The sequence below is a fragment of the Pinus tabuliformis genome, chromosome 3_2 (assembly GCF_031772625.1).
Source record: "Pinus tabuliformis cultivar Carrire ecotype Pingquan chromosome 3_2, CPIR1, whole genome shotgun sequence".
NCBI lineage: Eukaryota > Viridiplantae > Streptophyta > Pinopsida > Pinales > Pinaceae > Pinus > Pinus tabuliformis.
Genome location: NC_142302.1, coordinates 831,234,704 through 831,306,792, shown reverse-complemented (window position 1 = coordinate 831,306,792; position 72,089 = coordinate 831,234,704). Strand labels below are relative to the sequence as shown.

Genomic DNA, 72,089 nt, shown 5'->3' with positions numbered 1-72,089 from the left:
CAGATACACAAATGTAAACGTGTTAAATTTGGAAACTAGGGCCAAACTCCATGTGGGTCATCTTATTTATGGCAGCTGATATTTTTTTTGGATCGCTCTCATCGAGATGTGTAGGATTGATCTAGAGATCATTCAATTCTGATAAGTATTTATGAAGATATGAATTTATTTTGATTATGGACAAATTGTCAAGTTGGCCAGCAACATATGTAGGCTTAGAAGCCCAACAGTCATGTCTATTCAACCTCTACGTTTTAGTATAAATAAAAGAGGACTTGAAGTCATTTGTCACACAGATATACTCTTCATGTGATCTCCTCCTCTCCACGTCTTTTGGTTTTGGTGAAGGAGAGATACTAAGAGTATACACTGGCCTAATATGATGCCCTAGCCGCATATGATGCCCTAGCCGCAGATGATGCCCTAGCCGCAGGATTATGAGGACACCTACAAGCAAAAAAGAAGTGACTTATAAGTAGCATAAATAAGCCTCTATACATTGTCTCAAGAGGCTCAATCTGTAGATGAGAAGAGGGCTAATATAGGCCCTAAATGAAGGCCTAGAGCCATTGTCTATTGACCCTATACGCAGCAAGAAAGAGACTCTTTATTTGCCGTCAGAAAGAGGATCTATACATAGTCCTATAGGAGACCTATTTACATAGCAAGGAGATATATATGGGACCTCCATCCACTGTCTAAGGAAGCTCTAAAAGAGCCCTTGCCACAGGTCTGAAAGTCACCTAATCTATACGCTGTCTAGTCACAATCCAAGAGGTTTATATGCAGCAATAAAAGGCACTCACATGCAACAAAGGGGAGGCTTCTATGCATAGCAATTGAGGGTACCTTAAGACACTATAAGGAAAGACAGCTAAAAGTAATTATATCATAGCTTAGGTGATATGTCCTTATAACACATTGCTGTAGGTGACAGCATGACTCACTTGAGATCTGTTATCAGCATGTTGACATTGTTCTTGAAGGGTAGAACTACAATGAAGAAATACCCTAACCAGTCACCACGTTATGCATCAAGTGACTGTGTCTAGTGCAGCCTCAGAAAGAAGGTCAATCAAGTTTCTAGGCATGTTGACATTGTTCTTGAGGGGTAGAACTACAATGAAGAAATACCCTAACTAGTCACCACGTTATGCATCAAGTGACTGTGTCTAGTGCAGCATCATAAAGAAGGTTAATCACATCTATCTAAGAAGATATCTCAGGAGAAGATTGGAAGACATTGCTGTTCAAGAATAAAGATAGCTGGGTACTGCGTGTAGACCTTACTTGCTGATGGGCTAGGCTGCAGGCCATAGCCAGTAGCATAGAGTATGTTAAGGGTTGCACAAATCAGTCTTGCAAGTATTGCAGTACTAAAACCTCAACCTGGATCATGACTGTATCAATGGTGAGAACTAAAGTTCGATGCACGAGCTCATATAGTAGTGAGAGTTAGTACTGCAGGAAAAGGACAACATTTTGAAAGATGCAGCATGATTGAATGCAACATCATTGGATGTAGTATGGTGATGGGATCACCTTGAACAAATATGTTTTCACTTAAGTTTAGATCTGCAGTCCTTGTCATCAAATCTGCAACCTCATTATGTCATCTTCATGGTGAAGATCTCTCCTCTTATCTGGTCAAGTCAAAGTGTTGACTTCTGATGTATATGTACTATCTCTCTATCTGCTGAACTATTGAAGAACATAGAGGAAGAATTTATCAAGGGTTTCCCTACATTGGGGTTTGTCCTTGGCTAGCGCCATATCTTGTGTCCTCTTGTCTTGGCTTCTCTTCTGCGATTTATGTTTATGTTCTATCTGCAATTTACTTTAGTGTTGATGTGATTGCTAATCTGGAAAAGGTCTTGAGCTAAATGTAAAAATTGAAATAATTTGGTCTAACCATAGAACATAACTAATATTAACATTTTATCAGAGCTGAGGTGAAGATAATGCCCAAGCAAGAGTGAACGAGAAATCACCAAAGACAGTTGAGAAAGGACAAAAGGATCAGAGGATTCCTCATCCCTCTTCAAATTCACCAAGGGTGAAGTCGAAGCAGGGAATATTATCAGAATGGTGCAGCGGAAGTTTCTAATGGCCTACCTAAAGATCACTTCATTGGGATGTTCAGATCTAAGGGTGGAAGGAAAGGCGGATGCCTTGGTTGGAATAAGTTCATCCATTATGCGAAGGAGTGTTTGAATGGCAGAGACACATCTCTTGATGTAGATAACAATCATTCCAGGGACATCTTCAATGATCAAAGGAATGACAGGTAATACAGGTCATCAAGGGAATGGTCGACTCCTCAAAGAAAGCAAGGAACCCTAGCATATCTTTTATGTACCTGATCACAAGAAGAACCTTGTGTCCATTTCAACAATAGAAGTCAAAGGTTTTAGGGTGGCACTCATCGATGGAAAGGTACGTGTCTTAAAATAGAATTTTCAAAGATGTGTTTTTCTGGTTCAAGATTGTATCAAGTTGCTGGAAGTCCACTGGGGACCATGTCCCCTTTGACACACAGCATTGAAGGTTTGTGAGTTAGAAGGTGACAACGATACCTAAATTCAAAAAGAGAATGAAAGTACATGTCTGAGATGTACGGAAGGAAAATCTTACAAGGGGACCATTCCCTTTATGTGGCAGGTCCACAAGTTTCGAACAACCTGAGGGATTTGAAATTGATGAGCAGGAATCTCACATATGCAGGTTGAAGAAAGCCCTCTATGGCTTGAAGAAAAACTCTCAGGGCATAGTATGAGAGGATTCATAGCTGTCAGATGAAGCTAAGATTCACAAAAGAGTGAAGCCAATGCAAACCATTGTTTGAAGGTTGTGGATGATAGGCCTCTCATACCAGCACCTTATGAGGGCGATCTATTTCTGACAAGTGCAGACCCTCTCATTTGCAGAAGTAAGAGGGAGTTGGATTTCAAATGTGGAATGATAAACTACAAGCCTGTGACTACCTCGAGGATCTTAAATTTCAGAAGTTATATGGTAGTGATGTTGGACCAGATTTGGGAAATTCCTATGTGTTTCATAAACTCATTCGCGTTGATGTTCTTGGTGAAATTTCCTCTGGACATATGTTTTCCAGTTAGCATGGTGAGCTCATATTTGGTTGAGCCTCACTGAATTGGTGCCAAGAATCTTCTGAGATATCTCCAGGGCACAATCTCTCATGGATTGAAATACACTTTGTTGAGTCATGAAATGGGTATGTAATTACTATTAATCTCATCATTCTTTTCCTTTATTCGTGTCTTTTCTATATCCTAATGTGTTAATATATTAGATAATTATGGTAAGAAATGAAGGAATTATCTGCAGTTATGACTTAGCTAATTATTACCATTCTTTATGTAGGAAAAAAACAAAAGGGACAAATTTTGTTCCCTAACGAAGGAACAACGAAAATCAACAAGCCAAGGAAGGAATGCCGTCGTTAGGATCAAGGCTAAAGATGAATCAGGAGAATCAACGGGAGAAAGGAAAGGATGTCTGCAGTTGGAAACCAGTTGCAAATCCCTCAGGATCATGAGATCCTGAGGGATTGCTTTTATCATTTATCTTTTACCCTTTCTGATTATAAAAGGAGACAATCGTAAAAAGAAAGGGGAAATCTCTGTTGTTATTGAATTTGTAATTTTAATTACAAACTCTCGCTGTTGAGAGAACACAGTTTTATTGTAACGTTACCTACATTTGATGATTAATAAATAAGTGAAGTTATTGTTCCCTCAAGCTATCTAAAATAACTTAGTAGTGTTTGATGGTGGCTAAGGGCCCGACCTCTGGTGGATTCAATTGCTTTATTTTTGTCATGCATTTCCAATTCTCGCAAGTGTGATAGTTTTATAGTATTATTGATTTCTGTGATTTTATTTCCTTCGTTGTTTATTATTTTCTTGTGTTGACAAAATATCTCTGCTTTATACGTTTTACAACATTATCATTTAATTCAGTTCATCTTTAGATTGTGTTACTTAGATAAATATTCAGCTTGATGTAATCAATTGTAAAGAGTTTAACTATCGTTTTCGGACACTCAGATTGATACTATTGCTATTTGGATTATTCACTGGAGATTGGGTTTGATTTATATTAAATCAGTTAAGAAGAGATGAGTTATTACTTCTGTACTCTCAGCTGATTCCATTTCAAGTTGCTTGAGTCAGGATTGATTACACTTTTGGTAGAAGTTTGAGTCTTGAGATCCAGTTGTTATATTCCCTTTAATGATTGTTGTTGGAATTTATTAGATGTGTCCATTTACTCTTGTATTTAAAGATCTATACTGCAATTTAGGAAACATTACTCTCTGAATTAAATAGCAGGCACATACTATGTACACTCTTGAAATAAGAGGACTTTCCCGGGTTGATAATTAATGTGAGGATAACTAGGAGTTTTAAAAGGCACCTATTATCAACCAACATTTTGGCGTCGTTGTCGGGGAGAGTGTAGCCATTTATATAGAGTGATGTACATCTGATAATTGATGTTGAGGAAGAATTGGGTATTGAAAATGGAAGGTCAAAACCTATGTAACGAGCAAGTAAAGTTCTTGCTCCTCCACCTGCATTTCAGCACAATTACAGAAAACTAAAGTAGGCATTTTATGCTTGTTTTCTGAGAGAGAACTGGGTATTAAAAATGGAAGGTAAGAACTTGCGTATGGAGCACATAAAATTCCTGCTCCCCCACCCTATTTTTAGCAGAATTGTTAGGAACTTAGGGTAGAGATAAACATTTGAATTGTTTGCATGAATGACTAAGAAGAAAAGACCCAAAAACAATCCAATTCCACTACCCAAACCTAAAAAATCTATTCGCTCCCCAGTGGAGTCGCCATTTTGTTATTGGGAAATCTATTGTCCACTCGGATCTGCTAGTCCCACTAAGACTGGTAGCTATCTTAGAAACAAACAAACTAAAACAACTTTCATTTTCCTTTATGAAAAGTAGATAAGAGTGGAATGAAGGACACCAACCTCAGTCTTGCGCTTGGTTCCTTACTCGATTCCTCTCCCTTCTGACAAATCCTTGCCGCTTCTCCTTCGTCTACCCAGCTTCAAAGAGCACCTGTGGTATCAAAGCAACACAATACTATCGAAGAACACAAATCTACAATCATAAACAATATAGGACCAGATGTATATTGACCACACAAATGCATATATCATCAAACATACAAGAATGTGGAGGAAAAATTGAATAGCTTTATTAATAATCAAGAATAGCAAAGAGGATTACAACCAATTGTTCTGACCCAGCGTCATCCTCCAGCATGAAAGCCCTTCTTTCACCTCATGAAAAGCTTAGATCACCCAACACTATGATATTCCAACACGAAATCAACAACACTTCCTTACAAGATACAAAATTCCAGCCTCTGGATCTCTGGCATGAGGGATCCATATATAGATGATTGCATGGGGGTGAGTCAGCTTCTGGGATTTGATTAGTGTCCTCTCTCTGATAGTTCTTGATTCCACTTGGAGATTGATGATCTCTTACTCATCCTTGGGCAAATTCAGAGAGGCAAGTGTCACAGGAGAAGTTTCTGGAAGATTCCATGATCACCCACCTCGCAAACTGTCTCTGCCATTTGTCCACTCTCGCCCATCACACCCCATAGAAAGGATTTTCAGTATGCATCGCACCTCCCACGTGAATTTAGGTGGGATGCATCGTACTTTGACCATGGAGCAGGTGAGATGGTCCAGTTTTGACCAGTTCTGAGTAATTTTTCATGGAGAACTTCTGGGAGATGATGTAATTAGCTGACCTTGTTCTTTTAGGGGATGGAACAACACTTTTAGGGACCTAGGAGCCCTTGATTTATGGACATGTTTGATTGGGGTTGCAGTGCCCAAAAATGTCTATAACAGTTTCCCCCTAAAGCATGAGGTCGTTAATCTTTTGATGTCGGGTGAAACACTTTATCATGAGGATCCGAAGTTTTTTTGAGATGGAAGGCGACCAGTAATAAGATACAATACAATACATTATCTTCATAATATTTTTCATGATCTAGCTGAGGTGGGCATTCCCATGCTCAGCTTTATAAATTCATTTCTATGTACATAAGACAGACAATCGTCTGTGTGGGAGACTGATGATCCTGATAGAATCATCATCCTTTGATCGGATGATCATCTGTGCAGCAACAATGTACATTTGATGTCTTTATTTTCCTCAATATATCGCAACCCAGATGGATGAAACTAGATTTCAGGTCTTCAAACTCATTCAATCTTCACTCGAATTACAAATCGATCCATGTGAAAGATGTTCTGGAGTCGAACATGGAAAGACATCTCCTAATTACCAGCCAATGATGTAAGTTGTTAACAGGCGCGAGAGGAATCACCGATAATGATGATGACCCTCAAGGTATTATAGTACAATTTGCGGCGTGTGAATAAGGGACTTGGCATCGAACACCAAGCAAAATATTTTGGTCGAAGGCCATTGATGTAAAACTGCCACCGGAAGTGAGAAACTTGCCATTGAGGCATGCAAGCTTCAAAGTACTAAAAGGGTTGTTTCTAAGTCGACTTCTTGGATAATGAGATGATGTTGACAAGAAGTGACCCACCGTAGGAGGGCCTTAATGAATCCCACATCTACGACACGAAACAGAGTAAATGATTTTGCAGGTGAAAACAGTCTGATGATACAAGGTTCGGGGTGGCAGTCATGAAAGAATGGAGCGTGAATGTATTGCACCGGATGAGACACAGGTGAATTCTCTGAGTGACTTCTCTTGAGCATACCAGCGACAATGACATGATTGATTGGTAGCGTTAACCCCAAATGTGGATGGTGTGATGGACCAATGGTGATATGACTATTGAATGGAACAACCCAACCCGACTCGGATGCAGAGTGAAAGTGCCATGTTCAAGAGCGACTTGCTACCAATGAAGTTTCTTCAAGTTTTCTTCCCAATTTTTCCCCAGTCATTGCTGACCAATACCTCTTTATATTTGGCAAGCTTGAGGAGGATAACATATGCTTGTTCTATAATTTTCCCTTCGGGCAAAACCGTCGCTATGTTTTAACGAGCCTAGCGACAATGAAACTAGTTCTTGTCTGTATGGACAAGTTTGTTGATATTAGGTTTTAACGAGTTTAACGACAAAGATAACTCGATCCTTTTCAATTTTAGAGAGTCTGAAAAGGGACGTAAAGGAAACTCCAATGATCCTTTTTTGTCATATAATCCCTTAAGCCTGAAAAAGTATAAAATAATACAAAAGGGATGAATTTTCGGTAATTTTAACGAGTCGAACAAGACAAGCACTCGATATTTTTGTGTAATAATCCCTCAGGTCCAAAAATATTAAAATCTAGAGGAGGGATAGCACTTTCGGTTGCTTTAATGAGCTGGATTGGCCAATTGCTCGGCAATCTTTTCATATTTTATGAGTCAGTTGAAAAGAGCTTAAAGGAGACTTGTTTTTGAGGAACGAGTGATAATTTTCAGGTAGTAGTTGATTCCAGCTAAGGTGTGGAATTTTCCAGTCATGGCAATGTCACAAGGATGGCTAACAGGATCACTCTTCACAGTTGTTCGTCAAAAGGGGTAAACAATCAAATGGAGGTGAATGATTGGCTAAACAGAGTGGAGGTGATGATGAGAACACAACCAAGGCTCAAAAGCTGATGATAATGCATTCACAATGGTTATTTACCAGGAATTGGTTCATTTTTTAATGAGCTTAAACTCTGGGAGAATGTTTGCTCATTGCTTATGTTTATTTTTTAACGAGCTTGAATTTTGCGTTAAAACTGCTCATGACAGTCATACAATAAGGATGTCTCATCTAAGATGCCATTTTTTATGGAGCTTGCACCTTTCAAAGCTTTGCCCTGGCGCCTCTCGCATGCAAGCTAGGAACGACCAACTACGCCCCTCTACTTAACTACCAAGATCACTACCAAGGTTAGGTAGGAAACTTCTCCTTTACTTTGCCGGTGCCATGGTGGCCCCTGCGAAGATGAATGGTCGATTTGACCACTCACCCGACCTAGGCGGTTGAAGTCAGCGGAATCATAGAGTTAACGTTAGTTGGTCATTTCTCGCTTGCTCACGAGAGGTTTGCATGCCCCCAGGTATAGTGAAAAATTCCCAGGTTACCATATGAAAGCTCTCTCTCCCCGTTGTAGACAAAATGCTTTCTTGGCGATGTCTATCGAAATAGACAAAGGCGAGTGGCACAGTCGCCTCCACTCACATAACTTTGATGAGGTAATATTATTCCAGTCTAATCCCATTTTCCTAAATGGACGGGTGTGTCAGACTATTCATATATCCTCTGCGGAAACCTACCCTAAACCCAAGGTTTTCCTCGTGAAACAGACCGGGGTGCATGCCCCTTGGGTTTCATTCATGTCCTCCCGAATCACTCGCGCTCATCAGGTCGACGGACTGAAGATTGATGAGACATTCCTTGCGTGAAAAGACCATTTAGGGATGGTATTTGACTATTTTCTATGTGTGAGCCGGGAAATGACAGCTAGTCTACGAGCTTGACCACTCTGCCTTCATGAAGAAAACACATTACTCTGAAGAGTGAGGAGACAATGGCTCCCATGAAATAAATATAGTCACGCCCAAGGAGTATATTATAATCCAGAGGTCCTTGGACTACCATTACATTCATGTGAACAGTTTTCCTTCTCAACGTTATCATCACATTGGTAAATATCCCTAATGGTCGACTGCTTCCTTTGTCAAAGCCTGTCAGATTTCTCATCTCAGGCAGAAGCGATGGCGAACCAAGCGCTTTCCAAGCCGTCGAGTAAAGGATACTCACAAAAGCCCCTTCATCTATGATGGTACCGGCCATGACCATTCTGTATATTTGTGTGATGATTTGGAATGGTACACTAGCCGGTAAATGGGGTCTGCCTAGTAGGTTCCAATCGAAGGAAACAACTAGGTTGCTTGGAGGTGGGACTGAATAGACGGCCGGATATGACTCCGACGAACTTCCTTCCTGCGGTAAAGGAGCGGGTAGACTACCCTCATGTTCATGGGAGTCGATGTTTACGAAAAGAATTTTAATAGTGTCGTTCTCATTCTCTGCAGTGATTGTCTCATCTGAAGATGGACCTTCCGAAGACAAGACTGGGTCGACTGCCGCTTCAACCTTTTGACTTTCGTCTGGTATGGGTTCGACGGGTTTATCTTCAATGACAGATGCTTCAACCGAACAAAATGGCATGTCAGTCAGATTTTCAACCAGTGATGGACTTGGCAAGAGTTTCTTATATCCAGGAGGAAGCCGTAACAATGAAACCGGACAGTCATCCAAAACTCTTTTAGCTTCGTCCATGAAGGGACAACGGTGGAGGGCATGGTCACCTTCACACATTCTACAAGGGAATTTACATTTTCCTTTTTTTCCAGGTGCTTTGCTTTCACTAGTTGATGGTGTACTTTCAACATGGTCCTTAGAGGTTGATGACACCGGGTTGTGCAAATGAGGAGACCAGTCCCTTAAGATCCAAGGGATGCAGGGACAATCTCGGTGGTAATGGTCTCCTTTGCAAATGACACATGGCGATTTAGGCCTGGATGGTGCAGTGTGTGGATTATCGCTAAACGATGCATGGTTGCCCCCTTTTGCCTTTGGCTCCTTCTTCTACTTCTCTTTCTTCTTCTTCTCCTTCTTCTTCTTAGTTACTTGGTTTTGGGTCTTACCGCCTTTATCAAGTGAAGAGGAAGGAGGAGAGGGAGAATCGGATGAAGTAGAAGGTTGGGGGGTAACTCTAGTATCATCTAGTTGCTGACTTGATTGTTAAAGAATCGCGGTATTCTGAATGATGGAGGTCAAGGAGAGCCATACGGGCAAGCCAATTTTCAATCCTGGAAGTGACAATGTGGCCATATGAGGTGCACCAACATCTCCCCAAGAGGAGAAGGGACTAGGATTTCCTCCAAGGGGAACTCCTTGGTTGATGGACTCCATTTTCCTCAACCTAAGACCAACATAGGAAAGGTGGTGTTATTCCGATTAAAATAAATTTTAGACGCTTTGACACAACTCGGTTTTTCAATTTTTAAGAGTCGAGAAAAAACAAAAGATGACTCTAGTCGCCTTCGATTTTAATGAGCCTGAAGTGACAAGTGCTCAGATGGACCTTTTCCTTTAAGGAGTTTGGAAAGGAACAAAAGGGACTACTCTGGAAATCTAGACAGAGGGATTACCAAACCAATCGCAAAACTGCAGAATACTTTTTACGGTACGACAGCCAATCTTCCCGAATGTTGTGTTTAGTGCATTGCGATCGATAGGGCGACAGACACGGCTTCCTATGGATAAAGGATATAGCCTATCGTGGTCTCCCAATATATACTCGATGGTATGTGGGAGCACAAGTTCGTACTGGCACTTGTCATCTCAAAGAGGAGGAATCACCCAACCAACAGTGAAAGTGACAGTTACCAGGCTTTACGACGTCAGAATATGTCTCTAGCCTAGACTTCTAGATGTTGTGCGTTAGGTTCCAAAGAATTTTTAGGTTCAGTAAATTTATTTTCCAATTGATCTTTCTTAAGAAATTTGCCTTTCAAGTTCACCGTGTGATGTAGATGTAAAATTCCTAAAATGCAACCTAAGATGATAAACAATCGTTTAATCTTCTTTTTGAAATGAAAATCATAGCTACTAAAGAAAGAGAGACGATATTCTTTCAAAATAGAGCAGAGAGCACACACTAGATGCACTGTCCTAAATCAAACCAACAAGCAGTCTAAATGCAAATGCACATGCATGTATTTGTTTTCAGCTTTCTTAATGTGTGAATGACAAGAAGAATGCTAAGTACAAATCTGAGTTATCTTTTCTAAGCGACAGTACTAACATATTTCTCTTCAAAAACGAAAGGAAGATAATGACGACACTTTACTATTTCGAATTGAAAACTCCTTTCGGCACTTGAAAAACTACTAATTCAAATCAAATACAAGAATAACTGTATAATCAACCATCAAGAACAATAGAATTCCTTTCTTTGACTGAAAACAACACTTGCGACACTTTCAAATCAAAAGACGATAGTTCGACTATGCTACTACTTTGCAAAAGAGAACTGAAAATGGCTGAAAATACATAAAACATTCACAGTTCTTTGCACAATGGAGGCAGAATGATGGAAGGGAAGGGGGTTTCCATAGTGGTGTACTGATCATAGACAGCAAAACTCTAGAATAGAGCTGAAAAGAGTGAAGAAAAACCAAAACCTGGAGGCAAAATTAGCCTTTTCTGATCATCGCACCTGTAACACAGGGAAATAGGGATGCATCCCACCTACTGCACACGGGAAGTGCGATGCATCTATATTTCCTTGAAGAGAGGGTGCAATGGTACTAGGACGAGACTTTACTTGGCTCTTGGTCACAGTTTGCAACTCAGTTCAGGGATTTAGGCCGAGCAAACGATGTACAGTAAATAGAAATCACATGGGCTGATATAATGAGGTTACTAGAGCCACCACTAGGGCAATTACAAGGTTTGCAAATCGATGGTTCAGTTTATAAACAAAACCCAGAGATACACTGAAGCAACATTGATCTACTTTGCACTTGTATAGCAAATGCAGTTCGAAGGCTAGCTGGCTTGACTTCAGGCTCCGTCTGTAAGTTTATAAAACAAACAAATATAGACAAACAAACAATCTATTCGCTCCCCAGTGGAGTCGCCATTTTGTTATCGGGAAATATAGTGTCCACTCGGATCTCCTAATCCCACTATGATTGGTAGCTATCTTAGAAACAAACAAACTAAAACCACTTTCGTTTTCCTTTATGAAAAGTATATAAGAGTGGAATGAAGGACACTAACCTCAGTCTTGCGCTTGGTTCCTTACTCGATTCCTCTCCCTTCTGACAGATCCTTGCCGCTTCTCCTTCGTCTACCCAGCTTCAAAGAGCACCTGTGGTATTAAAGTAGCATAATACTATCGAAGAAAAAAGATCTACAATCATAAACAATATAGGACCAAATGTATATGGACCACACAAATGCATATATCATCAAACATAAAAGAATGTGGAGGAAAACTTGAATAGCTTTCTTAATAATCAATAATAGCAAAGAGGATTACAACCAATTGTTCTGACCTAGCGTCATCCTCCAGCATGAAAGCCCTTCTTTTACCTCATGAAAAGCTTAGATCGCCCAACACTATGATATTCCAACACGAAACCAACAGCACTTCCTTACAAGATACAAAATTCCAACCTCTGGATCTCTGGGATGAGGGATCCATATATAGATGATTGCAGGGGGGTGAGTCAGCTTCTAGGATTTGATTAGTGTCCTCTCTCTGATAGTTCTTGATTCCACTTGGAGATTGATGATCTCTTACTCATCCTTGGGCGAATTCAGAGAGGCAAGTGTCACAAGAGAAGTTTCTAGAATATTCCATGATCATCCACCTCGCAAACTGTCTCTGCCATTTGTCCACTCTCGCCCATCGCACCCCATAAAAGGGCTTCTTAGTATGCATCGCACCTCCCGTGTGCATTTAGGTGGGATGCATCACACTTTGACCATGGAGCAGGTGAGATGGTCCAGTTTTGAGCAGTTGTGAGTAGTTTTTCATGGGGAACTTCTGGGAGATGATGTAATCAGTTGACCTTGTTCTTTTAGGGGATGGAACAAAAATTTTAGGGACCTAGGAGCCCTTGGTTTATGGACATGTTTGATTGGGGCTACAGTGCCAAAAAATGTCTATAACACCTCTTCTCCAACATTCCCAGAGAGATTAATTATACCCCGCTCAATCGAATATCCAGATTTTGACCTTCTGGGAGAATTGAAAAATTTTTGTGTAAAATTACCTCTCCTCCATACTATTTAGGATAGTCCAATTTATGCAAAAACTATTAAGGAATTGTGTACGTAAAAGCCAAAGAGAAAAATAAAAACAACCCCAACTGTCCATGTAGTCAGTATTTTGTTTGATTTATTATCAGGCAGAGAAACACCGGTAAAATATGAGGACCCAAGAAACCCTATAGCCATAGTACAAATAAACGAATGCTCCTTCCCCAATGCATTAGTTGACCTATGAGTAGCCATCAATATTCTTACAACAACAACCTGTCAAAAACTTTGTATTACATCCTTGGATCCAACCACAACCTTGTTGAATCTGGCTGACCTATTGGTGGTCAAACTAGAAGGCACATTACAAGATGTAATGGTGTCTGTAGATTCTTGGGAATACCCAGCAGATTTTTTGATCATCAATCCTAGAAACCGGCTAGACGGACATCCCCTAATTCTAGGAAGACCTTGGCTAGCAACAGCAGATGCTTACATAAGCTGTCAAACAGGCAGCATGACTATAGCAAGAGGAAGTAATGTGAAGAATTTAGCCTTATATCCTCCAGCTCAGCCAAGTTTAACAATAATAAAAACTAGAAAACAACCTGTATCATATCTAACTGAAAACATTAGATCACCACTAACTATAGAAGATGCTCTCAAATTCAAGGATCAAACAGAAGATGACGTCATTAACACTTACATCAACCAACCAGCTGTCGTATCCCATCCAAAATGGCACATGATCGAAGCAGCCCTGGATAATGAAATTGAAGAAGATCCCTTAAAGGATATTAATGATGAGTCAATACCAAAAAATTCTGTTTATAATAGAAAAACCATAGAAATTGAGCCAGAGAAAACCTTAAATATCAACAAAAACCTGATTGATGACCAGGAGTAGAGGCTTGTTCTACTTCTGAGAAAATATAAAGAGGCTTTTGCATGGGATTACCCAGACATGAAAGGGATTGATCCCCAATTATGCATGCACCACATCTCTACAGAGAAAGACGCCAGGCCCATTCAACAACCTCAACGGAGGTTAAACACTCACCTTAAAGATATTGTTAAAGATGTACTACAAAAATTGCTAGATGTAAATTTCATCTATCCCATATCTGATAGCAAATGGGTTTCTCCATTAGTAGTGGTGCCAAAAAAGAATGGAAAGTGGCATATATGTGTTGATTATAAAGAGTTGAATAAAGCAACCGAAAAAGACCATTTTCCCCTTCCGTTCATTGACCACGTCTTGGACACATTGGCAGGAAAAAAATTATTTTCTTTCCTAGATGGTTTTAGCGGCTACAATCAAATTCAAATTGCCCCTGAAGACTAGGATAAGACTACCTTTACCTACCCTTGGGGGACATTTGCTTACAAGGTATTACCTTTTGGACTGTGCAACACGCCTACCACATTCTAGAGGGGTACACTCAGCATTTTTTCAGACTTGATAAATGAGGGGCTCGAGGTGTACATGGATGAATTTACACCTTATGGAGATGACTTCGAGCCGATATTACCAATGCTAGAGAAAGTTCTGCAAAGATGCATTACTACCAGGTTCTGTTTAAGCCATGAAAATGCAACATGATGATGACTGAGGGCCTCATTCTAGGTCACTACATCTCAGTAGCTAGAATTCAGGTAGATCAAACAAAAATTTTGATAATTCTTTTAATACCTACCCCTTCCACACAAACTGAGGTATGTAGTTTCTTATGATTTTCTGGTTATTATAGAATATTTATAAAGAATTTCTGTCAAATTTCTGCACCGTTATATGCATTAATAGGAAATATTGATCTCATATGGACTGACAAATGTGACACTACTTTTGAATGTTTAAAATGGCTAGTATCAACAGCCCCAGTATTAAGGGGCCCAAACTGGGATTTTCCATTCCAGATTTCATCTGATGCATCGGATACGGCGATTGGAGCAGTTCTCAACTAGGAGGATGATAAGAAACCTTGTGAGATATATTACATCAACAAGAATCTATCTCCAGCTAAGTTGAATTACACTATGACTAAAAAGGAATTTTTGGCCATAATCTATGCTATTAATAAATTCAGACATTATATAATAGGATAACCTGTGGTTTTGTTCATTGATCACTCTGCTATTAAATATCTAGCTAATAAACCTGTTACAAATGGAAGAGTGACTAGATGGTTGATCCTTTTGCAGGAATTCATAATAACAATCAAAGATCAACCAGGAAAGGAAAATCCAGTAGCAGACTTCCTTTCACATATGCCAAAGACAGATGACTCGGCAGCAATAAAAGACTATTTCCCTGATGAACAATTATTCACTGTCACCGTGAAAACAGCATGGTACGCACATGTCTCAAACTACCTAGCAGTGGGAAAATTACCCAAGCACTTGATGCTCAGTGAAAGAAAACAAATAGTAGAGCATAGCACTTGGTTCTGCTGGGTTGGAGGATATTTATTTAATACAGGAGCCGATATGCACATTCAAAGATGTGTCAGGGAAAATGAAGTCTTCGATATCCTAAAAGCTTGCCACGATGGGCCTTGCGGAGGACATTTTGCAGACCACAGGACTGGTCACAAAGTCTTACAGATAGGTTATTATTGGCCCACCATTTTTAAAGATGTCAAGAAGTTTGTCCAGGCATGTGATAGTTGCCAAAGAATGGGATGCCTTGGGCAGTTTGATGAGATGCCCCTGCATCCTCAGTTAGTCATAAAACCTTTTGAATGATGGGTGTTAGATTTCATTCATCCAATAAACCCATCATCTAATCAAAAGCCATATATACTAGTTGCAATAGAATATGTGACTAAATGGGTTGAGTTTAAAGTATTACCAAGGGCAACAGAAGACTCAGTAATCCACTTCCTTTTCCAACTTTTTCTATAGTATGGCTTGCCTAGAGAAATAATCATGGATGGAGGGCCACATTTTATAGGCCATAAGATTGATACAGCATTAAAAAATCATCATGTCATGCACAGAATCACAACTCCACACCACCCGCAGGCAAATGGCCAGGTAGAAAGTACCAATAAAGTAATCAAGGCAATACTCAAAAAGACAGTTGCATCACATAGACGTGACTGGGCTTCCCAATTGCCAGAAGCCCTGTGGGCATACCACACGACATGGAGAAATACCACGGGATATTCCCCATATCAGTTAGTGTTTGGCAAAGAACCTATCTTCCCAATCGAATTTGAAATTGAGACATTGAGGATAGCTCAAGAAGTAGGCTTGGACATAAACAAAGCATATATTAGTAGGCTACATCAAATCAATGAATTGGATGAAATCTGGATATCAGCTCTTTAGAATACTGTACTGATCCAACAACAAAGAGCAAAATGGCACGATGCCCTTATCAAGAAGAATATCTTCAATGAAGGTGGCTGGGCACTTCTGTATGATTCTAGGTTCCAGGATTTCCCAGGAAAACTCCAGACCAGATGGTTAAGCCCCTATGAGATACAAGTGGTGCATGATAACGGAACCCTCACATTAGCCACCATTGATGGATCTAGCTACTCTTTTAAAGCGAATGGACATCAAGTACATATCTATCATAAAACGCTTACTAGGGAGTCCTTTTGCCAACAGTTACAGGAAGATTCCACTATACAAATTCTTGTTGAGGAGGGAAACCCATCCACAACATCAGTCCACTGAAGAATTTATTCGTTTTTTAAACATGTACATAAATTTTCCTTTCTGTTTGATTGAGTTTGCTTGTATAATAAATTGTATATAAGTTTGTTTTTCTATTTTTCTCTTGTTGTACCCTCTAAGGAACAACTGTTATTCCCTCTCAGGAATAGCAATGTTCATGTGGATTTTCTTCTTGGTGTTCCATCTAAGGAACAACAACTATTTCCTTTAAGGAACAGCTGTTGTTCCCTCTAAGGAACAAGAATTTTGTGTGCAATTTTTTCTTTTTTCTTCTTTCTTGTTGTTCCGTTCAAGGAACAGATGTTGTTCCCTATAAGGAACAGCAATCGTGTGTGCAATTTTTCTTCTTGTTGTTCCCTCTAAGGAATAACAATTTCATGTGCACTATTTTACTTATTTTTCCTTTTGTTGTTCCCTTTAAGGGACAGTTGTTGTTACCTCTAAGGAATAACCACTGTTCCCTTTAAGGAATAGCAATTTCATGTGCAATTTTCTTCTTTCTTATTGTTCCCTTTAAGCAACAGTTGTTGTTCCCTCTAAGGAACAGTTGTTGTTCCCTTTAAGGAACAATCGTTGTTCCCTCTAAGGAACAAAAATTTTGCGTCCAATTATTTTTTGTTTTCCTGCTGTCCCCTCTAAAGAACTGATCCAGGTGGATATTGGTGGCCACCTGCCAAGTCCACCTGGACCCCCACCATTGTCTTTCTTAGCATTTTCAGTTTCCTTAATTGTAGCACAACTTACTAATTTTAGCAGTTTTTCGGGTCCTGAACTTCCGGAGCCGTTTTGAGGCCCTAAATGACGTTTTTTGGGGAATCCGGAGGCAACACGAGTCCATGTAATGGACTGGTGTTGCCCGTTCCAACAATGATAGTGCTCGGATAGATCTTTCTAATGAGCTATTGTACGCGTCAAACGGAGATCATATGCCAAAGTTACGACCCCGGGAAGTTGATGTACCAACTTACCCCCAAACGGGGCCCACAGTTTGGCGTTTCATCTCCTAGGGTTAGGTTTTGGAATGTTAAGGGTTTTTCCATTGTTTCTCAACAATAAATAGGCCTTCGAGCCTCATTGTAACACAGTTCAGAGGCATGTAGCCATCACATCTCTTCTCAGAGATAAGCTACCATCGCCCTAGCTAGTTTATTTCCATTTCTGTCTGTAAGCATATTTCAGTATTTTCCATTAATGAAATGAAGTATTATTTCCGCTGCATCTTTGTGTATATGGTTATCTCTATAATTTGTTGCATTCCTGTTTAAATCCGGATCAGTGGTATCAGAGCAGTCTGCTTTTTCTCTTTTTTTCTTTGCATGTCCCCAACAAGGTCGGGATATAAGGAGTTAGGGCTTGAACTAGTTGAACCTTTGCAAGACCAGCCTCGCAAATCCCGACGGCCTCCCATGGCGGACGAGAAGAAAGACGAGAAGGCAAGAGATCCCATCAAAATCTTGCTCGAAGAAGCGCTCGAGCGACAACGGAACGCGATGATGGACAGCTTTGCGCAGATCCTTCAGCGGCTACCCAGAAGCGGCGCATCGGCTTCCAGCAGCTCCTCTGGAAACGCCACACCCTTTAAGGTACAAGTTAATTTTGAAATCCCCATATTCGAGGGTCAGATAGACGTCGATGCCGTAGATAAATGGTTAAATCTGCTAGAGGGTTATTTTTCTGTTCATGAATTTTCGAGTCGGGAAAAGATTGTTTTTGCTCTTCTCAAAGCAGCCCCCCACGTCAAGGACTGGTGGGAAACCTACTGCGAGCAGAAGGATGAAAGTACTGGCTCACTATTTTCAGCTGCACCCACCTGGGATTCGTTCCGGGATGCCATCAAGGAGCAGTACTACCCTGTCGGAAGCTATGAGGATGAATACATAAAGTGGACCACGCTGCGGCAGGGAAGGGACCAAGACGTGCCGGAGTTCACCAATCTTTTCCATACCCTTCGCACAAAGTTGGGTATCAAGGATTCGGAGCAACATTTGATACTCAAATACCGTGGCTGCCTGCACAAGTACATCCAGGAAGAAATACAGTTCCTAAACATCCCCTCGCTCGGCGCAGCATACCGGTATGCCGTCAAGGTCGAGCAGAAGTTTAAACAAAAGAAGCGAGACTTTGGATCTATGAATCCAAAGCAGGGGAAAGGTGCCCCTAAACCACAGAACAAAGGACAAAGCCAAGGCGGGACAGCCCAAGACAACCAGCCGAAGCTGCAAGCAAAGAGCAACGCCGCGAAGCTGAGAAAGGACACTGGAAAATGGTGCGAGTTCCATAAGAGCTCCACTCACAACACAAGTGAGTGTCGGGCCAAGCAGTCACTGGTGGCTGAGCTAAAGGTTTCAGAATCAGATGCGTGTTCCGACTCTGAGTCAGAACCCGATAAGGGGTATGAAAAAGGGAAGCAGATCATTGATGCGGATCCCAGCGCCACTGTTGCTACCGCAAAGATCCAGAAAAATGAACCCGAAGATCCAGAGGAGGAGGAGCGTCTCTTCCACTCCCAGATGTGGGTAAAGGGCTCCCCGATACAGTTCATTGTTGATAGCGGGAGTCAAAGAACCTGATTTCAGCAGAGGTCGTGAAGCGGTTGGGCTTACCGACCACAGCACATCCACAACCATACACCATTGGGTGGCTTCACCAAGGGCAAGATCTTCGCGTGAGCCAGCAGTGTCGCCTTCCATACAACATCAAGCCCTTGACGGATGAGGTATTGTGTGACATTGCTCCCCTTGAAGTTTGTGACGTATTACTAGGACAACCATACTTGTGGAAGTGACATGCTGTGTATGAATCAAGGCCCCGTGCTGTTATTATTACATTAGGAAATAAGTTGTTCAGGATACTAGAGGTAGCACCACCTGCCGCCATCTCTTTGATTACTGCAAAACAATGCAGTAAGATCATTTCCAAAACCAGGAAATTTGTTTTCCTGATGATACGCCCTCAAGGGAAGAAGAAGACAGTGGCCACGGCCTCCAAACGGGGTCCCTCTGCACGGCAGCTACAGATGGACAAGATTGTGGAGGAGTACGAAGACATCTTCACCTCCCCGGCAGGGGTTCCTCTGCACTGTCAAGTCAAGCACTCCATCGATCTGACCCCAGGTGCGCCGCTACCCAATGGACCAATTTATCGGCGCTCCGTTCTGGAGAACAATGAAATCAAGAGGCAGATTCAGGAGCTCCTGCAGAAAGGTCACATCCGTCTGAGTTCTTCGCCCTGTGGGAGCCCGATAGTGTTGGTACAGAAGAAGGATGGGACGTGGAGACTCTGTATTGACTATCGGGCGCTGAACAAGATCACTGTCCGTAATAGGTACCTGATCCCGCGGATTGATGACCTCCTAGACCAACTAAAGGGGGTGAAATATTTCAGCAAGATCGATCTGAAGTCAGGATATCACCAGGTACCAATTGAACCCTCAGATGTGTGGAAGACTGCCTTCAAATCCAAGGAGGGCCTATTCGAATGGTTGGTCATGCCTTTCGGATTGACGAATGCTCCTGCAACCTTTATGAGGCTAATGGATGACATCTTGCGGCCATTCACCAACTCCTTTGTAGTAGTATACTTGGATGACATTCTGATCTTCAGCCAGAGTTGGGAAGAGCACCTCCAACACATCCCACAGGTTCTCCAAACACTGCGGCAACACAAGCTATGTGCCAATTTGGAGAAATGCACTTTTGGCATGACCGAGGTTCAGTATCTGGGATACATCATTGATGAACAGGGGGTGCATTTCGATCCAGCCAAGGTCCAAGTCATTCGGGATTGGCCCTCTCCAACCACTCTAACAGAGCTCCGCAGCTTTCTAGGTCTTGCCAACTTCTACCACAGGTTTGTGTTGGGATTTTCTCATATTTCTTGGCCCTTGAGTCAAGTCACCAAGGGCGGGGCGAAAGCAAAATTCTTTTGGTCTAAATCTCAACAGAAGGCATTCAGGGAGTTGAAGGATCGCCTCTGCACGGCACTAGTGCTCGCGTTACCAGATTTACAACAACCATTTGAGGTCGAGACAGATGCTTCTGACTATGCTATTGGGGCAGTCCTTACTCAACATGGACATCCAGTGGCATATCACAGTGAAACACTTTCAGACACAGTCCGGAAGTACCCCACTTATGATAAAGAGATGTATTCCATTGTACAGGCCTGCCGACAATGGAAGCATTACATTTTGGGGAAGGAAACGGTCATCCACACAGACCACCGACCTCTGCAGTTCATACAGACCCAAGGGAAATTGCAGAATGATCGCCATCAGAAGTGGTCTACATACCTGCAACAGTTTCACTTGAATATCAAGTATAAAAAGGGCAGCACCAATAATGTTGCAGATTGCCTCAGTCGACCACCGATCATGGTGCTAACCACCGTGCTCAACTCTTGCGGGCACGAGACTTCTGATTGGCCACTTCTCTACAAAAGCGACCCAGAATTCGGCCACACATACCAGACACTCTTGGAGGGTCGGCAGGTTGCAGATTTTCACCTCCAAGATGCCCTATTATGCCACCTCGGTCACCTTTGTGTTCCTTCAAGCGAGCGTGCCAAGATGATTTGGGAAGCACACTACAGTCGGGCTGCTGGGCATTTCGGGGTTGAGAAAACAGTGGCAGTACTGCAAAACTATTTCTATTGGCCGAATCTTCGACAGGATGTTGGGAAGTACATCCGATCATGTACTGCCTGTGCCATTGCCAAACCGACCATTAAGAAGCAAGGCCTCTATACCCCGTTGCCTACCCCTAGTCGACCTTGGGAATCCATCTCCATGGATTACATGTCAGGCCTTCCTTCCACTAAGCATGGAAATGACTGTGTTTTTGTGGTCGTCGACAGGTTCTCAAAGATGGCCATTATGATGGCCTGCAAGAAGAATATCACAGCAGAAGCCACTGCTAAACTCTTCTTTGAACGAGTGTGGGTGCACTTTGGGATCCCACAGTCTATCATCTCAGATCGGGACAGTCGGTTTCTCAGCACCTTTTGGTCCAGTCTCTGGTCAATGCTGGACACCAAACTCATGAAGTCCACAGCCTTCCATCCTCAAACTGATGGCCAAACAGAGGTTGTCAATAGGATGATTGTGCACATTCTGTGCATGTATAACTCAAAGCATCCACGCACATGGGACGAGAGCCTCCCCTACGTTCAGCACAGCTACAACCGAGCTCTTCACAGCTCCACTGGCCATAGCCCTTTTCAGGTGGGTTTGGGATTCCAGCCACTATGCCCCATTGATGTGGCCATGCCACTTGCAGCTACTCACATGAATTCAGCTCATGTCCAGTCCGAAACAGATAAGGCCACCAGCTTCATTGAGCGCATCCAACATATTCGCCAGCAGGTCCATGACATTCTTGAGAAATCAAATGCCAAGTACAAGCAGCGACATGATCAACATCGGGTGCCACACAAGTTTCAGGTGGGCGACAAAGTCTGGTTTCATTTTCAAAAGGAACGCCTTACTGGAGCCTATCGGAAATTGAGACCACTCCGATATGGTCCTTACACCATTACTAAGGCTATGGGAGACAATGCATTTGAGCTCAGCATTCCCCCATTCCTTGGCCGGCACCCAGTATTCAATGTGGACCGCCTTCGGCCATACTTTCCACCATTGCTAGACACATCCGACATTGCAGAACAACTCAAACCCACAGAATTAAATCCAGATTGCATGGAACAAGCTGCAACTGATCGGATCATGGACACACAGATCAAGAACACTCGCCAATAGAATATCCAACTGTATCGAGTTGTCAAAGCGGGCCAACTCCTTCAGCAGGGCAAGTGGCTCACCAGGGAACAAGTTCAGCAGAAGTTTCCTCATCTCATGGAGGAGCTCAATTCAATGGGGACCATTGCTTCCTAAGGGGGGAGGAATGATCCAGGTGGATATTGGTGGCCACCTGCCAAGTCCACCTGGACCCCCACCATTGTCTTTCTCAGCATTTTCAGTTTCCTTAATTGTATCACAACTTACTATTTTTAGCAGTTTTTCGGGTCCTGAACTTCCGGAGCCGTTTTGAGGCCCTAAACGACATTTTTTGGGGAATCCGGGGGCAACACGAGTCCATGGAATGGACTGTGTTGCCCGTTCCAACAATGATAGTGCTCGGATAGATCTTTCTAATGAGCTATTGTACGCGTCAAACGGAGATCACATGCCAAAGTTACGACCCCGGGAAGTTGATGTACCAACTTACCCCCAAACGGGGCCCACAGTTTGGCGTTTCATCTCCTAGGGTTAGGTTTTGGAATGTTAAGGGTTTTTCCATTGTTTCTCAACAATAAATAGGCCTTCGAGCCTCATTGTAACACAGTTCAGAGGCATGTAGCCATCACATCTCTTCTCAGAGATAAGCTACCATCGCCCTAGCTAGTTTATTTCCATTTCTGTCTGTAAGCATATTTCAGTATTTTCCATTAATGAAATGAAGTATTATTTCCGCTGCATCTTTGTGTATATGGTTATCTCTGTAATTTGTTGCGTTCCTGTTTAAATCCGGATCAAGAACAGTTGGTGTTCCCTCTAAGGAACAACTATTGTTCCCTCTAAGGAACAGAAATTTCGGGTTGTAATTATTTCTTTTCTTACTATTCCCTACAAGGAGCAACTATTGTTCCCTCCAAGGGACAGCTGTTGTTCCCTGTAAGGAGCAACTGTTGTTCCCTCTAAGGAACATCACTTTTGGTGTGCATTTTGTTTTGTTGTTCCCTATAGGGAACAACTACCATTCCCTATAAGAAACATCAATTTTTTTGTGCATTTTCTTCGTTATTCCCCACAGGGAACAGTTGTTGTTTCCTACAGGGAACAACAAATTTTTGGCGTGTGTTTCCCTTGTTGTTCCCTATAGGGAACAACTGTTGTTCCCTCTGAGCAACAATTTTCATATTTATTTTCTTTGTTGTTCCCTCTAAGGAACAACACCTTTTTTTTTGCATGTATTTCTTGTTGTTCCCTATAAGGAACAACACTTTTTGTGTGAGGTTTTCTTTTTCTGTTTCCTTTTGGAAATAGCACTTTGTTAATATTTTTTTGAGAACACCCTTTCTTTCCTTTGCTCACTCTTTATGATCCTTTATAGGGCGCAAGTGTACAAATATATATGTAAGGATACAAATCTGAAGTTTACTGGAACAAGCAAGTATGGTGAACATTATCATCTTAAAAAAGTTGCTTTGTATTGATTGAAAAAGGAAGGACACAACCATCTATATCACTTCATTGTCCTCATTTCCACTATAAGTCGAATTGATTGATTACTTGTACCATGCTCATTCTCCGCTAACCCCTATAATTTTGTCTATTCATTATCATCAAATAGTGTTAATGGCATACTTTTCTTTCTATTGATATGTTCAGACTTCTTCCGCCATCCCTACTCCTAAGGAGTGTCTAACCACCCTCTATATATAAATAGGATGTGCCGTTCAAAATAATAATAGTAATAATAATAATAATAATAATATAAACATATACATATGTTTACTAACAATTATATGATTTTTACAGATGGAGGATAGGGGGTCTCATCATGAGCCAGCCTACCATGATCATAACGCGGCAGTGAAGTGCCATTCCCACTATGGCCACCATACTAGGGATATGATCCAATGGATACATCAAGAAATAAAGTCCTTGGAATAGGAGGTCTCATTAGGATCTGGCCTACCCACCTTTCACTCCTTCCCAATGAATGGAAATGTGTTCATCTGGTTACCGTGCCAGCAAATTGGTCTCTACTCTGATATCATAATGCACTTCCCGAATTATACATAGAGGATCATGGTTCCAAAGGGTCAGAAAGAAACTCTGTCGAGGCTATAAATGCCTGTAGGTAACAGAAGCTCTGCTGATGCTATTGGAGTAGTATTTTCAACATCAATAGTTATTATAATTCCCTTTTCTTATTTTTTAATCTTTACTACAGAGAGATTACGTTGCTAATTTATTTTGAACCTTTATGCATGTCATATCTTTTAAAAATGATTCATAATAACTTTAAGTGGAATGATGGTGGTAAATCATTTTTCCTGCATCAGTTGTCCCTTTTCCTTTTCGAATCACCTCACGAAATCTCCTCACTTATTGATAATTCTAGTTATATACATTTATTTCAGCACTCCGATATCTTTTGGGATCCTTTCATTCATATGCGTACCTTGCCACATTCATCATCCATGTACTTCACCGCCATCACATTATCCCTTCACTCATTCGGTCGAAGGTGACCTATTATTTCAAAGGGGGGTGAGAAGTAACCTTCAGTGTACTATGCATGCGTGTCAACTCTTTATTTGATTTTGCCAGGCAATATGACATTCCATAATCATAGAGTATTTGGTATAATAGAAAGTCCTAGATAATGTTATTTATGCTTGTAAAGTATCATCCGATATAATCATTATAACAACTTGTTGTTCCATCACTCAGCTCTGTCTATTGTTGTGCTACCTCTGCTACACTAACTATTTTTAGAATTCAGTGAGTATGGGTGGAAGAACAACGCGCAGGGACCCACTAATACAGGCTGTTTCTGATGCAGCCAAAGAAATTTTAGCCCGAGCTAGGTGGATACCATACTTCACATGATTTCAGCCACCCAACAAAGAAGTCGGTATTGAATTCCTATGAAGTTTACAGAACGGACAATCCATGGTAAGGGGCAGACAAATCACAGTATCAAACACTGTGATAGTAGAAGTATTTGGATTGGCAGCCGAAGGACCAATATGCACTAACAAATGATTGAAGCTGCATGATGCCATTGAAACCTTTAGGATGAAGGATAGGAGCTCATAAAAAAAGGCAAAGGCAGTCAACCATCCTCGCTTGGAGAACCATGGGGAGAATTAGTAAGGATCGTTTGGAATTACATCACATGCAATGGATGTAAAGACATGGTAAGGCCATGTCAACTTAAACTCTTAGTAGTCTGAAGCAAAAATGCTCTGTAAATTTACCTGCGTTATTAAACTTTTTACTCCATAACACCACTGAGAGGCTCAGACGGTCCCGACATGTAGAAATCATAGTAGGCCATCACTATTTGATTAGGCTAATAGTTAGCTACAACCTCGCCCAGTAGCAATCAAGCTGGGAGGAACTAATATTTTCTCTTGAAGGAGGTTTGGCCCTGCCTACACCTAACCCTGTTCTGAAAAGGAAGAGGACTATCCTTGCAGCGAACATCCCCAAAAGTGTAGACATTCTGCCAGGCTGAGGACAAATTTAGGAGTGGTTGAAATTCCCCAGCAAAGTATCAGCCATCCCATAGAACTATCTAGTCTAGGAAGTGAGAATTATTTTCAGTTAGAAGGACAGGATGACCCTTAGTCAGATCATGAGGAAGAAACAGGGCATTCTAGAGAGGAGGAAAGAATGAATCAGGACTCCCCTCAACATCAAATACAAGTCCCCCAGGAGATTTATTGCACGATATCGAATTGGCCCAAAATTTTTCCAATATGAATGAGTTCATACATCCTGAATGCCTGCTTAATTTGGGAACAACTCGGTCTATGGAGAACTCTAGCTATGACAGAATTCTATCAGAAAATGCAAGCCGTGAAGTAGAAATAGGTACAAATGCCATTCAAGAAGAGGTGAACCGACCGGGTGACATGCCTCCAGGAGAACCCAGCTAAGTAAGCCTAAACACGGAGAATACAAGCCAAACAGAAGGAGTAGAGATAAACCAGGAAGACGACTACCAATCTAGGGACACGGTTCTTATAGAACAGAGTCAGGATGAGCAACCGGGTTCATTAGGAGTGGATACTATTAACAGAACAACTGCTCCCCTGAAAAAGTATAGAGCCAAAATTAAAAAGCTTAGGAAGGAACAACAGAGGCTCCAGAAAATGGTAAAAAGGCTCAAGAGAAAGATAAAAGAAATATCAGTGGGGAAGGTTCCAGACAAAACCCCGGAGACAGTAAATGCAACAGTGCAAACTGAGTATAGCATGGCCACCCAAACAGAGGTTTGGACCTCCCATCATAAAGAAACACAAACAATAGGCACTTCTTCTCATAACAGAAGTACTCAGACAACCATTCAAGCCAAAGATATCATGGAAAGAAATGACCCCAGTATATTGAATCTCCAAGAAGATTTAGCACAGGCTTGGCTTGCCATAGAATAACTTGAGCAAGAAATGGTCTCCCAACAAAAATACCAAGAATTACAGAGGCAGCTTCAGGACATGAATACATGAGAGAGTGAGACCTTTGAAAAATATCAAAAAGCAGAAGAGAAAATTCAGAAAATGAAGCTTAGATTAGAGAAGGTCATCAATCAAACAGACACTATCTGCTCTTTATACACTGATGTCTTCGCATGCAGATCTCCTGCCAATAATTATGCCTTATTTTTGGTAAAATGATATTTGCTGTTAAAAATTAAAGCTATGAGAGTTGGAAAACCCATAGAATTAAAGACAATTGAGGATTTTATAAATTGCTGCAAACAACATGGGGTAGAAGTTCAAAGGTTACTTTGAAATTTTCACTTACATAATTTTGTATTAGAGGAAGAAGTTGAAAAGAACCCCAACCCTTTTGTGGGGGATGTTCAGTTCCAAGCCTTTATCTCATTTGTTGTTAATCAACTGAAGTGGTTCAAGGCTCATAATGCATTCCAAAGACAAGAGCATGGGTTGGATCTTTGGGTTAGAAGTGAACCCAAGCACCCTTCACAAATGCTAGCCAATCACAAGAGTCCAATGACAAGGGAAGGAGTCATCAAAATTTTGGGGCCTATTCAGAAAGATATTGTACAGAAGGGAGTAGAATACTTCCTCTCCACTCAGGACAGTCTCCACTATTAATGTACGGAATAGAGAGCCTTTTAATTATAAAAATTTTAAGCTAGCTGCAGACCGTTTTGTTACATATAGCAATCTCATTTAGAGAATGTCCTTATTGGCTAGGTTGTCAGTTTCATAGCCCTATCATTTGGTATCCTACTGAAGGTTATCAGGCTATATATGAGTTACTTGAAGGACAGACAGGGCCCACCTTTGAGCTCTTGGCAAAGAACCATGGTTTTAGACCACTATACGACATTACTTCTCCGGCTTATTCTTTAACTGCTCTACATACAAACTACTTGCTTCTCATGAGGACATGAAATAGGGTAAGCAGGGGAGTATTTTGAGTCGTGAAATGGGTATGTGATCACTATTAATCCCATCATTATTTTCCTTTATTCTTATATTTTCTATATCCTAATGTGTTAATATATTAAAGAATTATGGTAAGAAATGAAGGAGTTATCTGCAATTACGACTTAGCTAATTATTAGCCTTCTTTATGCAGGAAAACAAAAAAAGGGACAAGTGTTGTTCCTTAATGCAAGAACAACAAAATCAACAAGCTAAGGAAGGAATGCGGCTGTTACAGTCAAGGCTAAAGATGAATCAAGAGAATCAGTGTGAGAAAGGAAAGGATGTCTGAAGTGCAAATTCCTCAGGATCAAGAGATCCTGAGGGATCGCATTTACCATTTATCTTTTACCCTTTCTGATTATAAAACGAGATGATTGTAAAAGGAAAGAGGGAATCTCTATTGTTATTGAATTTGTAATTTTAATTACAAACTCTCTCTGTTAAGAGAACATGGTTATATTGTAATGTTACCTACATTTGATGATTATTACATAAGTGAAGTTGTTGTTCCCTCAAGCTATCTGAAGTAACTTAGTAGTGTTCCTTGGTGGCTAAGGGCCCGGCCTCTGGTGGATTCAACTGCTTTCTTTGTGTCATACATTTCTAATTCTCGCAAGTGTGACAGTTTGATAGTATTATTACTTTCTGTGATTTTATTTCCTTCGCTGTTTATTATTTTCTTGTGTTGACAGAATATCTCTACTTTATACGATTTACAACATTATTGTTTAATTCAGTTCATCTTCAGATTGCATTACTTAGATAAATATTCATCTTGATGTAATCAACTGTAAAGAGTTTAACTATTACTTTCAGACTCTCTAATTGATACTATTGCTATTTGGATTATATACTGGAGATTGGGTTTGATTTAGATTAAATTATTTAAGAAGAGATGAGTTATTACTACTGTACTCTAAGCTAATCCCATTTCGAGTTGCTTGTGTCAGGATTGATTACACTTTTGGTAGAAGTTTGAGTATTGAAGTTCAATTGTTATATTCCCTTTAATGATTGCTATTGGAATTTATTAGATGCATCCATTTACTCTTGTATTTAAATATCTATACTACAATTTAGGAAACATTATTGTGTGAATTAAATAGCAGCCACATATTATGTACACTATTGAAATAAGAGGACTTGCCCGGGTTGATAATTAATGTGAGGATAATTAGGAGTTTTAAAAGGCACATGTTATCAATGAACACACTGTTAGAAATATGAAACTACATGATTATTCGAATGCTAACTAAGTAGGCACTGTGAAGGATCATTAGAGCACTTCTCAGTGCTGGTTCTCTTTGGATTCTACTTCGATATCATGGATGAGTAGGAATCAAAAATCGGTTGCTATAAGTACCACCAAGACCGAATACACAACTACGAGTATGTTCTCATGTGAAGCTGCATGGTTGCAGAAGCTCTTAAGTGATTCGTTTGTACACATGATGAATACCACTGTGATTTTCTGTGACAGCTAGATGTGGGATTCGATTATTGGGAAATCCCACATTCGATGATTGCTCTAGCAAATAGACATCAGATACTAACTTATCTGGGATATGGTAAGTCGATAAGTAAGGAGGCTCCATCGCACTAAGGCTAATGTACAGGTCACAGATATTTTGTCAAAGCCTCAGGGGAAAGGTCAAATCTGTGATTTTCCTGAACGACTTGGAGTCGTCGAGAGACCTTCTTATAAGGGTCCTGCATGTTGCATGCATTAAGCTCTGGGAGCTCTGGGAGGCTTGGGGTGCTTACTGGAGCAACATACGACCACAGGGTGACTCCCCCTCCCTTTGTGATGCACGATGTACAAGATGACAGGTTCAACCTTCCCCTACGATACCCCGTGGAGACAATGGAACATGATGATTAGTTCTCCTATGGGCTAGGATCATTCGTTCTCCATGGCGACTATGGAACAGGATGATTCATTCTCCGTGGCGACTGTGGAACAGGATGATTCGTTCTCCTGTAGGCTGGGATGATTAGTTATTCGTGGTATCCACTGGACATGATGATTCGTTCTCCTATGGAGAGGATGATTAGTTCTCCTGTCGAGGTATCCTACCCATGCAGTCTGGGAATCATGGAAAGTAACTAATCTGATCAACGAGTAGGGAAATGAGGATAGGGACCATAATAGTTCTATCGATGGACACATCGTTGTATTTACCATACTCCCTATGCTAGGATGACCTCCATTGATCTAGGATCAATGATACTGGTCTAGTACCAGTGAGAGTGGTACACACTTTGAGACTGACTTCGAGTCAGTAGAGGACTGGTCTAGGACCAGTGAAAATGGTACACACTCTGAGACTAACTTTGGGTTAGTGGAGGATGGTATGATACATCCTTGATCACTTCTTCTTCTTCATAGTTCGATGAGAGCAGAGCAGAGCAGAGCTCAGCAGATCATATCAGTGCAGAGTACTGATGGCAAAGATATTACCGTCAGACATATGGATCAATGGATGGAGTTCTCCCTAGTTGAGAGGGAGTGTTAAATTTGGCAACTAGGGCCAAAATCCATGTGGGTCAGATTATTTATGGAAGCTGATATTTTTGTTGGATCCCTCTCATCGAGAGTTGTATTGATATAAAGATCATCCGATTCTGATAATTATTTATGAATATATGAATTTATTTTGATTATGGACAAATTGTCAAGTCGGCCAGCAACTTATGTAGGCTGAGAAACCTAGCAGTCATGTCTATTAAACCTCTACATTTTAGTATAAATAAAAGAGGATTTGAAGTCATTTGTCACACACATACTCTTCATGTATCTCCTCCTCTCCACGTCTTTGGGTTTTAGTGAAGGAGAGACACTAAGAGTATATTCTAGCCTAATATGACGCCCTAGCCGCATATGATGCCCTAGCTGTAGATGATGTCCTAGCCGTAGTATGATGCCCTAGCCACAAGCTTATGAGGACACCTACACGTAGAAAAAAAGTGACCTATAAGGAGCATAAATTATCCTCTATACGTTGTCTCAAGAGGCTCAATCCGTAGATGAGAAGAGGGCTAATTTAGGCCCTAAATGAACGCATGAAGCCACTGCCTATTGACCCTATACACAACAAGAAATAGACTCTTTATCTGTAGTCAGAAAGAGGATCTATACACAGTCCCAGAGGAGACCTGTTTACCCAGCAAGGAAATATATATGGGACCTTCCATCCACTATCTAAGGAAGCTCTAAAAGAGCCTTTTCCACAGGCCTGAAAGTCACCTAATCTCTATGTTGTCTGGTCACAATCCAAGAGGTTTATATGAAGCAAGAAAAGGCACTCACATGCAGCAAATGGGAGGATTCTATACATAGCAATTGAGGGTACCTTAAGATGTTGTAAGGAAAGATAGCTAAAAGTAATTATATCACAGCTTAGAAGATATGTCCTTATGCCACATTGCTGTAGGTGACAGCGTGACTCATTTGAGATCTGTTCTGAGCATGCTGCCATTGTTCTTGAGGGGCAGAACTATAATGATAAAATACCCTAACCAGTCACCACGCTATTCATCAAGTGATTGTGTCTAGTGCAGCCTCAGAAATAAGGTCAATCATGTTTCTGAGAATGTTGACATTGTTCTGGAGGGGCAGAACTACAATGAGGAAATACCCTAACCAGTCACCATGTTATGCATCAAGTGACTGTGTCTAGTGCAACCTAAAAAAGAAGGTCAATCAAGTCTGTCTAAGAAGATCTCTCAGGAGAAGATTGGAAGGCATTGCTTTTCAAGGATAAAGATAGCTAGGTACTGTGTGTAGACCTTACTTGCTGCTGGGCTAGGCCAAAGGCCATAGCCAGTAGCATATATTGTGTTAAGGGTTGCACAAATTAGTCTTGCAAGTATGGAAATACTGAAACCTCAACTTGGATCATGACTGTATCAAGGGTTAGAACTGAATTTTGATGCACCAACTCATATACGAGTGATAGTTAGTACTACAAGAAAAGGACATCATTTTGAAAGATGTAGCATGATTGGATGCAGCATGGTTGGATGTAGTATGGTGATGGGATCACCTTGAAGAAATATGTCGTCACCTAACTTTAGATCTGCAGTCCTTGTCATTAGATCTACAAACTCATTATGTCATCTTCATGGTGAAGATCTTTGCTCTTATCTGGTCAAGTCAAAGTGTTGACTACTGATGTATATGTACTATCTCTCCCTCTGCTGAACTATTGAAGAACATAGAAGAAGAATTTATCAAGGGTTTCCCCACATTAGGTTTTGTCCCTATCTAGCGCCATATCTTGTGTCATCCTGTCTTGGCTTGTCTTCTGTGATTTATGTTTATGTTCTATCTGTAGTTTAATTTGATGCTGATGTGATTACTAACCTGGAAAATATCTCGAGCTAACTGTAAAAATTGAAATAAATTGCTCTAAGCATAGAACATACCTAAAATTAACAAAAAGAGATTCTCCACCAAGACTAACACATAGTTGCACAATCAATCAATTTATTCGATATAATAGAAGTTATAGAGCCTTGGCCCTCTCGGCTCAATTACAGCAATTTATTTGACCTCTGTGTCAATCTCAAAACTCTATTTATCACCCAAACTCTCGCTTCTCACTCAATTCTCAATCATCCCAGCTAATCCTTTTCCATTACATTTTATTCTCTTTTATGAGTCAAATCCTATTCTAACAACACTAACAACTCATTCTCTATTTTAATAATTCTAACAATCAAATTTCTATTCATAAGCTCTATTACACACCTATTCTAACAACTTATCCCTTGTTTTAAAATAATACAATTTTATAATTATTACAATAATGAAGTAAAGATCATTTTCGAGAGATCCAAACCTCTCTACAAAAACTAACTTTTGACGACTCAGGTCAATGAAATGCAACTCATTTAGCCACAACATGTGAACAAACAATCACATTGCTGGCTAAGTCGAGATGCTCCTACATCATTATTGCAAACCGTGGAATGCCAATGAAACATGCCTGATACCTTGGATTTATACAAGTAAACATGAAACATAGTACGTTCTTATCTTGCTCCACCTAAATTAAATTAGGTGAGATTCTCACTCAAAAAACACATGTTCAACTCATTTCCTATATTAACTTATGATCATAATCAAATATCTTGGAAGACTGTTTGTATTGTTTATAATGTATTTCTTAGATTCATTTCTTTTTATTCTTTATAATATATTTTGTAGATTTTTTTTTTTAAAAGACAATTGACATGATATTATGATAGAGAAACTATCAATCTTGCATAAATGAAATTTGCTTTCTTTAGATTCATTATTTTGGTAAGAGATAATGACATGATACTATTATATAGAAATTATCAATCTAAATAAATGCAATGATATATTAAATAACTTACTAGCATCTCAAGTGTGAGGTGCCAAGTCAAAATGGATATGAACCTTGTGTTTTCCTTTCTCGCTGTGATACTGCAGATTTAGTGACATTGATTCTGTTGTTGTCCAAACCAACGAAAATGGAACTATACAATGAATCATTCTCTGTATTTTTACCATGCAGATAAACAAATATATCCTACTCATATTCTAAGCCAACTGTAAGCCCATGATAGCACCTTCGAGCCTTCAGATACTTTATTTACAATGGAATGCATGGAACTAGTGTTAGCCATTCTATTTACAAAGTAACTCTAAGCAAATTCCCTCTCAAGCATGGAATTACAAGTGGTTCTGATCGGGGATGAATTAAGCCATAGTCTAAGGTAGGAAAAAAATCACCAAGGAATCCAAGTGAGGAATCTTATAGCATCTTCATGATAGTAGTTTCCTACTCAATGTCTCCCACCTATAGAGTCCCAATTACATTCACAAAATTCATCAGAACTAGAATTTAATCCTTGCACTAGGGAGAGACATTCACTTTTGAAATCCCATTGCACTGATAATTGTAGGTGTCATGGTCATTATTTACAATAATTAAACATTGAAATATCAAAAAAATAAGGGTTTTCTAGGTATAAATTATGAATTCGTCTATCTAATTTTATGCCTTTCTTGGTTAGAAAGAAATCGTTCAATCCTTCAATGCGTGCATACAAAAGGAAACAATGGAAAATTAATATCATCTCATGGATTTACTGAAACGAACTCAAAACTGGAAATGTCAGATTAATTTTCCCATGGTTGGTATATTGAATTCCGTAGAGCAAGATAGATTCCATAAAACAAATGTGCTCAAATTACACATGTTCGGCCATCACAGGTTTGAATCGTGTGAAGCCCATGAGTTGCGCTACAAGAAAGCAACATATATGAAGTTTGAAAGATCTAATATTTTAACTTACTAGTAGAAATTATTTAGTAATACATAGTCTTCTTGCAATGTTGTGATACAAACAAGAATGAGAGTGAAACCCTACAATTGATCATGTTGTGCATGCAAAAGGGCCTCCTTCCCTTTTTAGACACCTCTAGAAGATTATTCATTTCAAACGAAATTTCATGAATACCAAATAAACATGCAACGAAATGAAAAAGCATGAATAAGAAAATTATTAGAACTCACCCTATTGATTCAACTAAAAAATTTTCAAAAATTTTTCTCACAGCGACACATGAAGCCAAGGCCTTTCATCCATCATTTTCGCAATCATAAAAAAATATCTAATGAAGACATAGAAGCATGGAAACAACTGTATTTTCTACAAAAAAACCTAACTATTGTTTACTGAAAAACCATCTTAATAGGTCAAATCTATCAAATTTAAACAATTGCAAGTCAAGAACCCTGCCTCAAAAAATACCGCCATCTAAAATTTTAGAGTGAAATCACCTCTCTGAAATTGATTAAAGAATTGAAATTGATTAAAAAAAAATATTTAGTGGCCTACTCTATTGTACTCAGAATTTTTATTAAGGAACTTTATATTACCCAGATAACAGAGATACTTGGAGATGAACCCACAGAGAAAGAAATTTCTGATCCTATTTTTCACATTTGAGATGATCATGGGAGGTCGATGTAATTTTTGAAATGATTTATATTACCTCCACAGTTCTCTCCCATAGTATAGGGTGACAACATTTGTTTTTGATGCCTCAGGGCATCCGAATTCTTTTCATTTTCCGAGGGGATGATGTTCATCTTCATTGTGTGAGGTAGAGAACAAAATGAGGTAGAGAGAAGAGAGGTCAGGGACTCAGCGTGCATGCATATCATTCCATTAATAATGGAACGCTCAAGCACCACTTGTCCCTCATGTGACATCCCACACCATAATGATCAGACATGCATCCCTCGATGTATTTCGTGACGTAATAAAATGATGTTGGCATGTGTTACACGTGGTGGATATAACATAACCTTGCAAATTTTATTTACCTGCACAAAGAAAAAATTACGAAAATTGGTTGAAATATAAAGTTGCAAATTTTAGGCTTCCACGTGAAGCTACAAAATTTATTTATCCAACAACACACTTGCCCATTCTTTTTCTCAAGAATGTTTTTGATAGAATCTAGAATTAACAATCTCACTTCTATAATTCATTAGTACATATACTTAACGTAAACCTACCTTGGGTTATGGTTTTTAATCCACTGAATCTAGATTTATAACTCAATTTGTATTTTCCAATATTGATTGGAAATTTAGGTATAGAAGGCAAGGTACTACAATATTTGGTAATTCCCTTGTTAGTTTAAATTATATTTTAGATTTCCGCGTTATTTTGTTGACTATTGAAAATTAGAAAATTCAAGATATTAAAACCCTTGTGTGCATTTATTTCAAATTCATTTAGCTGGAGTATATTATTGAAGGAAATAGAATCAGTTTTTTCACTTAAAGAAATATCATTAGCACATATACATCTAATCTCTCAGGGTCTTATGTGGCATCTCCATGAAGTGAAGAAGTTTATGGGTATAGAAATAAGGCATATCCAATGATAAAAACATACACAAGGCAAGATTATGCAACCGCATCTTCCATGATGACAAGACTATGTTGGAAATAATCATATTCTCACTGCACTGCAAGAATGGCATCATAGTCACAATCCACACTTTTTTTGTGTGTCACTACATTAATTTGTAATGCTTAATATGCAAACAGACCACATAATACATAAAATCGTAATTCCTTTTAGCTTAATGCCTTCCTTCTCAACTAATAAACCTCTAAAAGTGCTTAATATTCTCTCTCTCTTGGATGTTTCCTATCAAAATGTATGGAAAAAAATCTCTAATGCCTTATTTTAGGCCCAAAGATTCAGAAAATTATATATATATATATATTCATTTACATCAATTCAAACTCTTCTTTTTAGACTTTTAGAACCAAAAATGTGATTTTTATATAATTGTCAATGCTTGAAAAATCAATACCTAATACAAGACTTGAAAATCCTTTACACTTCCATTAATTACAATTATTTTGTTGTATATTTCATTGGATTCGAATAAATGTGGGTCAAGTATTCACTTGGGCAGCTCACGATGTTAATATGTTTTCTAATCCAAGAAGGAAAATGAAAGACTTCTTTTTTCTTCAATCCTTATAGTACCCCTCACACTACTACATGTAGGGGGGTTTTAAGACAATATTTAAGACAATATTTGAGTCAATTGTCTTAACTTAAGACAAAAAGAAACTCAATATTGTCTTAAATATTGTCTCTAAGCGGGTGTCTCAAAATATAATGTCTCAAAAATTTGTCTCTATAAAGACAATATAGAACACATATTATTATTGTCTCTATAAAGACAATTTGATTTGTCTCTCTAGAGACAACTTCATTTGTGTCTCTTTAGAGACAATTACATTTTTGTCTTTTAGAGACAATTCCATAATTCAAACTATTGTCTCTCTAGAGACAATATAAAAAATTATTTAAAAAAAAATAAATGTCCATAATTCAAACTATTGTCTCTCTAGAGACAATATAAAAAATTATTTAAAAAAAATAAATGTCCATAATTCAAACTATTGTCTCTATAGAGACAATATAAAAAATTATTTAAAAAAAAATAAATGTCCATAATTCAAACTATTGTCTCTCTAGAGACAATAAAAAAAATTATTTAAAAAAAAATAAATCTGCTCAAACTATTGTCTCGGATTTGCTCCTGCCAATCTATCTGTGTATCCATCTCTATCTACCTATCCATCCATCCATCCATTCAACTATATGCATGTCTGTATATACATATGTAAGCCTGCAGATCTATGTTTTATAGTGTGTGCTCTCCTAAAATTTGGGATATGCGTGCACATTGCATTTATAGGGTGTGCCTTGGGAAGTATGTATCATAACTGCCGTTTGAGGTAACTAGCCTATACGCCGTCTATGTTCCCCATGGTCACTCGTCAATCTATGATCTGGAACCGAGAAGACTTGGCATCTATAGTAATACTAGTCATTCTATCTAATGGGAATCATACTAACCTGGAGACTAATATGTTTGAATCGTAATAAGATAGCCACATATTACTCATATACCACTAATACAGGGTGTTATGACCTATCAATAAGCCTAACCTGAATCCAAGTATTACGGTAATTACAACACATGTATTACCATGTTCATAAGCAGATAAGAGTACTTATAACAACAGATCCAACCTATCGCTATCTATCCCTATTCAATAAGCTTAAGTATAGCACTAACTATGGTTTAGCTAATAGATCCGTAATGATTGAGCTTTATAATCACACCTACTCCATATGTCCTAGTTGGAACCATTGTTCTCCATCTCATTTGCAAGGAGAAAAGATATATCGAACTGGTTAACATTAAATAACAAGGACTTGACAATTACTGTACAGACCTCCCGGGAAGTCCTAATGTTGCACCCTCCCAAAGAAGGATCTTCATGTGGCAATTAAAAAGATAGTGGAAGATAAGAGAAATATAGGAGCAATGGAGAACGAGGCTCTGGCGATTGAAGCAGCTAGGGTTTGGCAGTATGCGGTGAGCAGGTTCTAGGCCTGTAGGGCCGAGTTTAGGGCCCATCACCATGGACGGAGCATAGGTAGCAGAAGGTAGTCTCCGTTCAGCTGGAAGGCTGGCAGGTTTCGGCAGGTGGGGGTCCACTTTTCTCAAGAAAGGACTCCTGGCGACCACAATAACAGTAAACCGGGAAGGTAAATCCCTCTGGGGAAAGGATTATCATTTTCTCAACAGCATTTTCCTCGCAACCGTTGAGCCGACAGCAAACCGTGACCTGCTCAGTAACTATGGTTAATCCGGAGGAGGGCATAGACCTTGACCCCGCTATGGAAGATATCCTATCCGTCTGGGGGAAGGATCCAACGTCAGAGAACATCGATCGTTACTTCGGAACGGTGGAAGCCCCAACAACTTCCCTGTTTTGTCCGATCTCTAGTAGTCATACCCTCTCACTTACAAGTGTGACCAAAGAACAGCCGGAGTCGGCAACAGAACTCCAAAAAGGGAAGTTTCAGCCCAAAGCTCCTAATACGACTAAGGGATCTCCTCAGATAAGTCCACCTATTCCACATTTCGGGATCAAAGGGAGAATAGGGGTTTCAGGGCCGACCCTCTCTGGCGGGTGGGAAGATATATTAACCCTCGGCACAAAGCTAGGGCAAAGGCCGGCAGGAGAAGTCGGGATTCCAGCATCCATTACAAGGGCCTCAATAACAACCAGCAGAATCAGCTCGAAGGAGCCCGAGAGGCTGGATCAGAGCGCCGAACGTTTTAAGGAGCTTAGGGGAGAAGGAGGGTGACCCTTTTAGGAGTCTCAGGAAACAAACCCCTCTCGGTTTGACCCTTTTCTTTCCTCCCTTTCGTATGAGAAGGAGATTAGCCAGGAGACAGGCTCTTTCCCCCAGATCGCTGGGCCAGATCCACTTAGTGGGTTACAGTCGAACGAAGCCCTAAGAAACCCCACAAGAGGAACTAAATCGGTAGAAGGGCAGAGGAAATAGCAGAGATTGATCAGATCGCAAGGGGTTGAAGGGAATCTGTTGCTGGGAATGGATGTCCAGATTGAAGAAGTGCTGGAGGTCGCGGAATGTACACTGGTCGGCAGAGCCAAAGGGAGGAAATTCACATCAGATTTCATCCAAGCCTGGGGGAAGCAGAATTGGCAATCGGATTTAATCAATGACTTCTGGGTCTTGACTCTAGCAAAAGGCTGGTTCTCAGTCCGGTTCGATAACAAAGAGGCTGCAGATTGGGTTTTGAAGCGGCACTGGTCGCTCGGAAACATCCCGGTGCTCTTCAAAAACTGGAGTCCAATGTTTGACGCTGATCACGAAAAGGCCGATGTCTTCCCGGTTTGGGTCAGAGCACCTGGGCTGCCATCGTTCCTTTGGGTTGAGTCGGTGTTTAAGTCAATTGGGAACAGACTTGGTACTTATCTAGAGGTTGACATGTCCTTCCAGGAAACTCACAATAGGGCAATGGCACGGATCCTGGTTAACCTTAAACCCTGTGGAGGCTTGGCGGAAAAGATCATCCTACAGTACAAGGAATATGTATTCAAACAAATATTGGACTATGAATGTTTGTCGTTCCGCTGCCATAGATGCCACGAGTATGGGCACTTGGCAAAGGAGTGTCCATTAGGAAAACGGTGGAGAAGATTTCAGAGAACTAGAGAGAGGACGAAAAAGTCCTTCAGGCGCCCTTATCCAAAATCAAACAAGGAGATTCCTGCAGTCCTGGAGGATGAACCTATGGATTTAGATCCGCAGCAGGGGAGTCTTGGTTTGGAAGCAGAAACTCAGATTCCATCGAAGGAAAGCAACGACCTCGATCCAGAACCAGAGGAACCTCAGAAGCTCGCTGAAGAGACCCCATCGCGCTCATCTCCAAAGCCTGTAGAGGATCAAAAGGGTACAAATTCAATTCCAGATCTCTCTTCTCTTCCTAAATTTGAAAATCAAGACTTATGTTCAAATAAATGTCTAGCAGATGATCCATCATTAAAACCTCCCTTTCCTATTTTAAATGATAAAACTGTAATGACGGAAGATGGAAATCTGGAAAAATCTGTAGAAATCTTATCAGCTGCCATTCCCTCCCTGGATTTGAACTGTGATGGGTGCTGCCTCTCATCCCCTGCTCTGGCACAACAACCTCTTTGTCCATATAATCTTCGCTCCCTAGTTCACAAGCCGGGTTCCATGCCTGTGGTACGGGGCATCGATCCTTCTGCATCCTTGAGCCAGCCCGGGAAGAAAAGGGGTAGGAAATCTAAGCTCTCTGAAGCCAAAGTCCAGGCCATCTTTGACGTGGCAGATGGGAAACAACTTTGAATCACAGGGGCACTTAGAGTAGTGCAAAGCCCCGTATCTACCTTAAAATGGTAATTACATCCTGGAACAGTAGGGGTTTAGCCAGTAAACCCAAAAAACTGGCTCTAAAGGAGTTAGTGATGAACTCCAAAGCAGATGTCCTCCTTCTTCAGGATACATTGGGGAAAGGGGAGGACGTTGAATCAATGCTTAATGCTCTCCTTCCGGGATGGTCTTTCATAGCCATGGATTCTGACGGACACTCTGGAGGCTTGGTTGTAGGAATCAGAGAGGGAAAAATTAAGATCTAGAACCGTTGGGGAATGAAGTAGGTGTTGGGGATAGAGTGCCAGTCCATAGAATTCAAATTTCCCTTAACTATCATCAATATTTATGGGCCGTGTCAAGGTAGGATGCCTTTCTGGAACAGCCTGATGGGAAGCTCGCTTGTGAAGAACAACGTTTTGGTGATGGGAGGAGACCTAAACTTCTCTTTAGGAAGTGCGGAAGCCTGGGGCCCCGGAGCACGAGAGGACCCTCAATCAGATTTCTTTATGAATCTCTTAGCTTCAAATAATCTCATAGAAGCGACTCTCATCAAACTGAAACCAACCTGGAGGAATAAAAGAGTTGGAGATGCCAGAGTGGCGAAGAGATTAGATCGCTTCTTGATAAATGAGGCTTTATCTGTTGCAATTCCTTTATTCAGGCAATGGGTAGAAGAAGGGGGCCCTTCGGACGATTTTCCCATTTATCTTGAGCTCTCTAAAGCCCCCCCAAAACCTCCAGCTCCCTTCAAATTCAATGCATCCTAGCTTCAAGATGAATCATACAATAAATTGTTCCAAGACACTTGGATTCACTCTGCCAGAGGCTCCCAAGAAAGTAAAGGGTTCTTATTTATGGAAAATCTCAAAAGATTGAAAAAGGAAACTATTTCATGGGAAAAGGCTAGAAAATTACAACAGAATGAAGACCTATTAAAGATAACTGAAGAGCTTCAAAAGCTTGAAAGCATAGAGATGGATGGATATGCGACTCATGAATCCAAGGAGAAAATTGTAACTCTGGAAAAGCACAAGAATCAAATCTTGCTGGCAAGGGAGGAGGAATGGAGGTTAAAGAGCAGAGCTATATGGCTCAAAGCTGGAGATGACAACACCAGCTTCTTTCATAATTATGCTAAAGGTAGGAAGAGTGCAAACACAATTTGGCACTTAAAATCTGAAGAAGGAAGAGAGGCTAAGACCTTTGAAGCTCTTTCAACCCTTGGGGTGAACCATTTCCAATCTTTATTCAAAGATAATGGCGAGATTACCATAGCGGAAGTAATCCAAACAGCGCAATGCTTTCACAAATATGTGGAGGAGGAAGAAGCGGATTTTCTAATGGAACCGGTGTCGAAGGAGGAAGTGGAAAGTGTCATAAAATCCATGGCAAAAGAGAAAAGCCCTGGGCCGGATGGTTGGTCGGTAGAGATTTTCCTGCACTTTTTTGAGCAAATAGGAGAAGAAATTACAGACGTGGTGGAGGAATCAAGACTAAAGGGAGAGATTTATAGTCCTTTCAATGCAACCTTCATAGCCCTCATCCCAAAAAACGAAGCTCCGGATTCCTTCGAGGACTTTAGACCCATCTCCCTTTGCAACAGTATTTACAAAATAATTGCAAAAGTGATAGCTCTCAGGATTAAACCAATTTTATCAAGGCATATCTCTCCTGAACAATTTGGGTTTCTGAATGGGAGACAAATTCATGAAGCAATAGGGGTGGCACAGGAGGTCCTTCACAGTGTTAAGATGAAAAACAAGAAGGGAGCTGTCATAAAAATCGATCTATCAAAGGCCTATGACAGGATAAACTGGTGATATATTCGCCTGCTCTTAACACACCTCGGCTTCAAGTGGATTTCATCAGATGGGTCATGGGGTGTATCACAGATGTTAGTTACGCACTCCTTATAAATGGTGCTGCTACACCCTTCTTCAAAGGACAAAAAGGGTTGCGGCAAGGATGCCCCTTGTCCCCCCTGCTTTTCCTCTTGGTGGCTGAAGGTCTAAGCCAGCTGATTCATAAAAGCAGAAGGGAAGGTAAGATAAAAGGTATAGAGGCAGCAGTAAACCTTTTCATCTCTCATCTTCTCTTTGTAGATGATATTCTGGTCTTTACTAATGGATCCATAAATGAATTAAAGGAGTTGAAAAATATTTTTGACCTCTTTTTGAAAGCTACCGGAATGCAGATCAATCCCAGGAGATCTCAAATCATTATAGAAGGGCTGAACTGTCAAGAAAAGGAACAGTTCAACATGTACTTTCCATATGAAAGGTGCAATATGGTAACCCCTTTTAAGTACCTGGGATTCTGGTTGAAGCCAAATGATTATAGGAAGGAGGACTGGTCTTGGCTGATTACAAAAATGGAAGCTAGAATCAGGCACTGGAGTTTTAAATGGCTTTCCAGAGCAGGGAGACTGACTCTGATAAAATCTGTGTTATTAGCCATCCCAGTTTACTGGTCAGCTCTAACATGGGTCCCAAAAGGTGTGTTGGAGAAAATTCGGAGAATCTGTAGCAGATTCTTGTGGGCAGGATCTAAAGAAAACTCGGTTCTCCCTTGGGTCGCTTGGGAGAAAGTGGCGAGACCTAAGGACTGGGGAGGGTGGGGGATAAAAAGCTTGCCCGATTTCAGACTCTCTTTGGCAGCAAAATCTAGGTGGCGACTCATTACGATGGAAAATCTCTGGACAAGAAGTGTTAAAAGGAAGTATATAGATCCAACTCCCCTAGAAGTGTGGATCAGGAACCCTGTCAAGAGTCAAAAGAACATCTCAGCAATCTGGAAAGCAACTCTGGAGTCTTTTAAAGTGATAGAACAAGGACTAGCTTGGAAAGTGGGGAGCGGAGAAAAGGTAAAGATTGGAAAGGATCCCTGGATAGGCTGCTCTGAAAACTTTGCACTTTCCCCTGAACTGGTTCAGCAGTTAGCGGACAAAGGGTTTCTTTACCTTAGCCAAGTGGCAAATCCGGGATCTTCATCCATTTGGGGTCAAGCTTGGAAGAATGGTGAAGATCTGGAACTGGAACAAAGATGGTGGAATGAATGGAGTACCTTTACTCAAGAACTCTTCAGAACAAACGTCCGCCTGAATGATAGACAGGATGAGTTAATTTGGGCCCATGCAGACTCTGGGGAATATGCTCCCAAGAGTGGATATAATTTCCTTATGTCCAAGAAAGGATGGGGAAATCCAGAGTGGTGGTCAAAACAGCTCTGGAAACTTAAGAGCCCCCCAAAGTCAAAAATCTTGTTCTGGTGCATCCTAAAAAGAAAAATTCCAACCTGGGACATCCTACAGTCCAGATTTATGCACGGGCCTGGGAGATGTACCTTGTGCAAATCAGAAGCAGAGTCTATAAACCATCTTTTTATAAAATGCCCGGAAGCTATTAAAATTTGGGCTGAGGTAGGGAACCTTCTGAACAAAAAATTAGATTGGGATGGGAACTCTGTTCAAGAAGCATGGCAGAAGTGGTGGCACTCTCATCAATCCGGGAACCTTCACAACCTCCCTCTCATCATTAGCTGGGGTATTTGGATAACCAGGAACAGCAGTATTTTCCAGGATAAAAGAATTCCTATAGCCATCACTGTGAGCCAAAGCACTGCCATTTCTTCTAGTATTCCCGAGCCAAAGGAGGCACATTCCCAAAGAATCATTTCAGATCTGCAGATCACAGAAGGAATCCCTTGGGCTTTCTTTGATGGTGCTTCTCAAAACAACAAAGCAGGTGTTGGTTTAGTCATCAATGAATCCCCATCGCATGTCTTAAAAGCCTCTGTGGGTCTTGGAACTGGAACAAACAACTTTGCTGAACTTTTTGCCTTGAAATTCCTTATGTGTTGGCTCATCCAAAGGCGCACCCTCACAATTCAAATTTATGGGGATTCCTAAATAGTGATCAGATGGGTTAATGGAAATAGCACTTGCAGCAACCAGTTATTAAAACAGATTTTGGGAGAAGTTCACAGATTAAAATCTTATTTTATCTCTTTTACCCTCCGCCACATTTACAGGGAAAGGAATGAATCAGCGGATCAACTATCTAAAGACGGTCTTCAACAGGTTCTGGGCAGCTGGAAGATCACAGAAGAAGATCTTGGACAAACTAGAAGATCAGAACAGCAGCTATATAATCAAAATTTCTTATAATCTGGTAGTTTTTTTATTTTTACTTTTTATTCCAAAATTTTCGTAATTATATATATACATAACAGCACTTATATCGGCATTTAAAAACAACAGTTTTGCATTTCAGGCTGTTTTCTTCATTGTTGAAGAGGCCTGGAATGTTTTGGTTTATTGTATGCAATCAGCCCGCTGTTTTCTTACAGTTTTGGAAAGGCACCTCGGTTCAGAGGTAGACAATTCAGCCACAACACCTTACAAAAAACAGGTGTATGCATATGACATATTTTTGTAAAACAGTCTTGGTAATCCCTCAGTCGGATTAGTGATGCTTCAACATTTGCATTGTAAACTTTTTATGAGCTTAATAAAAAGTTTCGCTTTTTTCCTTGGAAAAATTACTGTACAATAAATAAACCATGCTCATCCTGATTCAGGGACCAAATAAATTCCCTGGTCCATTAAATCAGAGAAACATACACCAGAGAAAATTCAGGAAAACAAAAATATTCGATAATACAAAAATTACAAGCTACACAGGCAGCATCCTCAAAACTGCCAGCGCAAAATATTCGATAATACAAAAAATTACAAGCTACACAGGCAGCATCCTCAAAACTGCCAGCACTCTAGTTGCACCTCTGCTTCAGTTAGGTCTTTCTGAGCTTTCTTCCTACGATAAAATATTGGGCAGTCACGACTGCAATAAGGATAGGACATCAATGTAAGTATAAAAGAGATAGTAATTGTAAAAATTAAAAAAAAAACATCCTATTAATTAAAAACAAATACATGATCACACAAATGTTACAAAATACATCCATAATGTAAATTTAAATCATGTTATGAAAATGTAATACTATGTAATACTTGAAATATAGCATTCAAAAACCTTGTGCAAAGAACATCTTGGTGCAGAGAGCCTTGGCACCGCTGACATTGTGTCCATAGTTTACCAAAGAGAATTTCTAATTCCCTCACTGACATTGATCAAGTATTAGTGTCATATGATAGAAAATCTAGGTGAGAACAATAGACACAAGGCATACTTTAAATTCTCCAAATAAAGAGTAATGGTATTAGAATACCAGCTTACCATTTGCAATTGTTTTCTGATACAATTTTGCTTCTCTTCCTTTGCAATGTGAACAAAGTGTCTGATCTTCTTTGCTGCAATGGCAACATGAAATCAGGTAACATCACGAATTTTAGTATGAAGCAACCTAACCAGACATTCTTATTATAAGAAAGCTAGAAAATTTCTTACAAGGAGAGCAGGCATGGGATCATGCAACCTCATAGATTTTTCGACATCAAAAAGATGAACCCTAGTAGCTTTCTAAAGCGCCAAACTGAAATAATAGTTACTCTCAATTGTGCACTACTATAAGCAAGGAAACCACATGCAGGAAACCCTCTACTTGTATTAACTAAATACCTGATAGGTGTTTTACAACCAATACAACTGAGTTGTTTCTTGACAAATTTCATAATTCCACTATTTGAAGGAGTTGATATGGAAACTGCTCGTGTGTGACTACCATGAAGAAGCTCCTTGCTTGCATTCTTCAAAATGGGCTCAAATATTCTCAACAGCGGCTATAGAGCAAAAATAGGCACTAATCAAAAACACTTCACTGGAAAGAATTACTATCTATCGAGATATATTTGAAACACAGGTTAAATTTTCAAAAAGAGCATAAATAGCAAGTGATGATGCTTTGGTCTTTCACCTTTCTCAGTTGATTCTCCAGATAATATTGTGGATCAATAGGGATGTTATTCTCCAGTACGTAAATTGGATCCTTAGATTTCTCATATGCCTGAGCCCAAGTAAACACATTAGTCATTATATCCATAATCCCTCTATAAATTATGCCTCCAAATAAAACATAACAAAATAATTAAAATAATCATTTTTTAGTGCAATATCGAGACTTATGCTGAGCACATAAGGGGTTAATTATTACCTTGGCACCTTTTGCAGCCTTTATGATGACATATGGAACACGATCACCCACAGTTGGAGCATTTGCAACATCCCTCTGTAAACCAGGGGCAACTTGGCTTTAAAACACAACAAAATAATTAAAATAACCATTTTTTAGTGCAATATCGAGACTTATGCTGAGCACAGAAGGGGTTAATTATTACCTTGGCACCTTTTGCAGCCTTTATGATGACATATGGAACACGATCACCCACAGTTGGAGCAGTTGCAGCATCCCTCTATAAACCAGGGGCAACTTGGCTTTAAAACACGACATCAATTTAAAAAATCCAACAATGGACTCATTGTCAATAAAAAGAAAAATATTACAAGAGTCTTTAGATGCACTGCAGTAATAAAAATAGAGAGATAGGATTGAAATGGAACTAGAAGGCATTGCACCATTCATTATACTTGTTCTGAGAAGTTATTTCCAGTATTTACCTTCTGCATGCGCTCAGCTAGTTCCACGTGTGTTGCCTTGACTGCATTGTCTTCTCCAGTCTTTGTCAGACCCTGACTCAACAAAGAGATTGTTAACACAGGCAAACAACAATGCCCTTAAGAATATGCTGATAGCCTTGATAAAGGATATGACCTGCAAACATCTGTTTCTGCCGCAGCTAAACAGCAATCGATTTTTCTCAACATGAGATTAAAAATGTAGATATATTATATATTGTCATGTTTTGATTCTCTTCAATTGTATAAGAGCCTCCCTTGACACTTCTTCCTCCCATTGCTAGCAGTAAATATTGATTGAATCCCTTCCAAGTACAGAATGTAGGGAGAAGAAACATGACAGACTTAAAAACGAAACTTCCATGGCCTGCCCCAACTAGGTATATAGTATATACTTCTAACACTTGAAACCAGGAATTTGTAATAAGTGACTTGCTTGCAATGTAAATCTCCTCTTCCCCCTATCATATTTTATCCATTTCAAAATTAACAAACAAATTTGGTCATAAACATGCAGAATGATTCATTTTTCTCACCTTAGCTATCACCAAAAGTGACAAATCCATTCTGTTCATTAACAAGTCAGAAATAGTGTTCTTGACATACTGCACTACACCAGGTATGTCACGATCAATGAGTATTTTGTGAAGGCACTCTGTAACCAAGTTCTTCACCAGCAGGCAATTGTCCCTTTGCACTGTTTCAATGCCTGTTGATATGGAATATTTAAAAGATCAGGAATATTTAATAATTAAGAAGGTATCAAATAAATTATTTTTCTAAGAGCATTTTGAGCCTTCACAAACACTAAGGTCTGTCTTTGAAATAAAAAGATTAGGTTTGTCACCTTTAGTATCCATTTTGTCATAAGCATCTGGCTTTGTCCACAACAACCCAACATATCTTTTCTTGCTGGTCAACAAGAATGGGTAGTATATTTTTTCCAATTCTAGTTTAATAGGCTACATAAAAGCATATGTTAAATAACACACTGATTAGATGCCAAAGATGCACCAAACATATGCAGATAAGCCACAGAGAAGCATAACTGATCATCTCATCCTGTGCATATTTACAAAGATCTCATGGAAGTGGAATGTCAAAAGAAGATTAGTTTTAAAAAGAAAGGTGATATTAAAACATTCATCCCTACAAAAACATCATTAACAACTCTAGAGGCTTCACGGATATTTAAAATTCTTCACACTGTACCTTTGTAAATGTACCACTAATATAATCTGAGGCTTCCCTCCCTAGCGTCATGGCCTCTTCTATATTTGGTACACCAAAATGTATCATAACTGAATCTATATCTCCATATACAACCTAGATTCAAATATAAAAATATAATATCAAGATTTACAGCAGAAATCTTGGTTAGGATCAGATCACCCATTATGATTTCAAGAACTCGGATTATCACCAATACAACAAGTGTACTTCCTATCATTACTGATCCAGTTCAAAGGTTACAAATGCCTTTAGTTGCTAAATAATAGCCTACCTCAGCATTGTACTGGTAACCACCAACTATTGTGAACCTTTCTTCAACTAGCTTCTTTGTATGCTCTATCATTTGACGGCCTGACAGGTGGAAAAAAATGAGATGATTAATGATATGAAATTTTAAAACAATACGTAAAATCAATATTGTTTGATGGAACAAAGAATGTGTCAAAAGATCAAACTAGACTTGTAATCAAAATATAATAAGAGGGCCTAAGCATATCATCCTAGTTGTACAAGTACACATGACTAATTAATGCAATTCAAGAACTCGATCTTATTTATACAAGATTGTCAATTAAATTTCATACCCTTAACATTATGCCAGGAGGAAGAAAAGAATTACATGGATATAATTGATGCCCAAAAATAATCAATGTGAATGGCTGATACATGCATATATAGAATAAGAGAGGACTGCAAGCATCTCTATCTTGTAAGTAAAAGAAGCACCCATAACATTACAACTAGGAAAAACAAGGGGAGAATCAAGGTGTCCATGGATTTAATGTTTTTTCCATGGAAGAACTATAAAATTACCATAGCTCGTCACACTCGACGAAATCTCCAAATAGGGCAATTGCCCAACAGCGGCATCAATAAACCCATAAACTGAATTCGCACTTATCTGCAAGTGCACACAGTCAAAACTATTTTATGCGTTTCACCAGCATACCTAGTTTTACTTTTATTCCATGTCCAAGCCATAATTAATACAAACTTGACAAAGCTGTAATTACCTTCAAAGCCAATTGTTGGTCATCCAAGACAGCCTTTTCAAAAGGATCTTTAGCCTCCTAAACAAGATTACAGGAAGTTAAAAATTGAGATGCTAAGTGGAAAAAATACAAGCATGTAACATGAACATAGGAAGCACTTACTTCACCACCTTTAGGTCTGCCTTGGCTCTTTTCCTGGCAGCCAGTAACTCTTCTAGGATCTCTGGTAATATGACCTACGAAACAGGAAAAAGAGCATTCAATTTAGCATCATCGAAAATGGTCAGCATATGATGGTTAAAAAGTAAATCATGAAATAAGTATCAGCATAGTGTTTGACATGCAAAGACATTAAGGTCTTAGCATCCTACTTTACATTTAATCCTTTCTAGTAGCATAGCTTTTGGTGCCTATGTTAGTGTTACAATGGTAGAACTGTGCATTATACAGCTGGGATGACTAGGACAGTGTATTGGGATCTCATCCACATAGAAATTTGACTGCTAAAGTCTACCATATATGTTAGGGAACCTATCTACTTTTTGTACATTGACGAATCAACCAAATCTGAATCTGAATCTACTGAAAACTTCAAAATATGTATCATAAAAGTAGCCTAGGCTTTATTGTCATTATCCGAAACTTCTTCAGAATCTCAATTGCTTACTTACCTGTGTTTGAGGACCAACTCACCTCAACTCAGCCAAACCTCCAAGACCAAGAAATAATACATGTCAACTTCACTTGCCAGTTTCTTATTGCACCATGGGATAGAGTTCTTTAAACTAACTATTAGGACCAGGTAATCTACATACAACACAAATATAAGCATATCAAATTTATCATAATCAAACAAATAATAAAATTTAGGACCTGCAACGGTCTTAGTGATGCCCATAATCTGTAAGTACTCATAAATCCATGAGTACCAAGCACAAGAGGCTACTTTAGCCTAGAAAGGGACTTCTTCAACTTGCACACTGTTGGCATTATGGCACAGGTTTGGAGCTATGGCACAGGTGTTGTCCTTGATGGCAACTCTCTTTGGTAACAGATCTCAGTTCACGCTTTCAGAATGAAGGAAAAGACATATACGCAGGTTCATCTAGACGAAGACGCGTATACACACGGGTTAGACGTTTCAAAGGCGCGTATGCATATACACGCACTTTCATGCAAGGAAAAGCGCATATATGTTGTAAAACTTACTTTTGGTCCGTGGTAGTTAGTCCTTGGCATTTGAACCTATGGTTTTGGACCATGGTACCTCTTCAGAAGTGTTGACCCCAAGTATTCGGTCCGTGGTATTGGTTTATTATGGTTTTGAACCATGGTATTGTGGAAGGCCTAAAACTATAAAAGAGGAAGGAGATCATGTGGCAAAGGATCATCTGAATTATTGTTGAATATCTGATAAAGTGCTAGATCTGGAATACTGGTAATTGGGTTATGGTGCAGATCTGGATATGAATGAAGGAGGAACCTTAGCGCAAAGAGAAGGATAAGTTCTCTTGATGGATCATAATCTTTAAGCTTGAATGATAGTATCTCTGTATGATTTTGATCTGTTACATGTGGCGCTTGCTTGATCTATAAAACTGATAATCTGGGTTAATTAGTGTTTGAATATCTGAAAGAGCGAATTATCCTTTATAGATCTGTACGCAGGTTCAGTGAAGCAAAGACGCGTATATACGCTGGTTCAGTGAAGGAAAACAGCGTATATGCAGGTTGTTCCATACACAGAAGCGTATGCATGCAGGTTTCAGGCTATTAAAGTAGTGTATATATTTTGAGTTGTGATCTTGTTGCTTCTGTTTATTGCTGCAGTGTTCTGGGTTCAGATTTGGTGTGTGGTTACTGTTACTGTGATCTGGGTACAGTCGTCAGAGAAGTGTTTATGTTGATTCAGTTTTGATTGGTGAAAAGGTGATTGGTTGATGCAGAAATTCTTGATGCTTGATTGATGTTATTTGTGGATCTAGTCTGAAAATTTATGAAACGTGGTCCCTGAAAGAAAGAGAAGGTTGTAGCCTTCTGTAGGCCAGCACCTACGTACTAGTATCTTGGCTAGTGCAAGAGCTAAGGGGGTTGTAGCTCCCTTCCAAGAGAAGCTGGAAAACGAGAGAGGGTTGTAGCTCTCTGTAGGTTGCAGCCTACGTACTGGTAAAAGACTGCACCAGTACAATTGTAAAAGAAGTTTCTAATTAAAAGAAGATAGAGACAAATTGCAGCAGGTGGTTTTCACCCACATTGGGTTTCCACCTTATATCTTGTGTTCTTGTGTGTGATTGTCTTCTGCTCTATTTTTACTGTTCCTGGTTACTGGTTAATTGATTCTGATACACAGATTAACAATCAACATCTGACAGATAAAGTAAATTATAATTTTGCATTGTATATGCGGTTTTATTTTGACATAGTTGCATATATACGCGGGTTTAATTAACTGAAGTAGCGTATATCATCTGAATTTGAAAAAGGGAATATTTGGCTTGATAATACTGATTCACGCCCCCCCCCTCTCAGTATTATTTCCAACACACACATGGGTATCCCATCCTAACAAAGATATTATATTTGAACCCAAGCTGAAAAAAAACCATGAATCACTCTTCCTGCCACCTGCATCTCTGGCCCTGTCAAAATCCACTAAAGCATGCAGCAGCTCAAAGCACTGTGCCAGTGTGCCCTTTAAGTACCTCACATACCTCAGCCCATGGAGCATATTTGCAGCAACCTCAGCTCAACCATATATTAGCAGCCAAGCTGTACAATAAATTGGTGTCTGTGCCCCTCTTGTTTGTGAGACAAGGGATCTCATGCACACAACAATTTGACTGCTAAATTCTACCAAATATGTTAGGGAACCTATATACTTTTTGTATGCTGACGAATCAACCAAATTTGAATATTAATCTACTGATAAATTCAAAATATGTATCATAAAAGTAGCCTATGGTTTATTGTCCATTATCCGAAACTTCTTCAGAATCTCAATTGCTTACTTACCCCTATTCGAGGACCACCTCACCTCAACTCAGCCAAACCTCCAAGACCAAGAAATAACACATGAGGTGTATATCCTTCATGTCAACTTCACTTGCCAATTTCTTCTTGCACCATGGGATAGAATTTTTTTAACTAACTAGAATTTTTTCAACTAACTTTTAGGACCAGGTCATCTACATACAACACAAATATAAGCATATCAAATTGATCATAATCAAACAAATAATACCAGTTAGGACCTGAAACAGTCTTAGTGATGCCCTTAATATGTAAGTACTCATCAAAAAAACAAAGTATCTTCAAAATTTGTTTTGTTGCACACATAATTAGTTTATGTTTGGACCCTCACAACCTAGTGCGCTCCTTAGAAGCTAGAGTGATGCACGTTCAAGTTATTAAAACTTAACACATATCAATCCTTTTTGTCCTCTTTTTGGGAGGCGCTACATTAATTGTGGGTGTGGAATGCTCATCACATTGAACACCCTCCTCATTATTTATGTCTCCCATTCGCTGAAAGTCAACAATCTGCCAAGGTTAAGGAATGACTATTGGATGATTTTGTGCAACAAGAAAATCATCATGTGCTTGTATCTCCTCCCCATGCTCACTCCCAGATGTTTCACCTGATTCCCATACACAACACACTTTAAATTGTTATAATAACATTAAAACCTCCAATTGATTTATTGCATTATTCATATAATATTATAAACAACTAACCTCGGATCCATAACCAGTAATTATTTTTTCCCGTCGATTTATCATGTGTTGGCGAAGACCTTGGGAACCATGTAATACAACATATTTTAGCTCTTCCTCTGAAGCTTCCTTTTCAAACTGGTGAACCTACATTAGCAAAGATAATCATATCTATAAGGTAAAATAACTAATAAGATACAATTAACTCAATGTGACCATGGTTACTTTGCCTAAAATAGAAAATATAATAGATGGAAATATCACTTACCATACCACCACAAATACTAGTATATCCACCAGAGCCTAATTTGTGAGATCCAATTTTTGACACCCTAGCTTGGGTTGCTTTTCTTGTATCTCGTAGGCGTCTCTTAGCTCCTCCTTGTGCAGATGGCGTATAGTTTGGATTTCTGAGGACTTTCCTCTTAAACTTGGCATCTTTCATAAGTTCATCCCACGTCACTTGGTCTTTGAACCAAGCTGGACATGGATACATCAAGTTTTTTGTCAACTTTGTCCTTAAATTGGACCTCTTTGAGTGCATGTATTTACTTGCAATCTGTAAAATAAGTTCCTTTTCAAATCCAGGATTACCAAATGCTATTACTACATCTTTAAATAGTTCCTCCTTTTTGGCATTGGCTTGTTTCCTCCAATCCATTTGGATGGTATTTCCAAATAATTCTTCTGGACGACGAAAAATAAAGTGATAAAATTTCAGCCCTTTTTCATCCTTCAAGACATTTCCTTCTGAATTGAGCAAGATTGTAACTTCTTACATTCCTTTTGTGGTCACCGATGATATTGTTGTAGTCTTGGGGATTGAGGAAGGTTCCCTTATAGATACATTAGGCACTGTGTCACTTACTTCCTGCATTTACAATGAAATTGTGGAACTATTAAGAACCCAACCAAAATATGAAACTATTTTTCATATCTAAAATAATTATCCTAAACATAACAAATGAAATTATAAAAGAAATAAAATAATTTTACCTGTTGATCTGTTGCAGGAGCTACACTCTCCAACAATGACATTTCCCATAACTGAATTTGTTCAATTATTTCTTGTCTGATTTGAACATTTGCAAGAATATCTGGTAGGAGCCTTAACATTCTTGTTTGTGAGTCTATAAGACTCCTCAAGGAAACTTGTTCTGGTCCTGGTGGGAGAATGCTGACTAGACCCACATTTGATGTAGAGGGAATGTTATGGGGTTCTGGTCTAGGTGTAGATGGCATAACATGACCCTCTATACCAACAGATTGTGTAGAGGGAATGTTATGGGGTTCTGGTCTAGGTGTAGATGGCATAACATGACCCTCTATACCAACAGATTGTGTAAAGGGCATGTTATGGGGTTCTAGTCTAGGTGTAGATGGCATAACATAACCCTCTATACCAACAGATTGTGTAAAGGGCATGTTATGGGGTTCTGGTCTAGGTGTAGATGGCATAACATGACCCTCTATACCAACAGATTGTGTAAAGCGCATGTTATGGGGTTCTGGTCTAGGTGTAGATGGCATAACATGACCCTCTATACCAACAGATTGTATACTTGTTGGAGTCACCCTAGAAACATTCTGCAAGGCACAAATATAAATAATAAGATGGAATAACAGATGAATAATGTTGAAATATGTAACTAGGTTCGGTCTTCATAATAACATTTCTAATCACAATTCTATGTAATTTATGTAAAAAAAGGAAAAAGAAGATTATTTTTGTTATGACTGAGGCATGGGTTTCATGAACACATGAAGAAGCAAGTCCCATTATAGAATGACAATATCTCGGAAGACTCATTAAAAGAAGGTCATGAAGGTGGAAAATGATCAATGAAATGTAGTGTAAAGTTGCAAATAATCATGGCAACCAAAATACTAATCAATACAGATAGGTGTCCATGAGGCATGTATAATAATTTTCTTTTAAAGGGTCCATCATAAGATGTAGTAGGGTTGAATTTATGGGTTTATATTTTAAGAAATACCCTAGTATTTAGAAACCTTAATCTTAAGGTATTTGTTCCCTATGATTTGATTTCTAGGGCATGGGATAAACTCTAGAATGACATAAAGGGAAAATAGTATGATCTAATGTTTGAATTTAAGAAACCCTAGAAAGGCCTCTTGATTACATAAAAACCCTAAAAAAGTAACTTGACATCATGTTTTGGAATAACATATTGCTTGGGTTACTTGTTAAAATAGTATTGTATGTACAAGAAGAAAAAAACAGATGGGGTGATCCATTTGAAGGCATGATGTAGCTCTTCGTAATACCTCATAAATCATGGAGTCGTTGTGCAAAAACTTTATTAAATATATGCCCTAGATTTCTCAACAAATAACATAATAAAACTCACATAAATAAATGGTTGAATCTTACATCTTGCATAACATTAGATGTATATGGGGGCATTAACGATCCCTGCATGCCAACATTGGTTGTATTGAGGGGCATAAATGAATCCTGCATGCCAACAAAATGCACGCTTAGTAAAAACACAAATATTAATAAATATATATAGTGAAATAAGTTAACTAAATGCACAAAAATATTGAACAAGTTTTACCACTATCATTACCTTAGATGTTTTATAAGGTGTTATAGGGGTTGGAATCACTTTAGCAATTGCCTGCATTCCACAAACATAAATTAGCATAATATAATAAGGAATATAAGATAACTGAAAATATAAAAGACAATATTCAAGCTTACCTCATGCATCATCATAGCGGTGTCTTACCCTCGTGCATTTGTTAACATTTCCATGAAAGTAGTGAATATCATTGAACCTCCCATGGTAGCATTAGTAACACCCATGGGTATATTCTTAAAAAAACACATAATAACATAAAAATAAGAAAACCTTGATCAAAAAACCGATAAGAAAATAGAATCGGTAACACCAAATATGTGTTGAGTGAGCATTGAAGATCTGTCCAACACTTTGAGGCAAGCTTATCAGAGTGTTCTGACAAGCATTTAACTAGTCACAAACAAACTTTTGAAGTATTATTTTAAAGTTAATTTCTAAAAACAAATCCAACCTCTAACTAAATCAACAACATAAATAATAAAAATACCAAAAGCAACATAAGCAACATAAATACCTAGTCTGCCATTTTGTATAGAATAATGTAATAGAAATCTACGAAGAAAAGTTTGTGGACACTCGTTAGGATCATTACATAAATAAATGTTGAAATATATGACAACGTGTAAAACCATAAAATTATTCTAAGATATGTTGGTTTAAACTTCTATGCATGTAATACTAATTTCATTGAGGAGTTCTCTGGATTATATTACAAAGGGTAATGCACTGTCTTAAATTGTTGTCGCATAATGCAAAGTAATCTCTGTAGAATATCTCCTTGCTGCCTATAAACATTACTTCACTATCTCATTACAACCAAAATCAACTCCAAACCAGACCTTGCTTGCCTCAAAACCCCAAACCATACCTCAAGATGATTTGCTACCACATAAAAACCTTAGGGGTGATTCGTTGCCACAAACATTCTGTGAAATAAACATTTGAAAAGCAATGCATATGAAGTATATTAAGCTTGCATGGAAACTACTAATAGGAGTCCAAAGAATTATTATGGTAGATGAAGCGATATGGTGTGTTGCCTTAGAAGAGCACCAATATGCAATAAAGAACCCTGAAATATGCTTGGAAAATGAAAAGACATAAAATAATGTAGAGCACTGGTGGCAGAGAGGGTATAAAAACACAGAATTATGTTTAACCCTCCAATATAGTTAACCACATATGGAATAAGTGAATTCAAATGAATGACAATGCAGTGAATGCCCATGAGCTCTGGTTTCATCAATTCATGAGTAAATTTTGGTGTGGGATTAAACCAAATAATGCCAATTTCATGCCTCATACTTCTCAAAGACCCAAGCTACAAATATCATGGCTTGGTATTATACCTATGCACAGATTTATGCAGATTTGAGATGTTCAGAGGAGAATCAATCATATTTCCATAACACCCCTCTCGAACCTATTTCATGCTAACGAATTAGAGTCTAGTGCCAAACACATGATCACATATCCAAGAAAAATATCATCCCAGTGCATCTCCTAGAATGGTGGATATCAAGTGACTCAAACTAATTAAGAGAAGCCATGATTTGACTCCAAGACTATTGAAGATTGGAGAAATTCACTTTTTCGTGTTGCATACATTAGTGGTTTCGAGCTGGAGGCGTGCAATACTGGGTGAAAACTCAACCTTCACTATCAGTGATAGTATTTTATGTTTGATAAATAGACATAGACGTTTGCTTCTCACTGTTATATTTATTTTCTTCTGAATAACTAGCAAGGAGCTGGAGATGGAGCTGCTAGATAAGGTGGTTAAATGTCTGTCAGAAATAGTGAAAAATCCAGAGTTGCCCGTGGCCGACTATCCAACAGGCTTTGATTTCAAGCTTCAAGATTTTGAAGAGACAGTCCTATTGTAGCAACAACAAAGGGGGAAATCTCAGATATTGGGGATAGTGGGGTTAGGTGGTGTAGGAAAGACAACTTTTGCAAAACATTGAAAAAATATGAGATTTTAACCCTGTTTTTCATGTGGCCCCATACCTTTTAAAATTGACAAATATATTTGGTGTAAACATGCTGAAACCTTTTCACTACTCTACTAGGAATGGAAAAGAGTATATATCAAGACTATTACATACAAGACAACTAGTACCAAAATGATAATGTTGATGTCAATAAGTTCTAAACATTGAAAATAGATAGAATGAGAAGACAAGCACCTAACTCAATCAATATTTCCATACTATTGAAATATATGTCGCCCAAATCTAGACTACATGACCTAGATTCACTACCCAGTGATAGATAGAGAAATAGGTACTTTGAGGCCAAATGTTTTAAGAAAAAACTAAATGATAACATGGGTAAAAGTATGGAGAATATTGTGTACCCATATGTTAGAAAAATGAGATACGGAAACTTGTAGTAGAATTAGTGTTGCTAATCTTCTAGTATGAATGTCACTAATAAATTTAGCTCCGATTGTACTCAAATGTTTTTATAAATATCCTCCATAATATTCCAAGCAATTTAATAAAAAGTTTTGAGATGAGAAATAGTTTCAGAAATCAATTTCAAGAGACAAAATCCAATAGTCCTAAGAATAAAAAAGACAGTCCAATTCCTTCCTTGTATTTGGGGATTAACACTATCTTCAGGTTGAAATAAATTTACATTTTTCCAATTCCCAAGTGAAATTTCAGATCCATGTTAGAAAATTTGTAAACTCAGATACATCTAACCAGTATGATGTTTGCACCAAAAGAGCCTAGGTTCCTTCTACAACATTCATGGAAATGAGATGAGCCATCATCTCTTTCATGGCACATTAAATAAGGAAACAAACACAATCTCATGTAAATCAAGATCTAGAATGCACCTAGACATAGGAAACTCGAGGATGAATATCTATCTTGAGTTCACATAAATGGTCGATGTATGCATTATTGTAACTGTAAATATCCAACCTAAATTTAAATAGATTTGGCTAATGTATATGTTAATTTATAGAAATGTACTTCAAAGAAAACCCAAGTGCCTAGAGAGGGGCTGATGACATAAAATTGAAAACCCAAATCATGGTTACAATACTTAAATATAAAATGCTATGTTGTTTAGTTTGAACATATAAAGGAACTTACAAGCATATCTTGCATGAGAAGTGTGGGAAGAGGTTTGAAAGAGGGAAATATGGCATCATTTAAAACAATTCTTTTCTCAGAAACCACTGTGTGTAGATTGTTGCATCTTTGAAGCTCTCCTCCTTTCCATTGTCCAGAAAACGTCATAAACCATTTTTTCCATCTATACATAACAATCCTGAGAGACGACAATAAATATGGGAATAGACCTTCCATGTACTACCAACTTCAATTCTACCCATTTTGTGTTGAACTCATGGAAGACCGAGAGGCCACAAAATTGTTGCAACCTAAATTTCTAAAATGGGTTTATGAGCAAACTACAGAAAAAACCCACAACAGATTGAGAATGAGTAGTTATGTAAGGACAAAGGTCCCCAGAATACAAGGTTGCCATTGATAAACAAAATGAAACCTCAATACCCTTTGAGGGGCCAATAATAATGCATAAAAGCCACCAAAAATTTAGATTTAGATTGAAAACCCAAATCATGGTTACAATACTTAAATATAAAATGATATGCTGTTTAGTTTGAACATATAAAGGAACTTACAATCATATCTTGCATGAGAAGTGTGGGAAGAGGTTTGAAAGAGGGAAATATGGCATCATTTAAAACAATTCTTTTCTCAGAAACCACTGCGTGCAGATTGTTGCATCTTTGAAGCTCTCCTCCTTTCCATTGTCCAGAAAACTTCATAAACCATTTTTTCCATCTATACATAACCATCCTGAGAGACGACAATAAAGATGGGAATAGACCTTCCATGTACTACCAACTTCAATTCTGCCCATTTTTTGTTGAACTCATGGAAGACCGAGAGGCCACAAAATTGGTGCAACCTAAATTTTTAAAATGGGTTTATGAGCAAACTACAGAAAAACCCACAACAGATTGAGAATGAGTAGTTATGTAAGTATAAAGGTCCCCAGAATACAAGGTTCCCATTGATAAACAAAATGAAACCTCAATACCCTTCGAGGGGCCAATAATAATGCAGAAAAGCCACCAAAAATTTAGATTGAGATAGTAAATTGGATTATCACAAATTTGTCTCGTAATCCACAATTCAACTGTAGCAAATTATAAGTTTTTTCCATGGAAATGAATCGAGTACTGCTGGAAACATGAGAAAGAACTTGTTGACTCAACAATAAGGTAAGATGAACAAAACACATCCAAAAACAACCAACTCCATCGAAACCTTTCGAGAGGACACACAGGATTCTGGTCTATAGTAGCATATGTAGGAGGATCAGCCTCGTGACATTTTTCTGACATTTCCCTGAAACGTTTCATGACCTCCTCATACTTATTAGGTGAATCAAAGCCGTGGAATTTGTGTGACATTTACCTGAAAATCCTCATGATCTCTTTATACCTATTGAGCGTAAAATGGGCCATCATTAAATGATTAAAAGTCAATGTACTCAGTGTCATCTCAACCTCGTAGATGGTTTTCAGCATATCGAACCAGGCTTCCATGTCCAACCTAACAATGAGTGCTCAAAACTATGTTATATGTAACGAGATTCCATATAACACCAGTTTATTTAATAAATTTACAAAGAGAAACAATATTATGCCCTAATAAACATTATTGCCCTAAATTTACACTCAAATTCAGGACGAAAGGGTTAAATGTCTGTCGGAAATAGTTAAAAAGCCAGATTTGCCCATGGCCGACTATCCAACAGGCTTGAATTTTAAGCTTCAAGATTTTGAAGAGACAGTCCTGTTGCAACAACATCAAAGGGGGAAATCTCAAATATTGGGGATAGTGGGATTAGGTGGCGTAGGAAAGACAACTTTTGCAAAACATTTCATCAATATGAAGAAATCAGATTATCACAGATCCTGCTTTTTATTTGAAGTTAGAGATAGTGCAGCTAAAAACTCTTTAAATTCGTGGCAGAGAATACTTCTTAAGGCCAACATCTTTGCAAGGGAAATACATCAAATTGAACGGAAAATACCTATGGAAAATAAACCCTTTGCTGTCTTCCTTGAAACTTCTAGCTCAGCTTCGAGTTCCTTTGCAAAATAAGAGTGAAAGCCCCAACATATAAAAACTAAAACAATTTAGTGCCAAAAAGATTTTCGGCCTCTACACCAAACAAGTTTTGATGGTTTCAGTGGTCTGGTTTCCATTTTAAGATGGCCTAGCCCGCTGTTTCCTGCAATTTCCCGCGTATGTCTCCCACTTTTCATAAGAATGAGGGTCTTAATATCTATCTCCCGCCACCCACGAATGAATAAATGAGTATGTAATCTGTGGCTGTTGGGCCTCGTGCCCTTAATGCCCATCACAGAAACCCTAGTCTCGTGGCTTTAATAGATCAATAATAAAGCGCATTCTTGGCAATAAGACTGCAATTTCATAACCAAAACCAAAATTCTGAAAACGAGGAATTATTCCTCTGAGTTTGGCCTAGTCCCTTTGAGTTATTATAACAAAACCCTCACCCTTAGGCCAAAGAAACCTTTTAAAAATACATTACAGGCATAGTATTCCGTCGAGTTCACAGATGAAGGATGTTAACTAATATCCCTAGCCTAGTTCGACAAACAAACACATACCTGGTAGCGGGCGCCAAGAAACTGGTAGACCCAACCGCAATTCGGCATGACTCCGAAGACCCACACCATAGCCAACCAGGGCTGCACATTCAAGTAGAAAACAAGATGAGTATGTGATGACAAAACAAGATAAAAGCTATAAAACTCAAAAACTATTTAAGTTTAACACCTAAAATGAATATGCGCTTACCTGAAGAGACTATCCAAGCTCGAAACCCTTTCTGAAAACAGAGACTGTGTCTCAGCGCACATCGTGTTGTACCACTGAAAAGAACCAATTTCGAAGGCAACCAGAAGTGGGCAACTTGATCAAAGGCAAACTGTGGCAAGGTAAAGTAGTGGGTAGAGAACCATAATAGAGAAAGACAGAAGTGAACCATTTGAGGACTCGATAGACTAACCCTCCCGGCTCGACAACCCTGGGAGATCACCTCAAGACACGCAATGTACCAAGATCTAACACCAGGACCGTTGCATTTGGAAGAGGCATCTGCACCATAGAACCGATCCATATTCCCACGGAATGATTCCAACTGGAGGCTCCTTGCAGGCAGTCGAACCATGCATAACCCTAGCCATACGACACCCAGGGTACCAAGTGGAGGCTCCTTGGCAGTCGAACCATGCATAACCCAGGGCTCTTAATACTTAATATATTTTAATTTAAATCTTTTATGTTAAATTTATTAATAACAAACATATATTTAACTTAATTTGATTTCTTATAGGTTTAAGAATGTTAAATTCCATAAGAATTTTAAAATTTATGTTATTTTACATAGGTAAAGGTTCCGTTTGAAGTTGCTTTTTTGAATTGACTTATTATTGATCTACTAATTGTTGTACTATAGGTAGTGTATCTATTTTATAGTAAGTAATCATTGTACTATAGGTAGTGTCTAGTAATTTTTTAAGGAGCATTCATCAAAACAAAGAAATCTAATGAACCATAATAAATATCATATTTATTGAAGGGATTTTATCATCATAAATTACCAAAATGTAATTTGAGTGACTAATAAAATTCTACTATTACAAATAGATAAAAAAATTCATTCCACATTCATAAACACTTCAAGGTGGAATGTGCTATTCTTTAGTAATTACACCTTATTATCTTGACATCTTTACTTATGTAATGACTATCAATCCTTCACTCTTTATTTGATTATTGTGATTTATTGTAATTGTTTTGCATGTAGGTAAATTATTTAAATAGAAATGCCTCCAAAAAGTAAGGGTCAATCAACTAAATTTTTTTTATGTATATTTTAAAACATCAAAGACTTATAATGTTAAAGATATTCCATATATACCTCATTTGAATGATGATGCTAATGAATATATGAATGAAGAGTATTTTGTTGATATAGAAATTCTTGGCAATAAAAAGGAAGGACACGATGGTGGATCTAGTAGTTCGAGGAGCCTGCCCATATAAATGAGCAAGCCAAGAGAACCCAAGAGGTAAAACGGAACTAATTGATGTTCTTTTACAACTGTATTACAAAAATTAAAGGTAACCCCCACGGTAGTGAGCAAGCTTGGAGAAGCTAACCAGGAAGAGGAAAAAAATAAATAAAAACGAAACCCTCCAGGTCCAAAACTGAAGAAACCCTCTTAAAAGGCAGGGCAAGGCAAAAGCACTGTTAACAAGCAAACCCGAATATCTCTCCACAGCTCAGTCTATACAGGGGACAACATACCCGGAGAGACTGCTCGCTCCATATGCGACTGGAATGCTTCCCCACCTATACAATCGATAGCGCTTTCCGGTCTCACCACTTCCAAAACCTGCGTGAACCATTTACCAAAGTTATGCGGCCAATTCCATAGCAAGAAAGGAAAATGAACTTCAAAGAATAAGTGCTATAAAATAGACAGGGTAAAGTTTATCCACCTGAAAGTGAGCAAAGTAGACCAAAATCCAAGGTTGAGGCAGCACCTGACTTCCTCAGTATTTGCAGACAGCGGTAGGCCTCCAAGCTTCGACCCGAGTAACCCACATCCAGAACAGGAACCCCAAACCGAGCTCCGACGTCAAGGGGCGACAAATGAACCCTCATTCCTTGCCTAGGAGATTGATAACCCACCAGGAGTGCCTCCAGCCATTCGATGGAAGGGCATGGTTCCTCGCCGTCGATGAGTGAGAGGATCCTGAGGAAGACAGACATGTCTGCATTTCCCATTAAACAACTTCGCAAAGAGGATTATTCCCATGGGACAGTCGGGGTAAAGATCGAAGAGGAGAGCTGTGTTGTCACACTCTGAATAAGTGAGGATGCAATAGATTTCCTAGTGTTCACAAATATGTATGTTTATTACTTCATCTCATAACTGAAATCTCACAAGAAAATGTGACACATATGTATCTAAGTTGGGGCAAGAGGAAATAAAGAAATTGAATTAGCCAAGAGTAAAAAAATTGCGACAATATAGTAGCAATAAAGGTTATTTTAGCGAACAATATAGTACCAATACCAACATCGTTCGACAACCTGGTAATTGGGTCTTTTGGCTGAAGTCTGAAAGAAGGAACCAGTGAAGTACATTGGTTAATTGGAGGAGCACCAAGGACCACACTTTTTGTCAATGGCACCAAAACTACCATTGAAAGTACATCCAAGAGAAACCAACATACCATGGGGAAATAAAATATCCATCTTGCATATAAATAATATGTCCAGTAAAGACAAATAACATAGTGTCGAAGACAAATATTCCACACAATCAAGTTAATCTATTGTGATAATTTGATAGTCATCCATATAGTCATCCAATATATTTCATAGACTTGTGAGTAGAAATTGCATTAAAGGAGTCGAGAGGGGTCTCCCTTTGTAAACAAGCATCCGTAAGACAAGTCATGACCCAATGTCTAGCATGATTGAGTGGGTCATTGCACAAATCAGGACACAATTTTCTTACATGACGAAGTGGAGATAAGTTCTTATTAGTTAGAGGAAATTATAAGCATGCAAATATAAGACAAATAAATACAGAAGCTTCTACTTGAATAAAGGATTTATATTATGTAACGCCCTCCTCCCACATTTACCTGAGATAATCGGTCCACCGGGTAAACATGTGATGAAGAGTTACTATGATATGATTAAACTCCCTAAGTGCAGTTAAGGAAGTGGAACCGACTAACCAACTCTTTATAGACCTCCCTCAGGTGCTACAAGACCCCCAGGAACCAATCCACTAGTCTCGGCGCCCAACCCTTGAGTTAACCTAGCCTTTCAACCCTATCCTACATCACTTGGTCTATGTGACACTATACCCTACATCACTACATAAATGACACTTCAAGTGATACCTGTAGCCATTATTGCAGGGAAGTTAACTTTTAAAGTGATAATATCTCTCTCTCTTTGTGTGTTTTGAGATAAGTTGATCGTATCGCTTCGATAACACTCAAGGTGTTGGGTTCATCTCAAGTGATACCCATAGCCATTATCATAAGGAAGTTAACTTTTAAAGTGATAATATCTCTCTCTCCCTTTGTGTGTTTCCAAAGAAGTTGACCCCATCACTTGGATAACACTCAAGGTGTTGGGTTTGTTACAGATGATATTAGAGCAAATTACAACATTATCCTAGTGTTGGAAATAATTAGGCTTAAAGGTTAAAAGTTGCTATGGTTTTTGTTATGGTGATGACTTGTAACTAAACACTAAATTGATTGCATTACAACAATGAAGAAAAGACATAAGCATAAGCATGTGATAAGAGTACAAATGAAGTTATAATATTGACAAGGTTGACATTGAAAATGGTTATTTTGATTATTTGAAGGTTAGTGTTTCATTTCATTAAAATGATACTGCAAGTACCAAAAACAACAACATGAAATAGGATTGGTGCATGGAATCCACCATCCAAGACACCTTCATTTCAACATTTGCATGAGCTCTAGTCTATTCCAATTCACTTGCATGAGGATAAGTTCGATATATCAGTGGACTAATCAATATGCGAGCTAGTCTTGAGTCCAATAGATGCATGAAATCAAGATTGACACTTCCAATGGGGTGGGTTTAGAGATTCCCATATAGGCTATGATGCCTTATGGGAGTGGATTAGGTCTAGCTTTGTTTTTAAGCTTGATTGCATGAAGACAAGATTGAAGGGTTAATAAAACTGGAGAGTTGATAAGTGTGAAAAAGCTTTTGTTTTCTCTATTTGGACAGTTCCACATCATATAACTTGTTGAACTAGAATGGAATATCCCCATAATGGTATTTTGTTCCAGTAAGTGCTCTACTTAATGGATAAGTGTTACAAGAATCAAAATATGACATTTTCTCAGCATACTTGGTTGAAGTTGGGTTGTCAAGCTAAAGTAGAGGAGAGGTTGTGCACCCTGCAAAGAAGTCTGAAGTTGCAACTAAATCTGAAGGTAGTCGCTGATTTTTCTCAGGAGAAGAATAAGAAGACTAACAAGTGTCTTGTTCCTTATACACCACACCAACATGCACAAAACCATCTGGCCCTCTTCAGTGTTTCCATGGTTATGGTCAGTGTTTTCATGGTTATAGGTAGCATTTAATGTTTATAAACTAATGCTAGCATTAGTTTCAAATCTTGGAAATATGAATCAAATAAATGAATGGAAAAAATATATTGTATGAATAATATCAATGATATGGTTTGTCTACCTTGGGAAGAGGCCAAATAAGACCATCAATTATCTTATTGGTCCTCAAAGTTAAATTGATAAATTGATAGGTTGAGAACAACAATCATTTTATGAACATGGTAAAGTTCATAAGAACTTTGGATTAATATGCACAACTACAATCTATGTTGCACTACATTCTTTAGAATCGGTCAATTTAGTAGAGAACTAGTCACTTTGGTGTTTTAAGTCAGTTCAATACAAGACCAACCTTAGCCAATCTGAACCACCAAATTAGACCAGTACAACTCTAAAACCATTGGGACCAACCAATTCCACTAGTTCTAGGTTAGTTCCAATAAGAGTGTGCCCTTCTCATCTTCCTCTCAAGTCGTTTTGTTGGATCCTTCCAAGAATGGTGATTTGGAGAGTTCCATAAACTGTCGCACTGTTCTGAGCACCTAAGATCATAAGTAGTTAAGCCTTGACAAACAGGAACTTTTCAAGGAACTAGTACAGACATCCCAAAACATATTTAGTGAGGACGTGCATGCAAGGAACTATTACAGACCTCCCAAGATAGTTAGTGAGGATGTGCATGACCAAAAAGTAATACTCTTCATCTTCTAAGTTATGTAATAAACAAGTGAAAGGGAGCAAGACATGAAGAGGAAACACATGGAATGACTTTCAGTTCTTGCAACCATGCATGTCATTGAAGACAGAATGATTCGACAATGATAAGAAATATTTTAAGCTACACTAAAACATCCTTGGGTGTATAGTATCAATGTTGAATATCACAAGACTCATATGAAGTGTAAAATTTGTGAGAAATACAAGGCTCAAGGTCCATGGGGTATTGGAGATGGATTTAATACGATTCAATATGATGTTGTGAGAACTCATGCAAAATCCATTATTCATCAAACATCAACTCAGAGAAATTTGTATGACACTGAAAGGTTTGAAAATCCCATTAAAGAACACATAGTGGCTATAAGTGAGGCTAATAAGGAAATGGTCAGAACTACCATTTAGTTAGCATATTTTATTGCAAAAAAAGATATTTCAATTTTTACTTATGAAGATCTTTGTCATATTCAAATGCATCTACAGACGCCTAATATGCCTTCTCGAGTGGAGTATTCTTCCCACATAAATAGAAAAGAAGCTACTAAATTCATTCACTCTATATCAAATTATCTTGAAGAGGTGCAAACTAGAAAAGTGTTAGAAAATCCCTTTTTCTCTATAATGTTAGATGAAAGTATAGACAATGGTTTGGAACAACACCTTGTTGTGTATTCTACATATCTAGATTTAAAAGGTTTGGGCCCTCCAGTCACACAATTTATGAAAATGATTATTGTTCCTAGTGGAAAAGGAAAGACTATATATGATACCATCGTTAATTTAAAGGAAACAAGGTAGTTGGAAAATGAGAAACTAATAGCGGTTTCGACTGATGGTGCTTCATCTATGGTTGGATGTGAAAATGGATTTGTCACACTGCTAAAGAATGATTTAGCAAATTTGATTGGCACTCATTGCATTTCACATATTGAAGCACTTGTAGCATCATATGCTTTGAAAAAGATACCTGAGTATTTGTATGTTGAGACAATAACAAACAAGGTATACTCATGGGTTGGAAATTTAGCAAAGAGAAATAATAAGCTCATTTCCTTATTAGAGATAATGGAATTAGAATCCTTGCAGGTTCTTCAAATCCATGGGATTCTATGGCTCTCTATTTTGAGCGTGTAGAAGAGAGAAAGAAAGAATTCATTGTATCATAAGGCAAGGATTTTTTTAATTCAATTTTGTTTAAAAATGCTTGCTGATGTTTTGAAGGAGTTGAATAATCTAAACGAAAAATTTCAAGAAGATAATGTGGATGTCACATTTCTTGGAATACCTATTAACCATGCACTAAATACTCTTAAAAGATATTTTTGTATACTAAATTCTTTTGTAGAAGGTGTTTTACATCTTACTAAATTTTTGAAAGACTCCAAAGATGGTTTCCTTGAAAATGTTGACAAAGAGGGGAATACCCATAGACATGATTTTTTGTATATTTCAATCCATGATGAACAATTGTCACAACCAATGGTAGCTTGCACTGAGGGCTCCCTTCAGAGTTGCATACAACTTACAAGAAATTATGTCCAAGCATTGATTGAGAGTTTCGATTCAAGATTTCCAGATCTTCATCTTTTTAATCCAACAAGTTTGTTTAGTCCTTGTCATTACCCGTCAGATATTTATGTCAGAGAAAATAGTGTAAAGCATTGGCTTGAAATACTTTTTTCACATTTGCAACATAAAACATGTAATGAAGGTGAAAATGTACTAATGTTTGATATTACAACTTGTAAAAGAGAATTATATCAATTTATTGACGTGGTTTATTTGAATAGAGAAAGATTCTTAATGGAAGATGCATGGAAAGTATTTTCTCAAACAAAGATTGGCACTTTAGGTATCCAAATATGCTAAAATTATGGCAAGCAATGCTTGTCATACCAATGAGCACCGTCGCATGTGAATGAGGGTTCTCTAAGAAAAATATGATCAAAGATATAAGGATAATAAGACTATCAATTAACACACTTGATGCATTGATACATATATCATTAATAGGTCCTAACACGACAGAGGTGAAATGGGAACAAATTTATGAGATTTGGCAAGTTGCAAAGGAAAGAAGGCTTTTTGACATGTGAGGATTATTAAGTTATATGTTTTTTTACTTTGCACAAAGTTTATATATATATATATATATATATATATATATATATAACTTTTGTTGTCCTTTACTATATATATATATTTTTATGAAGTGAATAAGAAGTTTATAATATCTAGAGATGTGATCTTTCTTGAGTCTTCCAATATTGACAATGTTGTTGAGTGGCAACTTAATTGTTTGAATAGGTTCAAACATGAAAAGTATTTTCAAGAGTTTGATAGTGATATTCCACATCTCCTTCTCTTAGCTCTATACTTTCTATGAAGAGCCCTGAAGAAATCAGGTTGAAGGAAATTCCTACCCTTGCTTTGTCAGGAAAGAGCTAAGAGACTACTAGCAGCAGGTAGCCAAATTTGATAAGTAGTGAGGGTACATGCCAGATACAAAGAAGGATTAATGCAAAGGAGTGTACTAACTATATACATATCATTAAACATATTTCATCCCACATAAGATGCCTTGCATCGTGCCTGGTTAGTCGTAAGATCATGTTGGTCACAACCTCTGTAGCTTAAATAAACAAGTGGTATTTCTCTTCATCTTCTAAGCTATGTAATAAACAAGTGAAAGGGAGCAAGACACGTACAGGAAACAATGGAATGACTTTCAGTTCTTGCAACCATGCATTTCATTGAAGACAGAATGATACAACAACGATAAGCAAACTTTTAAGCTACAATAAGAGGTGTATTTCAAAATATGTGCTTTGTTTTCCATACCTAGCCTCCAAAGGGTTATGCATCAGATGGAGTCTTCATGCGGTCCCGATATTCTATCATACCTTGGGTTCCTTGGTCTACTTATTTTTATCCTCAGCTCCTTGAGAGTCATCTATCATGTCATCTTTCTTCGTGGCCCCTGAGAGACATAATTGTGTATTTTCAGCGAGAAGTGACCGTTGCGGAATGAGGCCCTGGGAGGAAACATTTACAAATTTTTAGCTGGATGAAAGGCACTACTATTGGATGAGGTCGTGGGAGGACACATCTATGCAATTTCAGGATGCAAGGCAGACTGGGTAGTCAAGGGAAAAAACTGCACAGTTTCTGGAGACATTGGTTCGGTTGAGGGAAGGACATTGGAGGAAACCACTCCACAGTTTTGAATGCTAAGGGAGGTTGGGATTTGTGTGCGTTGCACAATTCCAATAGGCAAGGGAGAATCTTGAGGGTTACGTATGTGAAGTGCGCAGTTCAGGAAAGTTGGTTGAGGCTAGGTTGATAAGGATACTCCGAAATTTGGCTAAGTGTGGGAGCAGTGGAACTGATGTGAACAATGATAAAACTTGACTACGATCACACACTTGAAAACTTAGCGATACAACATAAACCATCTAGAACATATAACACATACTTCGCTTAATGAAACAACGTTTGTGGCATCTTACGACAAGTGTGGCTCCGATGATAGACTTTGGGATGATGATAGATTGTGTGAAATGAGTTTGAAACATGTCTATGTGGTGAGGACAACCCATTCTCATAAATATTTCCGCTTGAATCAAAACAAACCTCCCTTTGCATGACAAGCGATAACCCACATGCCCAAAGATGACAGATTCTATGTAAAAATAAAAGCATGAATGACTCTTAAGATCGAAAAGGGGAGATTGAGATCATGATCAACTTACAAATAAGTGACTAAGGAACGATTGATCACAATATCCATATTAGGCTCCAAAATTTAAGTGCAGGCCAAAATTTTCGAGGGTGTTGCAGCCGCTACAATTGAGACTTCACCTTCTTGGTAGCTTCTTTTCAACCAGTGCCTTGAGTTCTACGAACTTGGAGAATGTCTCATCTTTCTTCCACATGAAAAATATCCAACACTTACGTGAGAAGTCATCAATAAAAATGACAAAATATTTATGTCTAACAGTGTAGATTGTCGAGAAAGGTCCATAAACATCATAGTGGATCCTTTCTAGGACTGCATGTGCTTTGTTGTCCTCATCATGGAATGTGGATTTTATGTACTTTTGTAATGTACATCCTTTGCATATATCCTATTGCTTAAGTGCTCCTTTACATATATCCTATTGCTTAAGTGCTGCTACCCACTTTATGTGCTGGAGTTCCCTGTAAGATCTGGTTGATCATGTTAATTAAGATCTGAGAGTCCCCTTCAATTATGAGTGGGAAGAATCTATTGTTCTGAGCCAGGAGAAGTCCTTGCCAAATTCCTTCTAATTCGACTGAGTTGTTTGTATCCCAACCTATTGACCCCATGAATGTTTGGAGAACATTGCCCTTGTGATTTCTAAATATTCCCCCAAATCCTGCTTTACCTAGATTTCCCTTTGATGCTCCATCAAAGTTGAGCAGTACCATGTGTGGTGGGGGTGGAGTCCATTTGTCAGGTGTATCTCCAGAGGGAGGGATTTTCCTTAGGTGTACCTGCTCATGGTTCCACTGAAGGTTCCAGTTCAGCCATATATTTTGTTCCTGTGGTGTGGATGGGAAATCATCATCAAGCCACGTTTGGAGCATCAAGGTTTCTCGTATGTTTTGACATATATTGATCCATAGAACTTCTATGGGAGAGGAATGGTCTTTGATGATGCGGCTATTTCTCTCTTTCCAGATTGTCCACATGAGGAAACCTGGTATTAGCTTCCATAAGGCGTTTAAGATTTTGCTTTTATAAGGGTGAGGTGCCCAAGAATGAATAGTGCTGGCTGAATTCTCCTTATTTCATCCATCTCTTTGACATCTGAAGCTAACCTTCTCCCAAAGTCGGGTTGCTAACAGACATGAGTTTAGGAGATGTCCGGGTTAAAGCGCTCGATCCATCCTCTTAGGTATAGCCCTGTTGCGTTGAAGAAATATGGTCCTCCATCCAATACCCTGTTTCGGTCCTCCAGACAATTGAAAATGGCAGTAAAGAAGCCCTTAGGCCCTAACTGCAGTGTTATGTGCCCTTTTGGCTTCCATTTGGCTACGATCCAGCCGTGCAAAGCTTTCTCCGTTGGCCAAAGGCCTATGAACTTTCCTATCAAAGCATGATCCCTCATAAACTGGATCTGAGTGTTGATGCGCTGACTTGGGAGCTCGATTTTGGGTCTGTCAACTGCTACCGGCTTGCAGGTGTTTGACGTCACTCGTGGTTCTTCATTTGTGTTGTTATTCGTTGGCGTATTTTCATTCTATGTTGTTGTATCTTCTGGATGGTCCATCCTGACATTTTCAGTCTGTCGCAGGCCGTTTTCCGTATCAGCGGGGGGAGGCATCATGTCCTCCCCCTGAGGGGGTTCCATTGCGCAATAGTTGTTCCTTATTGTGTTGTAGCTGCCTTATGGCTGAAGGTTAATGGCAGAACAACGCAGTCTGTGAAGGTCTGCCAGTTCCAGAGCAGCATCAAACCCTAAGCGCTCCGCTCTCCATTTTCTTTTTTTTTTGACATAAACAGTTAGTTTTTATTTAAAATTCGGCAAATCAGCTGCCGAGGACTTTAACACTGAAACCCTGTATTTCCTTGTTACAGTCGGCGGGGAAAGAAGATTTTGCTTTTGAATAGTCCACTGAATGAGTTACACTGTGAATGCAGATAGAGGCTTGAAAAAGAACTTGAATTGGTTTTAGAATGGTGCCTTGAAATTCTGCTGCTTTTGCTTTCCGTGACGTAGCTCTGCTTCCTAGCTTGCAGAGAGAAGATCCAACGCGCCGAAGTGCCGGATCATCCCAAGAATCACTGCGTTTTCTTTTTGAAATGTCTGTCAGAGTGTTATATAGTGTTCAAGAATGCCAAGAGCGGTAAATTGGCCTTGAAGAGGCCCTCGTGAACTCCCCAGCACCTACCCAGATGCAGCAGTGAGTTCCAATGACG

At 38.9% G+C, this 72,089-nt stretch overlaps 2 protein-coding genes across 2 annotated transcripts; one reads left to right on the top strand and one right to left on the bottom strand.

Moving 5' to 3' along the window:
- Nucleotides 1–41,925: 41,925 nt before the first annotated feature.
- LOC149183241 (uncharacterized) lies at nt 41,926–44,485 on the top strand. The gene is made up of 3 exons (XM_089414882.1): nt 41,926–43,903; nt 44,079–44,218; nt 44,321–44,485. The coding sequence occupies exons 1-3, from the start codon at nt 41,926–41,928 to the stop codon at nt 44,483–44,485; spliced, it is 2,283 nt and encodes a 760-aa protein (XP_089271008.1).
- A 317-nt stretch (nt 44,486–44,802) lies between these two features.
- LOC149183240 (DNA polymerase delta catalytic subunit-like) lies at nt 44,803–55,324 on the bottom strand. The gene is made up of 14 exons (XM_089414881.1): nt 55,310–55,324; nt 55,176–55,226; nt 49,038–49,103; nt 48,889–48,945; nt 48,689–48,776; nt 47,179–47,351; nt 46,625–46,696; nt 46,345–46,419; nt 46,161–46,235; nt 45,924–46,013; nt 45,629–45,789; nt 45,287–45,360; nt 45,083–45,170; nt 44,803–44,890 (listed from the first exon to the last, which is right to left on the bottom strand). Exons 1-14 carry the CDS (start codon nt 55,322–55,324, stop codon nt 44,803–44,805), a joined length of 1,173 nt encoding a protein of 390 aa, XP_089271007.1.
- Nucleotides 55,325–72,089: the final 16,765 nt, after the last annotated feature.

What these genes read in the sequence shown, in the direction of transcription:
- LOC149183241 (XM_089414882.1), top strand. Translation starts at nt 41,926, where the DNA reads ATGGGGTGTATCACAGATGTTAGTTACGCACTCCTTATAAATGGTGCT. An exon ending in TGCCTTGAAATTCCTTATGT is followed by an intron (nt 43,904 to 44,078) that starts GTTGGCTCATCC and finishes CCACATTTACAG; the next exon opens with GGAAAGGAATGAATCAGCGG. An exon ending in TCAAAATTTCTTATAATCTG is followed by an intron (nt 44,219 to 44,320) that starts GTAGTTTTTTTA and finishes TTTGCATTTCAG; the next exon opens with GCTGTTTTCTTCATTGTTGA.
- LOC149183240 (XM_089414881.1), bottom strand. An exon ending in GTCGAGTGTGACGAGCTATG is followed by an intron (nt 47,352 to 48,688) that starts GTAATTTTATAG and finishes CCATATCAACAG; the next exon opens with GCATTGAAACAGTGCAAAGG. An exon ending in GGTTGTAAAACACCTATCAG is followed by an intron (nt 45,361 to 45,628) that starts GTATTTAGTTAA and finishes TTGCCATTGCAG; the next exon opens with CAAAGAAGATCAGACACTTT.